General features: G+C 38.2%; 6 protein-coding genes and 1 long non-coding RNA gene across 7 annotated transcripts; 5 read left to right on the forward strand and 2 right to left on the reverse strand.

Annotated features, from left to right (window-relative positions):
* Positions 1-2,857: 2,857 nt before the first annotated feature.
* Positions 2,858-6,652, forward strand: LOC142626848 (uncharacterized). Its single transcript, XM_075800559.1, has 4 exons — positions 2,858-3,540; positions 4,282-4,390; positions 5,095-5,359; positions 5,886-6,652. Exons 1-4 carry the CDS (start codon positions 2,858-2,860, stop codon positions 6,650-6,652), a joined length of 1,824 nt encoding a protein of 607 aa, XP_075656674.1.
* A 10,191-nt stretch (positions 6,653-16,843) lies between these two features.
* LOC142626870 (uncharacterized) lies at positions 16,844-17,266 on the forward strand. The gene has a single exon (XM_075800579.1). It carries the CDS (start codon positions 16,844-16,846, stop codon positions 17,264-17,266), a length of 423 nt encoding a protein of 140 aa, XP_075656694.1.
* Positions 17,267-19,278: 2,012 nt separating this feature from the next.
* Positions 19,279-21,514, forward strand: LOC142642992 (uncharacterized). The gene is made up of 2 exons (XM_075817474.1): positions 19,279-19,433; positions 19,969-21,514. Exon 2 carries the CDS (start codon positions 20,018-20,020, stop codon positions 21,089-21,091), a length of 1,074 nt encoding a protein of 357 aa, XP_075673589.1. The 5' UTR covers positions 19,279-19,433; positions 19,969-20,017; the 3' UTR covers positions 21,092-21,514.
* A 20,778-nt stretch (positions 21,515-42,292) lies between these two features.
* On the reverse strand, positions 42,293-43,320 carry LOC142626880 (uncharacterized). Its single transcript, XM_075800589.1, has 2 exons — positions 42,976-43,320; positions 42,293-42,814 (listed from the first exon to the last, which is right to left on the reverse strand). Exons 1-2 carry the CDS (start codon positions 43,318-43,320, stop codon positions 42,293-42,295), a joined length of 867 nt encoding a protein of 288 aa, XP_075656704.1.
* Positions 43,321-44,621: 1,301 nt separating this feature from the next.
* Positions 44,622-48,713, forward strand: LOC142622315 (protein phosphatase 1 regulatory inhibitor subunit PPP1R7 homolog). The gene is made up of 6 exons (XM_075795767.1): positions 44,622-45,028; positions 45,597-45,827; positions 46,046-46,192; positions 46,306-46,448; positions 46,541-46,655; positions 48,081-48,713. The coding sequence occupies exons 1-6, from the start codon at positions 44,738-44,740 to the stop codon at positions 48,159-48,161; spliced, it is 1,008 nt and encodes a 335-aa protein (XP_075651882.1). The 5' UTR covers positions 44,622-44,737; the 3' UTR covers positions 48,162-48,713.
* A 3,031-nt stretch (positions 48,714-51,744) lies between these two features.
* Positions 51,745-55,561, forward strand: LOC142608173 (uncharacterized). Its single transcript, XR_012839445.1, has 3 exons — positions 51,745-51,975; positions 52,988-53,190; positions 55,116-55,561. It is a non-coding gene; the product is annotated as an uncharacterized LOC142608173 (long non-coding RNA).
* Positions 55,562-62,639: 7,078 nt separating this feature from the next.
* On the reverse strand, positions 62,640-63,278 carry LOC142626890 (uncharacterized). Its single transcript, XM_075800601.1, has one exon. It carries the CDS (start codon positions 63,276-63,278, stop codon positions 62,640-62,642), a length of 639 nt encoding a protein of 212 aa, XP_075656716.1.
* Between the last annotated feature and the right edge of the window lie 7,870 nt (positions 63,279-71,148).

A 71,148-nucleotide genomic window follows, 5' to 3' on the forward strand; every position in this document is an offset into this window, starting at 1 on the left:
GAAAGACATGTCCTTAGAGCTTTACTTTCGTGTCATTGTCTTTGTTCTTCCAAGTCTTACGGTAAGCTCAACGTATTTATTAAGTGATCAACTACTTATAATTATTAAACTCATCGTTCGTTTCTAGGACTTTGTTATGTTCTTCCAATCCTCTTGCTCTTTGCTTAACTGATTGGGGCTTTTTATAACTCTGTTTTTCTTTTATTGGTTTCATGATTGCCATGTGGCTTCGCTGTGACGCTGTTTGCGGGTTCTATAGGGGTCCGTCTCAGCCATCGACCACGACCATAGCCTTATCTTGAAGATGACTTCGAATTTCTATCTATAATGCTATAATCATAATTTTCTTCGTATTTAAGGTTTAGTGTGTGTTTGGATACCAATGAAAAATTAAAATTATTTTATTATTCAGCTTATTTTTACTACTATTTATGGCTCCATTACACTTTTTGGTACTATTCATGGGCCATGTTGTACTATTTCAACTAACTTTTACCTTTATTTACAGTACTTTCAACAATAAGTTTTCAATTTCAGCAAAATAAGTAATATCCAAACAGACCATTAATATACTTACATTAATGTTATATGAATAATTATTAAAAATGATCTAGTTTTAGAGGAATAAAAAATGAAAGTAAATTGCTTGCGAGGAACATGGACATTTCTTAACATATCATAAAGAATATAATGTTGGATATATTTCAACAATTTGCTTTTGTAATAGTGTTTCAAATCGTAATGAATATGATGTTGGATATATTTCAACAATTTACTTTTACAATAGTATAAACATGAATGTGGGGGCCCGAGGACCAAGGATGAGGATCAAGGGATGAAGGAGATCCTAGTTAAGGATGAGGGCCGAGGACCAAGGATGAAAATCAAGGGATGAAGGAGATCCTAGTTAAGAATGAGGGTCGAGGACCCGAACACGATGTTGCATGAACAAATACAAAGAGTATACTGGTGGTGTATGGCAGAGAGAAAATATCGGGTTTGAAGGCAGATAGCCTGTGAACTCCGCATTGAATGCTTTGTATCTAGTTTCCTGACTGTATTAAATGAGGAACAATAGCTTCATCAACTGCATTGATGTGGAGGTGACTTGAAAAGTACAAATCACAGCAATGCAGTTTCTTTCCACCACCTTCTACAAGCAATCATACAAGTGTCAACAAAAGCAAATGGTTAGGTGGAAGATAGATGGTTGAAATGACAAGAGCAAGGAGTATAAATAGGGATGAAAGAGTCTAGGAGAGGGGGATGAACATGGCTCTAAGAATAGAGAGAATATTGATATATGAATGTAAAAGATTCCTCCTCGGGAAAACTTGAGAACGAGCATTTCCTATTCCTTGTCACTTTGAGTGGAATCTTGGGACGCAATCGTCCTTTGTTGTTTTGTTCTCTCTCTACAAATTCTTTGTTTTGGGCCTTAAATTATTGGATTCATAGTGGGCTTTTGTTCCGTGCGTGATTTTTTGGTCCTTACAATTGGCGTCGTCTATGGGAACAACAAAGCGGGATGTTCTGTCTTGAGGGTAAATGGCGAGCGCAAGCCAGGATAGGGAAGAATCGGTTGGTTCACAGAGGGAGAACCAATCTTTAAACATGCAGCGGGGAGGTAATAGATTGCGTACCTCAAGTGTAGTAGTGGAGTCGTATCACAGTGATTGTGCAAGAAGAAGTCATTCACACACTTAGGATCATGTTTCTCGTGAGGAAGAGATGCAGAAGATGCAGTCAGAAATAGATCATTTGCGCAAAAGGCTGAAACGAAGACGGAGTAATAGAAGGAGTCCATCCTCTTCATCTAGTGATGGCTCGGAGGTTGGAAAGGGTTGGGATGATCATCATGGGTCCAAATCCCCCCTGGAGAATCCCACTTTGTGTCAACTTACTTGGACAAGTTTAAGAAAGGTGGGGGTAAACGAGTTGGGGGATGGTCATATCAAGGCACGGGGAATGATGCTATGAGTAAGGCCTTGAGGCAAATTTCTAATTCACCTTTTGTAAGAGGATAAACAAGGCAAAGCTCCCTCATAGTTTCTCTCAACCTACTTTTACCATCTATAACGATAGGATTGACCCCGTGGAGCATGTTAGCCATTTTAACCAGAAAATGGCAGTTCATTCAAATAATGAGGATTTGATGTGTAAATTTTTTCCTTCTAGTCTTGGGCCAGTAGCCATGCACTGGTTTAATGCTTTAGAAGAGGGATCTTTAGGATCTTTTGAGGAGCTGACAAAAGCGTTCGGGGCTCGGTTCATAACGTGCAGCAAGGTCCCTAAGCCTTTAGATTCATTATTATCTATGGCAATGAGGGAAGGAGAGACGCTTAAAACTTATTTAGATAGGTATTGAGAAACCTATAATGAGATTGATGGTGATGTTGAAGATGTGGCTGTGAGGACTTTTAAGGTGGGGCTCCCTACTGAACACGATCTGAGAAAGTCGTTGATAATGAAAGCTGTTTTAAATATACGCTAGCTCATGGATCGCATAGATAAGTATAAACGAGTTGAGGAATATCAGATTCAGGGTAAAGGCAAAACAAAGATGTTCCCAGAGAGAAAAGATCCTCGGGGAGGGGGTTATCAAGGCAATCGCCCCAGAAGAGAGCCTCCAGGTCATTCATCGCCGATGGGGTCTCCTTGGGTTAATTCATTGTTCAAAGAGCCGGTGTATCAGATATTGGAGAAAATACGGAACGAACCTTATTTTAGGTGGCCTAATAAAATGAGTGGAGATGCATCCCTGAGAAACCAAAGCCTTTATTGCCATTATCATTAAGATAAGGGGCGTACCATAGAGGAATGTAGGACGTTACAGGATCATTTGAGCCAGCTGGCAATGGCGGGGAAGCTTAATCATTTCCTATGTCAACCGGTGGGACAATTTGAGCATCATGGGGCTGGATCACACCGTGGCAATACTCCTCGGCCAGCGTTAGGCACCATTAACGTCATTTTAGCAAAGCCAAGGGGAGAGCTTGGGGCATCTTCCAGGGTCATGTCCGTGCGGAGTGGTCTTGGAGATGAGGTCGTGGAGACGGGTAACCAAATTGCTAAGAAGGTTAAGTTGTCGGCCATTCCTACCTTAGTTTTCCCTGAGGAGGACAAGGAAGGAACATGCCAACCACATGACGATGCTTTAGTAGTCACTGTTCGAATCAGGGGGTACGATGTGAAACGAGTCCTAGTTGACCAGGGAAGTGGAGCAGAAATTATGTATCCCGATTTGTTTAATGGTTTAAATTTGAAAGCCGAGGACCTTGAAAGGTATGACTCACCGTTGGTAGGCTTTGATGGAAAGCCGGTGATTCCTCAAGGTATGATTAAATTGCCCATACAAGTTGAGAACGAGGAAGTACAAGTTAATTTCATAGTTGTGAAGGCTTATTCACCTTACATGGCCATTTCGGCTAGGCCGTGGCTTCATGCCATGGGTGCGGTCTCGTCAACTTTGCATGTAAAAGTCAAGTATCCCACCCGTGGACGGGCAGGAGTGTTATTAGGACAACTGAGAGTCCGAAGGTAAGGGCAGATCAGAAAGCTCTATAGCAATTAAAGAACCCTACCCAGGGACAAGGTGTCAATATGGGGTGTTAATAGGGGAAGATGAGGAAAGATATTTCCAGGTGGGATCCCATTTGCCCGTTTTGGAAAGGATACAATTGGTAAAGTTTTTGGAGGCCAACATAGATGTTTTTGCTTGGACGATGTATGACGTCCCGGGAGTTGACCCTAATTTTATTTTTCATCAATTAAATGTCAATCCCGAGGCCGTGCCTCGTAAATAGCCTCCTCGGCGTGCGTCTTAGGATCACGTCAAAGTTGTAAAGGTAGAGGTAAACAAGCTGAAACAAGTTGGAGCTATTAAAGAGATCTTTTATCCTGAGTGGCTTGCCAAACTGTGGTAGTAAAAAAGAAGAACGGGAAGTGGAGAGTTTGCGTAGATTTTACTGATCTGAACAAGGTGTGCCCAAAGGACCCTTTCCCCATTCCAAGAATCGATTAGTTGGTAGATGCTACTGTGGGACATCCTCGGATTAGTTTCCTGGATGCTTTCCAAGGTTATCATCAGATACCTTTATCATTATCTGATTAGGAGAAAACAGCTTTCCGTGCCCCTAATGGCAATTATCACTATCGGGTAATGCCTTTCAATCTCAAGAATGTAGGATCTACTTATCAAAGAATGGTGACTTGAATGTTTGAGTCACAGTTAGGGTGAAATATGGAAGCTTATATTGATGATATGGTGATTAAGAGCAGGAGGGAGGAAGATCATTTGGCAGACTTGGAAGAAACGTTCTCAGTCCTGAGAAAGCACATGTATCCCACCCGTGGGTGCAGTCTCATCGACTTTGCATGTAAAGGTCAAGTATCCCACTCGTGGACGGGTAGGAGGTTTACTTGGTTGTCAGTCAGTAGCCAGGCAATGTTTAGTATCTGCGATTATTAGGACAATTGAGAGTCTGGAGGTAAGGGCAGATCAGAAAGCTTTATAGCAATTAAAGAACCCTACCTAGGGACAAGGTGCCAAGATGGGGGAAGATTTGGTTGAAGACCTTGAGACGATGTTAATAGGGGAAGATGAGGAAAGATATTTCTAGGTGGGATCCCATTTGCCCGTTTTGGAAAGGATACAATTGGTAAAGTTTTTAGAGGCCAACATAGATGTTTTTGCTTGGACGACGTATGACGTCCTGGGAGTTGACCCTGATTTTATTTGTCATCAATTAAATGTCAATCCCGAGGTCGTGTCGCATAAACAGCCTCCTCGGCGTGCGTCTCAGGATCACGTTGAAGTTGTAAGGGTAGAGGTAAACAAGCTGAAACAAGCTAGAGCTATTAAAGAGATCTTTTATCCTGAGTGGCTTGTCAATACTGTGGTAGTTAAAAAGAAGAACGGGAAGTGGAGAGTTTGCATAGATTTTACTGATCTGAACAAGGTGTGCTTAAAGGACCCTTTCCCCATTCCAAGAATCGATCCAGTTGGTAGATGCTATCGTGAGACATCCTCAGATGAGTTTCCTAGATACTTTCCAAGGTTATCATCAGATACCTTTATCATTATCTGATCAGGGGAAAACAACTTTCCGTGCCCCCAATGGCAATTATCACTATCAGGTAATGCCTTTCGGTCTCAAGAATACAGGATCTACTTATCAGAGAATGGTGACTCGAATGTTTGAGTCACAGTTAGGGCGAAATATGGAAGCTTATATTGATGATATGGTGATTAAGAGCAGGAGGGAGGAAGATCATTTGGCAGACTTGGAAGATACGTTCTCAGTCCTGAGAAAGCACATGTATCCCACCCGTGGGTGCGGTCTCGTCGAATTTGCATGTAAGGGTCAAGTATCCCACCCGTGGACGGGTAGAAGTGTTACTTGGTAGTCAGTCAGTGGCCAGGCAATGTTTAGTATCTGCGATTATTAGGACAAATGAGAGTTCGGAGGTAAAGGCAAATCAAAAAGCTTTATAGCAATTAAAGAACCCTACCTAGGGACAAGGTGCCAAGATGGGGGAAGATTCGGCTGAAGACCTTGAAAGGGTGTTAATAGGGGAAGATGAGGAAAGATATTTCCAGGTGGGATCCCATCTGCCCGTTTTGGAAAGGATACAATTGGTAAAGTTTTTGGAGGCCAACATAGATGTTTTTGCTTGGACGACGTATGACGTCCTAGGAGTTGACCCTGATTTTATTTGTCATCAATTAAATGTCAATCTCGAGGCCGTGCCGCATAAACAGCCTTTTCGGCGTGCGTCTTAGGATCACGCTGAAGCTGTAAGGGTAGAGGTAAACAAGCTAAAACAAGCTGGAGCTATTAAAGAGATCTTTTATCCTGAGTGGCTTGCCAATACTGTGGTAGTTAAAAAGAAGAACGGGAAGTGGAGAGTTTACGTAGATTTTACTGATCTGAACAAGGTGTGCCCAAAGGACCCTTTCCCCATTCCAAGAATTGATCAGTTGGTAAATGCTACTGTGGGACATCCTCGGATGAGTTTCCTGGATGCTTTCCAAGGTTATCATCAGATACCTTTATCATTATCTGATCAGGAGAAAACAGCTTTCTGTGCCCCCAATGGCAATTATCACTGCCAGGTAATGCCTTTCGGTCTCAAGAATGCAAGATCTACTTATCAGAGAATGGTGACTCGAATGTTTGAGTCACAGTTAGGGCGGAATATGGAAGCTTATATTGATGATATGGTGATTAAGTTCAGGAGGGTGGAAGATCATTTGGCAGACTTGGAAGAAATGTTCTTAGTCCTAAGAAAGCACAAGCTGCATCTGAATGCCTCTAAGTGCTCTTTTGGGGTCAGTTCAGGGAAGTTTCTTGGTTATATGATAATGCATCGAGGGATTGAAGTTAATCCTGACCAGATTAAAGCCATTGTTGGCTTACATCCGCCTCAGAATCCCAAGGAGGTGCAGATGTTGACTGGTATGGCGGTCGCATTAAACAGGTCCCGATCTGCAGACAAGTGTCGTCCTTTTTATCAGCTCTTGCACAAGTGGAAAGATTTTCAATGGACTAAGGAATGTGCCCTGGCCTTTGAAGATCTAAAGCAGTATTTAGCTAGTCCACCGATCTTTCTAGACTTGAGAAGGAAGAGGTGTTGTACGCCTACCTAGTAGTCACAGATTATGCTGCCAGCCTCGTCCTCGTATAGAATGATGATGGAATCCAAAAACCTGTGTATTACATTAGCAAATCTCTACAAGAGTCTGAAATGCGTTACCTAACTTTGGAAAAGGCAGTGTTAGCTATTGTACATGCCACGAGAAAGCTTCCACATTACTTTCAGGCCCACACGGTAGTAGTGCTCACCCAACTTCCGTTACAGGCTCTCTTGAGAAAATCAGATTATACAAGCCAAGTGGCAAAATGGGGAACAAGGCTTGGAGCTTATGATGTCAAGTATATGCCTCAGACAACCATCAAAGGGTAAGGCCCCGTTGATTTTGTGGCGGAGTTCACTGAGGATAACCTTAAGACAGAAGAGATAATCTTAACGGTGACATCTACCTTACCCATCAATGTTTCCCAGTGGGAAGTTTATACGGATGGGGCGTCTAACCAAAAAGGAGCAGGAATTGGGATTGTGTTTATTACTCCCGAGAGGTTGATCATGGAAAAATCATTACGACTGGGTTTCATAGCCACAACAATAAGGCCGAGTATGAGGCTCTTTTGGTAGGAGCTCTAATGGTTAAACAATTAAATAGAGAGGTGGTAGAATTATATTGCAATTCCTGGTTGGTCGTCGGGCAAGTCAATGAGGAGTTCGAAGCTAGGGATGGGAGGATGAAAGGGTATCTCAGTAGGGTGAAGTGTGCTTTAAACAAGTTTAAGAGTTTTGTGGTGAAGCAAATCCCTAGAGGACAAAACGCTCACGCTGATTCATTAGCTATACTTGCCACATCCTTAGGATCGAAGCTTCCGCGAGTGGTGTTGGTAGAGGATATGATAAATTCTAGCCTTGCCAAAATGTCGACAGTTGGTATTCACAGTATTCAGGTTTAACCGAGTTGGATGGATCCTATTATGACCTTTTTAAAACAAGGTATATTGCCCGAAGATAAGACTGAGGCAAGAAAGGTGCACAGGAATGCTTCCCGTTATTGGCTATCCGAGGAGCAAAAGTTATACAAGTGTTCTTATTCGGTTCCATATCTTTTGTGTGTACATCCTGAAGCAGTTAAGCCCATATTAGATGAACTACATGAAGGCATATGTGGGAGTCACATTGGTGGGAGGTCTCTAGCTCATCGGGCTCTAACCCATGGATATTGGTGGCCAAATATGCAGAAAACCTCCCAAGATTACGCAAAAAAAAAAAGTGATTAGTGCCAAAGGTATGCACCAAATATTCATCAACCAGGGGGAGTCTTAAACCCATTGTCCAGCCCATGGCCATTTGCTCGGTGGGGCTTAGACATCGTCGGACCTTTTCCTCGGGCGATTGGTAATCGAAGATGGCTCCTCGTCGGCATAGATTATTTCACTAAGTGGGTAGAAGTCGAACCACTAGCTAACATCAGAGATGTAGATGCAAAGAGATTTATCTGGAAGAATATTGTTACTCGGTTTGGAGTCCAGCATACTTTGATCTTTGATAATGGCCTTCAGTTTAATAGTAAAGCCTTCAGAAGGTATTGTGGGGATTTGGGAATAAGGAATGGGTATTCAACACCAGCTTATCCTCAAGGAAATGGTTAAACCGAGGCCATTAACAAGGTCATCTTGGCCAAGCTGAAGAAGAGGCTAGATGATGCTAAAGGCAAATGGGTAGAAGAGTTGCCTCACGTGCTATGGACCTATCACACTACCCCCCGTAGATCGACTGGTGAGACGCCCTTCTCAATGTCATACGGGATGGAAGCCGTAATCCCTCTAGAGTCAGGATTCCCAACCTTGAAATCTGAACAGTATAGTGTCGAAGGAAATCATCGCATGCTTCTCGATAATCTTGATACTGTTGAGGAAAGAAAAGACGTGGCAAGCGTGAAGATGGCCAACTATCAGCAAAAGCTCAAACAAACATATGACAAGGGGTGAAATTGAGGCCATTAGTACCAGGAGATCTTGTATTAAGAAAGGTAGTGGGGACAGCAAAGAATCCTGCATGGGGTAAATTGGGTCCTAACTGGGAAGGGTCGTATAGAATCACATCTGTAGCAAGTATAGGGGCTTATTACTTGGAAGACTTGGATGAAAATGTAATCCCCCGCCCCTGGAATGTAAATAATCTGCGGCCTTACTATTATTAATAATGTAATATCCTTTTTTGTTGTTGTGTACTTTGCTAATATGTTTTACTTTACCATTCTTTATTGATGTATTGAAGTAATTATTATTACAATAGAATCATCTAAGTGTTAAATTGAACCAAGGCCTTGTTCTGCTCGGGCCACAAGCCAAGGGAAAATTGACACATTGACAAAATCATCTAAGTGTTAAACTGAACCTAGGCCTTGTTCGGCTCCTCGGGCCACAAGCCTGGGGAAAATTAACATGTTGGCAAAATATTCTAAGTGTTAAATTGAACCTAGGCCTTGTTCGGCTCCTCGGACCACAAGCTTAGGGAAAATTAACATGAAGGCAGAAGTTTCTAAGTGTTAAACTGAACCTAAGCCTTGTTTGGCTCCTCGGGTCATCATCTTAGGGAAAAGTAACATGAAGGCAGAAGTTTCTAAGTGTTAAGCTGAATCTAGGCCTTGCTCGGCTCCTCGAGTCATCATCCTAGGGAAAATTAACACGAGGGCAGAATTTTCTAAGTGTTAAATTGGATCTAGGCTTTGTCAGGCTACTCGGATTACAAGTTTAAGGAAAGTTAACATGGTATAGAAGCATCCTAGGAATAAGGCGCAATCATGTCTTAGCTTAATTGTTGGGGGTCATAACCTTGGAGCATAACTAAAAAGCATATTCTGCAAATTCCAAGTCCAATTTTAGGTAAATGTTATGTACTAGTTTGCTTAAATTTTGTAAGTCAATGTATTATTAAAGTTGTGGTAGTACGATAAAGCCCCAAAAATTGATTACTGAGCAAGAGGGACAGGAACGAAATATGTGAAGAGATGAAAATGAAGTTCATAAAATTAAATGTGTGTACAAAACTACTTATAATAATACATAGCGTAAATATTGAATAATAAACTCAAGGGATTATTTTTGTTGTTAAAATTGAGACCGGTACAACACAAAAACAAGGAAACATTAGTTCATTGGCCCAATACAAAAATGTCTTAAAGTTCTTCGAGTTAAAGATTCAAGCAATTGATTGTTTTTCCTTAGCATCTTTTTTCTCGTGCTCTTTGTCTTTTTTCTTCCTTTTCGACTGCACAACCTTGACCACGTCCTCTTTATTCTCCACGACTACCGCATCAGTTATTGGTGGTATGTCTTCTCCTTTTCCTTTGCCCTTAGCGGAAGCGAAGGATGGATTTTGGTCTGGGGGAACTGTGGAAGAAGGAAGAACAGAGCTAGAATCAGGTGGAAGCTTTGGAGGGCTGGGTGCCAGTTGTAAGGTAGAAGGATAGTATACTTTTTCTTGAGCCCGAAGCTCAGACTTAGTAGATACTCCTGTAGCATCCAAGGCCTAGCCCCACACTTCCAGGCAAAATGCATGGGTAACATCCCTAAGCTGGGCATTGAGGCTCTCCGCAGTTTTCTTCATGCCGGCATCATATGCTGCTTGCTTAGCCTCAGCTTTCTCCTAATCTTTGGCTCTAGTTGTTTTTGCGTTTGTTTCAGCTCAACTACTGTAAGAGCTAATCTATTCTGGGCTTTCTTCTGGGCTTCCAGGGCATTAGCCGCTTGTGTTTCATAGCTCTGGAGTGCTGACTCTGCATTCTTATGGGCCTTTTCAACCTTACATAACTGGGTGAGGGTGTCCTTTAGCTTTTTCTTCGCCTCAGTCTGAGCCTTTACTGCAGCCTCCAGACTGTTTTCAGCTTTTCTTGCTATGTCCAAGGAGTGATCTACACACTCCTCGGCCATAAAAGCAGTTTAGACAGCCTACCAAGGACACAAATTGAAAGGAGAACAACGGTGTAAGTGTCACCCATATAGTAATGGAACCATTTATATTAGTATAAAGGTACTGTGTATTACCTTGGCTAAGTCTTGTTTCAAAGACAGGAAAACTTCTCTTTTCTGGAAAGATCTCAATTCAGCCATATCTTCAGGTAAGCATAGTGCTTTCTCCAAGCATTCTACCACCAAACTGGAGCTATCCTTCTTAGGATCTCTTAGGTTGGCATCATCGAGCACTGGATTGCCTGAGCTCAGAGTGAAGATGGGTCTCCAGATTGAAGCCTTTCTAGACTGATCTCCACTTGTATCTTTAGAAGTCCCAACGTGTGCAGGCTTCTTTTGCTGCCCTTTGCTTGCCCGGGTTTCTTTAACGGGTGGCTTGGCGGTCTCGCCTTCATCAGTTCCTATGGAACTTTTTCCTCCCTGACCTCTTTTCCTTTTCTTGTCTGCAACCTCGGCAGGCGAGGTACGCGTCATGGCTGGAGTGGCGGGTCGGGGTGGTACTACTACAGTTGGGGAGGAATCCCCAGCATGGGCTTTTAGCAAAGCGAGGAGATCCGGTTCTTTCTCTTGAAAACCCATATCTCTCAAAGAATGAGTTGCAGAAGTACTAGGAGTGTCTGCATGATAAAGGACTTTGAAATCTTTTTCTGTCACCTCAGGATGAATGGGCTCGGGTGCAGTCTCTTTTTCCTCGTCCTTAGAAGAAATGGGAGGTTCCTGGGAATAAAGGAGTCGGGGAGCTAAAGGCGCTGGAAGTTGGGCATCTTGGGTCCCCTCTAGAGGAGGCTCAGTCAATAGGAATCCTAGTACGGCCACGTCAATTTTTGCCAAACGCAAATCTTTGGCTCTAATAACATTTTTGGGCTCTGAAAACGCTTAGTAGATGGCTTGTAGCTGAGAATAACGTGTGCCGCTTTGAGCTGTCCGTCTGTATGCAAGAATATCTCCGACCTAAGGATTCGGTTTAGGTCTTGGAAGTTTACCAAATGTTTAGCTGGAGCAGTGTGATATTCGTCTGCCACAAAGGGTGAATACCGTTAATGAGGCTTATTGAATACAAAATCATTATGTAAAAAAAAAAAATGATTAAAAATCCCAAGTCTTGCTTCGGTCATCAGGAACCCTACCTAGCTCCCCTTCTTGGGTAGGGCAATTTAATCCGTCGTACCAATTCCCCGATACGATAAGGAAATCCTCATCCATGCCCTTGCTCGAATTAGGCAGACAGGAGATTAGCCTAACGACGGGAACCCTACACTTCATATAGTACTTAGTTTTCTCTCCTTTTTGGCAGTTGTACACCTAATTTATGTCGTGCCAGGAAAGGTTAGTCCCCATCTTACGGTTTATGGCATCCATACACCCCAAATACCTAAAGATGTTTGGGGAACATTGGATTGGGGTTAATCTATAGTTTAAAAGGAAGTCTCGGGTTACCCTTCCCATAGGAATTTCCATCCCACCTTTAATAAAGGTGATCTTTGGAATTACCACAGACTCGGGAGGCCGTGGTAGGACTAACCACTCTCCCTCCTCACAGTGTCGAATTTCAACATTGTCAAGGATTCTATATTGGGCCTTAAAAATTTCCCTCGCCTCATAAGTATTTACTAACTTAGCATATCTACCCATTAAATTTTATGGAAAGAATAAAGAAAAAATAATCAACAAAGAACGAGAAAACTAACACATCTTTAAATGAATGCTAAAATTGCTCCTCGGGAGGTTCCTTTCCTTCAAAATGCTCAAAATGAACCTTAGCCATCCCCAGGTCTTACTTATATAGAGGTAAAAATGCGTGGTAACTTCCCGCTTGTAACTAAGGGGAAAATCAGAGCCGTACAATTTTGATCAAGTCGTAGAACGTGGGGAGACAAGGAGCCGACTAACGCCATAAATGACTGATCATGGATTCCGAAGCGTCAGGAATGTGTCATAGGAAGCGAAAAGACGTTATCACATGGGAAAACGAGTGGCACGTGAATAGCTCATTTGCAAAGTTAAAACTATACTTTTAATTCAGAATTAATAGCACAAGTTTTAAGGGGCTATTGTGGGAGCCCGAGGACCGAGAATGAGGATCAAGGGACGAAGGAGATCCTAGTTAAGGATGAGGGCCAAGGACCTGAGGACCAAGGATGAAGATCAAGGGACGAAGGAGATCCTAGTTAAGAACGAGGGCCGAGGACCCAAAGACGATGTTGCATGAACAAATACAAAGAGTATATTGGTGGTGTATGGTAGAGAGAAAATATTTGGTTTGAGGGTAAATAGTCTGTGAACTCCGCATTGAATGCTCTGTACCTAGTTTCCTGACCGCATTAAATGAGGAACAACAGCTTTATCAGCTGCATTGATGTGGAGGTGACTTGAACAGTACAAATTACAGCAAGGCAATTTCTTTCCACCACCTTCTACAAGCAATCATACAAGTGTCAACAAAAGAAAATGGTTAGGTGGGAGATGAATGGTTGAGATGACAAGAGAAAGGAGTATAAATAGGGATGAAAAAGTCTAGGAAAGGGGGATGAACACGGCTCTGAGAATAGAGAGAATATTGATATATGAATGTAAAAGATTCCTCCTCTAGAAAACCTGAGAACGAGCATTTCCTATTCCTTGTTACTTTGAGTGGAATCCTCGGGACGCAATCGTCCTTTGTTGTTTTGTTCCTTCTCTACAAATTTTTTGTTTTGGGCCTTGAATTATTAGATTGATAGTGCGCTTTTGTTCTGCGCGTGATGTTTTGGTCCTTACAATGAACAACAAAATACAGATCTAACTATAAGCAATAACACAAAAAATGTGAAATAATTAAAAACTCACGTAGTAATGCGTGAGGGATAAATGATACAGATCAAGTCTTATGTTTAACACAATTTCCTTAAAACAAAATTTCTCCCCTCACACAATCTGTAATGCTTAGAAACTCATGGACATCTGCCTCTCAAGATAAAATGATTTACAGTACGGAGTAGAAACACTACAAGGTTCATGCTTTGAGAACTAAACTGTCTCTTTCTCTCTCTTTGACTCTGTTAATGCACAAAATATTTTCTCCAAGAAAGTTTTCTCAATCAAAAGTCATTTTTTAGAGTGAGAAACTATGAATATATACGTCATTGAACATACATTGTTTCAAGAATAAATGATGTATACAAACTTACTGACACAAAAAAAAAAAAAAATTATTATTATTTGGATAAGAGGGCCCAATCCACACGTGCCTAAAGCCCAACCTAATATCCAACCCAAGAGCATATAAACTCAAATTTTCTATCATTTCTTATGTGGGACTCAAAGATTTTCACCACTTTAGTATCATATTTAAATTGTTTTGAATACATAATTTGAGTAGAGAATACATAATACTCGGGTTTGGTAATTATTTTCTATTTAAAAAAAAAAAGTAACTTTTCTCACTTACACACATCATATCACTAAAAAAAAAAAAATGTAATTTTGTGTTTTCATAATATTTACGAATGTGTCATTGTATTTGTATTCATAGAAAATGAAAGTGCTAAAAAAATGTTTTCATTTTTTGTATTCAAATCCAACTTTTAAGATATTAAAAATGAAAACTGAGTACAAATGCTAAAACCAAACCAATTTTTTAGTGATATGTCTCACATAAAACTGAAAATGAATAGAGAATATTGCACTTTTTTCAACTAACTAAACAACCTCATACTGTGAGACTCAAGGATTTTCACCACTTTAGTATCATATTGAAATTGTTTTGAATACATAATTTGAGTAGAGAATACATAATACTCGGGTTTGGTAATTATTTTCTATTTAAAAAAAAAAGTAACTTTTCTCACTTACACACATCATATCACTAAAAAAAAAAATGTAATTTTGTGTTTTCATAATATTTACGAATGTGTCATTGTATTTGTATTCATAGAAAATGAAAGTGCTAAAAAAATGTTTTCATTTTTTGTATTCAAATCCAACTTTTAAGATATTAAAAATGAAAACTGAGTACAAATGCTAAAACCAAACCAATTTTTTAGTGATATGTCTCACATAAAACTGAAAATGAATACAGAATATTGCACTTTTTTCAACTAACTAAACAACCTCATACTGTTTTCAATTTCCTTTATAACCTAGGATTTGGAGATATATATATATATATACACGTGCACACACACACAAAAGTTACCAAACAAGTATTTTGGCCTAAAAAAAATAGAAAACTGTTGTTAGAAATAGAAAATTGAAAGAAAAAAAAAAAGGTTATAAAACACACCCTTATAGTTTTCAAAATTTTAAGGTTTTAAACAAAATTAAAGGCCTTCTAAGCTTTTGCAGATGCTCTAATATGTATTTTTATCAAGGTTCGTAGAGTTCAGCTTTCTCTTCTTAAGGGCTTTTAAAAAAAAATATTGATATTAATTGAATACACTACCATCACACTAACATCAAAATTATATGGACAGAAGTCATGTGATAAATACAAACTCTAGTGCTATTGCCACAACATTATTTATTTTTTTGAATTCAACCTTGATTGTTTTCATTAAAACCAAGGAAGTTAATACCTTACAAGGGAAATATACGATACCGGCCATTAAACCAGTACAGGTACTTCTCTAAAATGTACCAAAAAAATTATAGGATTGTATCAACCTAGTTCAGCTATAACAGCTTGTATCAACCTGTACCGGCCTGTATTAGCCCGTACTGACCAGTATTTACATTTTGGCTAGTACAATAAATAAATAAATAATTGAAAAAATTTATTAAAAAATATTTTATTTAATTTAATATATTGGTTAATGTACTAAAGCTAATATGTAGGCTTATAAAATATGTGAATTTTAAAATTTTATGTTGATAAATTTATACTTACATAAATTATACAAACATATATATATATTTATGTATAGAAATATATAAATAGCTGTAATCCTGAAAGGGTACATCAGTATCAACTGGTATCAAAATATTTCGTTCCTCTGACCAAACCGAAACAACATCCGGTGTGAAATTGACTCTTTTGATTAAAATTGAAATTGAAGTACAACAAAAAGAAAGACCAAAATACAGAAAATTCTATAGGGAAATTAGCATTTTGACTAATCAATCAAGAGAGTATGGTGAAGCATTAGGAGGTTAATCCCAATCCATGTTTCGAATGTCCCCATATCTCTTGTAACTTGAGCTAAATCATGTGCCCACTTTGTTGTAGTCCATTTTTAGATGCTTGCTTTCCAAATTTCAACTTCTAAAGGAATCCAGCAAGGCAAGGATTACAGTGAGTACTAAATTAGTAATATAACTTTCTTTTTATGAGCGATTTGATCCCAAAGGGGGAAAAAGAGGGCAAAATTCAAATTGGTAAACTTGGACGTAATATTTGGACAATTGTGTTTCACTTTTAAGCTTAAATCAAAGACTACTTTAAAGCTAAGTACTTTCCCTATGATGAAGTTCTCAATTCTAAAAAAGGAGGCAGCCCCTCTTATACTTGGCAGAGCATTCATAATAGTCTTGAGGTTATTAAAAAAGGAACAAGATGGAGGGTTGGTAATGGGTGAAGAATTCATATATGGGATGATAAATGGTTGCCAACGCCATCTTCTCACAAAGTGATCACTCCCCAATCAGATTTTAATGACTACCCAATGGTTTCCTCCCTTATTGATAATGACACTAGCTGGTGGAAAGTAGATGTGGTTAGGTCCATCTTTTTTCCTTTTGAAGCCAGCACAATATTAAAAATCCCCATCAATTATAATCTTCCTGAAGACAGCCTCATATGGATTGGCAATAAACGGGGGGTCTTTACTGTTAAAAGTGCATAGCACATTGCCTCAAGCCTTGTGGATTCGATTGAGGAGGGTGAAGGCTCCTCTCCTGATTCTAGAACTTCTCTTTGGAAGCGGATTTGGCGCTTGAAAATCCCTCAAAAGCTCAAAATCTTTGCATGGAGGTCTTGTGTAAATGGCCTTCCAACCATGTTCAATTTAAGCCATAGAGGTATTCATTGCTCAAGCTTTTGCCCTATTTGTGATAAGGCCTTGGAATCCGCTGCCCATGCTTTTCTCCTTTGTGATCACGCCAAGCTGACTTGGGCTCAATGACACAATTGTCCTATTGAAGTAACTTCCTTGCCTAGAGATTTTGTGGATGTTGCCTTGGACTTTATTGAGAAAGGCTCCCCACTTGATTTGGAGTTCTTCGTTGCTGTGGCTTGGTCCATCTGGTAGAATCGCAACCAAGCTACACATGAGGACTCTGGCACTACCCTAAGTCAGGTTTGGGATATGGCAAACAGATTGCTATGTGAGTATAAAGATGCTTGCACCCTCCTTGCATTTTCTCCAGCCCCTTCCCCAACGGCTTGGCAAGCCCTTCCCTCGGGGTTTTTCAAAATTAATACTGATGGTGCTGCTTCAGATGGCAGCCCTTCCTGCATTGGTGTGGCTATTTGTGATTATCGGGGCTCTCTCTTTGCAGCATCCTGCAAATTTCTGTCTACTCCTTTCTCTACTGAGATCACTGAAGCTTTGGCGCTGCAAGAAGGTGTGCTGCTTGCTTTGGATTTAGGGATCTCCCATGCCATTGTTGAATCCGATGCTCTCTCAATTATCCAAGCTATTAATGATGGTGAGCTGGGTAGCGATTTTGGGCACATTGTGCAGAACATTAAGAACATCTCTTCCTCATTTTCTTGGTGTTCTTTTTAGCACTTGAAAATGAGTGGCAACAGAGTAGCCCATGAATTTGCAAGGGCAGCTAGACTCTCAGGTATTTCACAGGTTTGGAAAGGTGTGTGTCCAAGCTTTGTGGAGCATATAATAATTGAAGATAGTGGCGTGTAGCTGTTTGTTACTTGTTCTCACTGCTATTGTTTCTCTCTGTTGTAGCTCAATTTTAATGAATGAAAATTTCATATGTTTCTCATATAAAAAAAAAAAAACTACTTTGAAGTTTGAACTAGCTTATAATAAGGTGGACATTTACAACAGTACATTGAAAAATGACTCTACTCGTTAGTCTTTCAAAAAAAAGATACTTACAAATTTTTTTTCAAAAGAAGATACTTACCATTTTGGGTAAATTACAATTTACCCATTTGTGGTTTGACTGAAATTTAAGTTACTTACCTGTGGTTTGAAATTTGATACTTTACCCACCTAAGGTTTAACTAAAATTTAAGTTGCCTACATGAGGTTTGAAATATGATGATGCAAATGTTCCATTAGATTCTTTTTGGACATATTTTGGTCTTGGCTTTTTATGTTCTTTGTGTTTTTAAAGGAAAGAAATATAAAAATGGAGTAAAATTGCATATTTAGTCATGTTTTTAACAGAAATGGGTTACGAAACTCTAATTGAGCTAACCTCAAGTGGGTAAAGTGTCAAAATTTAAACCACAGATAGGCAATTTAAATTTTGGTTAAATCACAAGTGGGCAAGTTGTACTTTGCAATCTTTATTCAGCAAGAAAAAAAAAATGTTCTTACAAAGTTACAATTTTCTTTTTTCCCCCTGGTTAAATAAAGAGATATTAGTCCACAGAAGCAACAAGGACACATTAGGAAATGGGCCTGTGTCAATCCTTTTGTTAAGGCTTCCCAGGCTCAACTCAAGGAAGCAGCTTAGGAAATGGGACTGGCCTAGACCGATTACACAAAAAAGCCCAAGCAGCCGAACATTATACTACCCATTTTGTTTTTAATAGAAGTCATTTGAATGACCAGCAATTCCTTGGTTCAACTCTGTGAATAATTGTAGATAAAAAAAAAAAAAAAAAACTGTGAATAATTACTTTTTTTTGTTGAGGTGAATAATTACTTTTATTAGCCTACTTGTGTTTTATCAATGCAAACAAGTGTTTAAACTTTTTTTTGAGAAAAAACAAGTGTTTAAACTTGTAAGTTTTAATGAATTGCACTAAAGTATTATACTTTTTTTTTTCTTTTTTTGAATTTGATATAAGATATTGTGCTTTAAATTTTATCATATCTTGTATTATGAATTTATTTTAGGTGTCTTACATGAAAATAAGTTACATAATTTTTATTAAAAAACTTGTAACTTAACTAACACTTGATAGCGTTTCAACAAAAACATTTTTTTTTAGGCTGATAACAAAAACATTCTTAGATAAATTCTCTACCCCTTAATTATTGATCTATCATAAAGTTACCTAGTATCCCATAAAAAAAAGTTACCTAGTATTTCTTCAAAGTTCATACAATAAAAAGGAGGACGAGAGATTTGCAAGTTGCAACTGAAAATGTGAAATCATAGTAAAATTATGACGGTAATATCGGTATTGAGAAATCAGTTTCGTTTTGCGGCAATTTGACAGACAATTTTTTTTTTGATACATACATATAAGGAAAGGGATGAGATAAGACGATAATTTATTTTGTACGTGGTGTCGGAGTATATTGTAAAAGAAATGCTAAAAGGCAACGTATTTGCGGTCCCGTCATATGCGGAGCTAACCAAGTGGAAGTGGAAGTGAGGTAGCCGTTTCCTAGGGCGGCGTCGACGGTAGTTAGTCAACGGAGTTCCCATATTCTCTCAACTTATATTTACATAAATGACAGGTCAGCAGGTCCAGAGGGTAATTTGGGGATCACGTTGTGAAAAAAATAATAATAAAAAAAAAACCGCTACTTTGCCACTTTCTTCTTCTCTTCTGAAACATATATAAATAAAAGGAATAATCCCAGCAGTTGGTTTCAAGTTTCAACGTTCAAACTTCAAAAGTAAGTACCCAACTTTGAAAACAAGGAAAAAGAAAATAAAAAGCAACTATATAGACATATAATCTGGTTCTGGGTTACTTTCTTGTTTTTTGGCTCACGGTTTTTGGGTTTCTTGCTGCAACTGAACGAGGTAAATTTTTTTTTTCTTTTCCATCCCGCAGTTTTACTATTTGATTGATTGATTGATATATTGCTTATACGTATATTGATTCTTATTATCATCTTAGTTGGAATCTATTTCTATACTTGAAACCTGTGTTATCTTGTGTAAACTGATCAAGTTCTTTTAGCTTACTTGGTTTTAATTAATTTGAAAGATAGTAGGGAGTAGGGAATGTAACTTACTATTATTATTCTTATTATTATTATTGATTTAAATAGAGCAAAATACAGAAATATGAATTTAATTACATCTGAAGCCCAAGGGATTTTTCTCTCTCTCTCTCTCTCTCTCTTCTTTTCTGAAATTTCTCTTGCAGCATAGAGTGACTTTTATTGGTTTACATATTCAATTCCTGATGCCACTCATGATGCATATCTATTATTTCACTAGTAGTTGACTTTATGTTTTTGCTAGACTTAATTTTCTGTACATGTTAGAGCTTGTAATTTGTTTTAAGTTGGGAGATTCTTGATAAGTAATTTTCGCGATTTTTCTTCTTCAGTGATTGTTCATTTGGTTAGTCCACTTTGGAAGAAATTGTACAGAGTGTGATGAATTACCAGTCCACTAGTCGTAACCAAATGCCCAAAGGGTTTAAGTTAAAACATGTTTTACAATTGGTATTGTTTTTGGCTGTCGTCATCTGGTTGCAATACCAGTTAAGGCAGTCAAACTCAAACAAAAAGGGAAAGAACTATGGTGAAAGTATACAGAGCAAACTTAGTGAAGATCATGGTGGCATAATTTTGGGGCGTAAGGGGAATGCTGGGTTGTCAAGTGATGGTGGTATGACTGACTTAGAAGATGAGAATCTTGTGGAAGAAGATAAAAGAAAAGATGATGGAGGAGGTGGAGATGATGAATTTGATGGAAATGTTGAACAAGAATTTTTCCACAAGGAAAATGAATATTCTCGTGGACAATTTTGGACTCGTGAAAAGAAAGAAAATTGGAAGGAGCTGGGACTAGAACATAAGGACAACAATTCTGATATTGGAGTTGGAGGAAAAGGTGAATCGGTGGGCTTATATAATCATTCTGTTCAAGGAGGATATTTTAAAAAAGGACATGATGATTCATGGAGTAGTGTCCCAGATCATGATAAGAAAGGGGATGAGAAGGGTGGTGAAGTTCATGATGAAGAAGACGACAAGGACCCAAAAATACTAGTCAAGCAAGGGGATGACAAAGTTTCAGGAAGACAAGTTAAGGAACCACAACATATTGAGGAACTTACTGATGATACACTTAAAAAAGTCCAATACAAGGCAGGTCACTTAAATAGCAATAATAAAGAAGATAATAATAACATTATGGAAAGCAAACGGGAGATTGCAATGCAGCCTAGTGGAACAGACAATAATGCTATTGTTCTTGACCGAAATGAAGTGTTGGATGGAGTCCTTGGCTTTCATGATGAGAATGGGGTACCATTAGATGGTAGTGATCTTTCAAAATCCATGTTCACTGATTCACAGGATAATTATGCAAACATTCAACATCAAGAAACCATTTCCAATTCAAGTTATCAAAGTAGATTCAGCAAAAGCACCAACGGTGCAGAAGTTGCAACCGAAGAAGACTTGGATGCTGCTGATGTAGAAAGCAGAAATAAAGAAGCCTAGAAGACTCAAAAAAGTTTATGCAGAAGTCAACTCTCAAGCTTCAGGCATCGTTCATGTTTCAGAAGCAACACCAGAAGATAGAGTAGACACACAAGATCCTCATCTAATCTATACAACACATTTAAGAGCAGGTCATAAAATAAAAGATTTTCTCTCCCCTCAAAAGAACCTCAAAGTAAAGACTGACTTCCATTGAAATATTTGCTGAGTTTTAGATGCATTTGCATCCTTTGCTCTTTCATGATTTTGTACAGTTCAATCTCATTTTGACATTAAAGTTTTCAACATTTTCCTTGCCTGTGTTGCAAGTACTAGCTACTATGGTTTATGTGTTGGCTCTCTTTCAGAAGTATATGAACATTCTAGTCTCAGTGCTACTTAATCAATTCCAGTTCAGGGAGAAATGATTTCTGCCTTTCACCATGTTCAAATTATTAATAGATTAGCGTGCTTCAATTGATAAAATTACCTGAACCAAATTTTTTTGGTTGTTTCTTGTATCATTCAACTTTTGACAGTAGTGGGACTAGGACAATGACATTAATCTCACAACTATAGCAGAACAGCTTGCTCCAAATTTTATTTCAGCAAATTAAAGTACTTGATTGTGTTACCTCATTTCAAATATAACTGTAAAAAAACACTATGGGCAACTAATTACAATTTTTCCTTATTTGGGATGTGTAGTTAGCTTAATTTACATGAGAGAACAATGTGAAAAACAAAGGTTGGGAATTCACCCTACTTTCCTCCCTCCCCCAGGAAAAAGAAAAAGAAAAAAGAAACCCGCAATTTTATGATTCTTAATTCAAGTATATGTCATTAATTACCAAGCCATACAGTTGAGGCCTTGTGGGAGGATATTATTGGTGTCATTTTGTTAACATTACCGTCATTGTTGTTAAACTAAGTTGCTGTATGATTCCCTATTTCATATCTCAATTATTTCATGATTCTACATCTAATGAGGTATTTGACAACCTGGAATGATAGAACATGATTTTAGTTAGCACTTGAAATAGTTGAAAAGCAGCATTACAAATTAATCTATGGATGAAATTCAAGAGATAGTCTCAATTCTCAAAGCACCCGTTTTCCCATGGCTTATTATGACTATGGCAGTACAGCAGGAGTACCTTGACTACTGCCTCCTAATATATCTATGCTGCAGCAACAAAATTTAGTATTTCAGGGTGACCTTTTCGTTGCCTCCTTGTGTTCTTCAGAGAGAGAATAGTATCTTCAGTGCTGATTTGTACTGCATCCTAAAGTGTAGTAGTGTTTTTTATTCACCTTAGCTTTTTCATAGAGCAAAATGACTTTAAGCCATGTTGATTACGAAACTATTGCTCCCCTCCAGTACCAATGTAACTGGATCATGCTGTGGGTTATTTTTATAAGTAATATTGTGCAGTCACTTTATTTCTATCATTGCTTGCCTTCTCTAAAATTCACTGGACCCATCATTTTCTATTATAGGGAAGATATCTCTTGATTCAGATAGTTGTTGAGATTCACTCATTGTGCGACATGACGCAAGGGACACTGCACTGCTAAAAAGAACAAATTTTAGGAAATTTTGAACTAACATTGAAGTCAGATGAAGAAAGAACAATTTTTTTCTGAATGAGCTTAGCAATCTGAAGAAAACCAGAGAAGTTACTGAATCATAGTAAATCAATGGGATTTGAAATTATCCACGTAATAAAAATGAAGTACTCTTCATACATGGCTTAAAGGGCATATTCAGGAAACAGTACTGTTAGTGTATTATAGGAGAAAATGGGCTTTTGCCATTTCCTTTTAAAAAATCCAACAAAATTCTCCTCGTCTGAAACTAATTAGGGAAATGCCCCTGTTTTGAAAATTGAGTTTCAATTTAAAACTTGATTTTGAACAATCGAGTTATAGTGAACTGAAAATTAAAAAAAAAAATTTCTGGAACTCGAGTTCCTTGAAAAAATTCAAGTGGAACTCAAGTTCCATGAACTCAAGTACTTCACATGGTACTCGAGTTCCAAAAAAAAAAAAAAATTCTAAGTCCACATTCGCTATAACTTGATGTTCCAAAAATCGAGGGAGAAAATGGGCTTTTGCCCTTTCCTTTTAAAAAATCCAGCAAAATATCTCACATCTGAAACTAATTAGGGAAATGCCCCTGTTTTAAAACTCGATTTTTGGACAATCAAGTTATAGCAAATTGAAAAAAAAAAAAAAAATCTGGAACTCGAGTTCCATGTGAAGTACTCGAGTTCATGGAACTCGAGTTCCAAATTAAAAAAAAAATTCTAAGTCCACGTTCGCTATACTCGATGTTCCAAAAATCGAGTTTTACATTTGAAACTCGTTTTTTAGGAAATCGAGTTCCAAAACAGGGGCATTTTCCTAATTAGTTTCAGACGTGGAGTATTTTGCTGGATTTTTTACAAAGAAATGGCAAAAGCCCATTTTGGCCAAAATCGAGTTTTACCAAAATAGAGGCATTTCTCTAATTAGTTTCAGACGTGGAGTATTTTGCTGTTGTAAAACTCGATTTTTAGGAAATCGAGTTCCAAAACAGGGGCATTTTCCTAATTAGTTTCAGACGTGGAGTATTTTGTTGGATTTTTTACAAAGAAAGAGCAAAAGCCTATTTTGGCCAAAATCGAGTTTTACCAAAATAGGGGCATTTTCCTAATTAGTTTCAGACGTGGAGTATTTTGCTGTTGTAAAACTCGATTTTTAGGAAATCGAGTTCCAAAACAGGGGCATTTTCCTAATTAGTTTCAGACGTGGAGTATTTTGCTGCATTTTTTAAAAAGAAAGGGCAAAAGCCCATTTTGGCCTTGTATTATAAGCTAATTCAAACCTTTTTGGGTTATTTCACCAACAACAAAAAAAACCTGTATGGGTTATTTTTCCATATTCGGGATTTGAGAGGTTTCTCTGTCACTTGTCCAAGGTGACGCCACCATGCATTTGTAGTTTCTTCTGTTATAAATCTAAGTGTAAATTGTTGGGGTCTATTCAAATTTGTTCCCTCAATTAAAATGCTACTTTTTTGTCTTCCAAATTTTAGAATACTAGATTTGAGACATGTGTAAGGCACATATAAAGTGAATATTTATCACAAATCTATATATCTATGCATAATATTAAAACCGAAGCCTTTAACTTTTTGCTGACTTAAATATTGTGACACTTCACTTTGGAGGCCTCATAATTTGTCATATCATAATTATTAAAAAAGAATCAAAGAAAACTTTAGAAGCTTCACAGTTTCCACATCATTTTTTTTTTTTAATTTGACTTATTATTTTGAATATTTATTTAAGTTTTTAAAAAACCCAAAACTCCTATAGCAACGTAACACCCAAAAACTCAAAAGCCCTGCAACAAAACGTGAAACCTAAAATCTAAAAAACCCTATCCAAGTCAAAGTCTTTGAACAACGCATAGAACAGATGTGAAAACTAGAAAAAAAAAAAACAAAAAAACCTTCACGGATATAAAAACCCAAAAACAAAAACTCTACACGAATGAATCTAACTTACAAGTTCTCTAATATAACCAAAATGTTACGTTTCTTTACATTTTTGTTTTTATTTTGCTATGGTGGTGTTTGTTAGGTACCAAAGTTTGTGTTTTAAAAACTTACCATATGATCTTGGTATGTCCATCCGTTTTTCTCTTCATTTGTTTTCATGTGGATTTTCTAATTCTACTGCTTTATAAATATACAACCATGAACCACAAAACCTTGCATCTATGATTGTTTATGATTTTTTTTTGTTCATTATTTAAAGTTTAGACTCATTAAAACTTATTGCTCACAACTTAGCCGATGTTCTTTTTATGGTTTTTCATGCACTTTTTTTAATAGTGATCTTGGTATGTCCTTTTTTAACAACCATGAACCAACAAACCCTATGCCTATGACTGTTTATGATTCCTGTGGGGGGTAAAAGTGCTTGAATATATGTTTGGGCTTTGGGCCTGATTAGTTGGTACAAATCTGTTCAATCAGGGTCTCTAGGCCCACAGGTCAGTCCGCACTATAGTGGTCTGAGGAGTTGTCCGAGGAGGAATATCTCCTCGGACAGGCCCAGCAAAGGCCTTGGGACTTGCCAAACAGTTTAGAGGCAGAATTCTGGAAGATCTGTTGGGCAAAGGTGTGATCCAAGCACCCTTTAGAAGCAGGAACGTGTGAGAAATATTTGAGGAAAAAACTGCTACCACCGCATTAAAGGTCCTGTATCTATCTCCCTGGCCGCATTAATGGAGAAATGACCTCTGAACAGTAAAATTCAGCATTCTAGCTATTATTTGAAGACTTTAAGAAGGTGGTGGATGAGACAAATATCCGGGAGGAAGACTTGTGTTATACGTGGATGAAACAGGGAAGAAGAAGAAGGATATAAGAAGACGAGAGAGGAAAGAAGGGGGGGGGGGAGCTTCTTTTTTTGAAAACTAAAAATTGTACTATTTTGCTTAGAGAAAGAAAGACTATACAAATTGTCCTTGGCTCACGTCCAAGGAGGGTTTTCTTGTTACATTCATCTATCAATTGCATAGACTGCGACATTCTAGCCTGTTGATCAATTTCTAACATCCCAAACCTAGGTTTCAAACCCATACTCTACAAATTTCATTGTATAAGGCTCTTTGGGCCTGAGCCCATCACTTGTTTTTGGGTCCGAAAACAAATTGTGCACTTATAATTGGCGCCGTCTGTGGGGATCTAGGGTGAAAGGAATTGGAATATCATGGCAAACTTAGGTTTGCATCATGCAGAATCTCAAGGGTCCCAGCGTGAGGATATTTTTGAATGTCTTGAGCGTCGGAAGGATCGAGAGGGAAGCATGCATACCGTATACCCTAATGCAAGCCATTCACGTGGTGGAAGCAGTACCGCCCATGAGGATGATGCTAGGGCCATGCAGAGGGAGATCGACCACCTCAAGAAAAAGTTACGCCGTGTCAAACGAAGGCGGGCTTCATCCCCATCCAATCCTTCCTTAAGGGGGTCCCGGGGAAGCGGTTACAGTCCAATGTCCAAGACTCCCCCAAGCGAAACCTTCTCTTACGAAAAGGATGACCTACCGAGTTGTAAGCATAGGAAGTTTCCCTCCAAGGGCTTAGGAAATGACGCTATGAGCTGAGTAATACACCAACTCTCCAAGTCACCATTATTACGTAGAATCAAAAAGGGAAGGCTCCCTAGGCGGTTCACTTAGCCCCCCTTCACCATCTATAATGGTAAGATAGACCCTGTTAAACAAGTGAGTCATTTTAATTAGAGGATGGTGGTAAATTCTTAGAACGAATCCTTGATGTGCAAAGTCTTTTCTTCTAGCCTGAGACATGTTGTTATGAGATAGTTCAACGGACTAAGATTGAAGTCTGTCAATTTTTTTATGAAACTTATTAGGGCATTCGTATCTCAATTCATTACATATAGTGTAGTCCCTCGACCTTTGGCCCCATTATTATTTATGGCCGTGAGCGAGGGTGAGACCTTGAAATCATACTCTGACAAGTACTAGGAGATGTTTAACGAGATTAATGAAGATTTTGATGAAATGGCGATTAATACTTTCAAAGTGGGTCTCCCCACTGATTACTATTTAAGGAAATCCCTGACCAAAAAGCTCATACGGAGTGTGCTTTACCTCATGGATCGCATTGACGAGTACAAAAGGGTTGAGGATAATCAACAATAAGGTAAGGGTAAGGCGAAGGTTATCCCGCAGGAGAGAAGGGATTTCAGGTCGGACAGGTACCATAACAATAAACTGAGGAGAGATTTCTTGGGGCAATCTGGTTTAGCCACTCCTCAAGCAGTTAATACTGTATTTCGAGAACCAGTGCACCAATTGCTGGAGAAAATCCGTAAAGAGCCCTACTTCAAGTGTCCTATTAAGATGGCGGGAGACCCATCGAAGCAGAATCAGAACCTTTTTTGCCAGTATCATCAGGATGTGGGTCATACCACCAAGAATTGTCGAACCCTTTGGAACCATTTAGAGCAGCTTGTTAGCGAGGGAAAATTGAAGCAGCACCTGTATCAACCAAATGAACAAGGCAATTAGTCAGGTTCAAACAATCAGAAGAATAACTCATCTCAGCCGCCATTAGGAACGATTAATGTCATCTTGGCTGCACCTGGTAGGACCGGTTGTTGTCCCACAAGGGTGATGTCAGTGTCACATTCTCAGGCCGAGGAGTTCGGCTCAAGGCAGAAGAGGATCGACTGGAGTGTACCTATTCTAGGATTCTCTAATGAAGATAAGGTTGAGACTATTCATCCCCATGACGACGCCCTAGTGGTCACATTGAGGATAGGGAATTATGATGTCAAGAGAGTGATGGTCAATCAAGGCAGCAGTGTGGATATTATGTACCCTGACTTATTCAAGGGGCTTAAGTTTGGGCTAGAGGATCTCATTCCCTATAACTTACTATTGATAAGTTTTGAAAGGAATATTATTATACCACAAGGATAGATTCAATTGCCTGTATAATTCGACTCGAAAACGGTCGATGTGGATTTCATTGTAGTTGACACATATTCTCCGTACACGGCCATCCTCGCCAGGCCTTGGCTGCATGCTTTGGGTGCTATCTCCTCAACTGTGTATGTTAAAGTAAAATTTTCTTTGGGTGGATTCATTGAAGAAATTCTTGGTAGCCAATCAGTAGCAAAACAGTGCATATCGACTGTAGTGTTACATCAGGCTAAAACATAGTCCTCGGTCTTGGCTGTTGCAGACTTATAGCAATTAACAACTTTGGATGCACCCGATGCGGTAACAGCAGATGAGGCCATGTGTGAAAATTTGGAAAGATTTCTCATAACTGATAATCCCGAGAGGTTCTTCCAAGTTGGGATATGGTTACCACACCAAGAGAGGGTGGAATGGGTGAAATTTTTGAAAAAGAATATTGATATCTTTGCCTGGGATCCCTATTAGGCTCTAAGGGTTGACGCAAGCTTCATTTGCCATCATTTGAACGTCAACCCTACTGTTGATCCTAGAAGGCAACCACCTCAACGATCTTCGAGAAAGCATTCCGAGGCTGTCAAGGAAGAGGTGCACAAGCTCAAAAGGGCTGGGGTTATTAAAAAAGTTTTCTACCCAGAATGGTTAGCGCACACAGTTTTAGTGAAAAAGAGGAGCGGAAAGTGAAGAGTATGTATGGACTTTATGGACCTGAACAAAGCTTGCCCAAAAGACTCGTTCCCCATCCCTCGCATCGATCAGCTGGTGGGCGCTATGATTTGGCATCCTTAGATGAGTTTTTTAGATGCCTTCCAGGGTTATCACCAAATACCATTGGCGTTGGGTGATCAGGAGAAAACTGCCTTCATCACTCATACGGGGAATTATCACTACAAAGTAATGCCATTCGGTTTGAAAAATGCAGGGGCTATTTACCAAATGATGATGACCAGGATGTTCAAATTGCAACTTGGAAAGACCATTGAAATATATGTGGATGATATGGTAGTGAAGAGTAAGGCAATACCTATACATGTGAAAGATTTAGACGACACCTTTCAAACACTTAGGAAGTACAAGCTGCGCCTTAATGCATCAAAATGTTCTTTTGGGGTGGGCTCCAGAAAGTTCCTAGGCTACATGGTAACTCATAGAGGAACAGAAGTGAATCCAGCATAGGTTAGAGCCATTCAAGGCTTGTGACCACCTCGGAATCCAAAGAAAGTTCAAAAATTGACCGGGATGACTGCTGCTCTTAACAGATTTATCTCTTGGTCTGCTAATAGGTATAGACCTTTTTTTTCCAACTATTAAATAAATGGAAATGATTCCAATGGTCTGAGGAGTGCGCTTTAGCTTTTCAACAACTTAAGGAATATCTTTCCCAGCCACCTATCATGTCTCGGCCGAAGGCCGATGAAATCCTGTTTGCATACTTAGCTATAGTTATCCATGTCGTCAGTCTGGTTCTGATAAGGGACGACAGTGGGGTACAAAGACTAGTTTATTATGTCAGAAAATCTTTGAATGAAGCTGAGGTGCGTTATTTTCCTTTGGAGAAGGCAATTTTGGCTGTAGTCCATGCCACACGAAAGCTTCCTTACTATTTTCAGTCTCATACCATCATGGTTTTGACTCAACTGCCTTTCAAGTCAATATTACGAAGTGCTGACTACTCAGGACGGGTAGCCAAGTGGGGAGCTATCCTAAGAGCTTTTGATATCAAATATATGCCCCACACCTCAGTGAAAGGCCAGGTTCTCGCTCATTTAGAGGCAGAATTCACTGAACCATCGTTAGAAGAAAATGCTAAGGAATCGCACATGAATGAAAAATCAGTCGGTATGATCACGGGCAAAGGACCTTCGATTTGGAAAGTGTATGTTGATAGGGCAGCATGCTAGAGGGGGTCTGGCATTGGACTTGTTTTGGTAGCCCCTGAGGGAATTACCTTCGAGAAATCGTTGAGATTGGCGTTCTCGGCCACAAATAACGAGGCCTAGTACGAAGCTGTCTTGGTCGATATGAATATGGTACGGAGAATGGGAGGAAGGGCAGTTCATATGTCCTCGGATTCTCAATTAGTTGTGGGCCAAGTGGCGGGGACCATGGAGGCTAGGGATCCAAGAATGCAAGAGTACCTGACCTAGGTCAAATGTTTACAATCCGAGTTCGATTCTTTCGTCATTTTGCATGTTTCTAGAAGTGGAAACACGCATGTAGACTCGTTGGCCACTTTGGCGACGTCCTCGGCTCAGTGTTTGCCTAGGATTATCCTTGTCGAAGACTTGCTGAAACCAACTTTAACAGGGGCCGTCCATATCCACCTGATAAGGCTCGGACCTAGCTGGATTGACCCCGTGATTTATTTTATGAAAAGCGATGTTCTGCCCGAGGAGAAGTCTGAAGCAGATAGAATTCGTCGAAAAGCACCTCGGTTTTGGTTGTCCGAGGATTAGAAGTTGTATAAACGCTTATTTTCTAGACCATACCTACTGTGTGTACATCTTAAAGCGACGGAGGCACTTTTGGAAGAATTGCACGAGGGAATTTGTGGGAGCCATACTGGGGGGAGATCCTTAGCCCATAGGGCTCTAACTCAAGGATATTGGTGGCCCAATATGCAGAGGGAAGCCCAAGACTATGCAAGAAAGTGTGACCAATGCCAAATGTTTGCTTCCAATATTCATCAGCCTGGGGGAGTCCTTAATCCTTTGTCTAGTCCTTGGCCATTCGCTCAATGGGGACTGGATATAGGTGGGCCTTTTTCGAGGGCTGTGGAAAACAAAAGGTGGCTGCTCATGGGAACTGATTACTTTACCAAGTGGGTCGAAGCTGAGCCTTTATCAAATATTAGGGATGTCGACTCCAAGAAATTTATCTGGAAGAATATTATCACTAGATTTGGGGTACCTCACACACTTGTTTCAGATAATGGCGTACAATTTGATAGTAAAGCTTTCAGGAAATATTGTAATGACTTGGGCATCACAAATAGATACTCCACCCCAGCTTATCCTTAAGGAAATGGGCAGGCCGAAGCCGTTAACAAAGTTATAGTCAGTGGACTTAAGAAGAGGCTGGATGATGCGAAGGGTAGATGGGTAGAGGAGTTGCCACATGTTCTGTGGACATATCGGACTATGCTGCGAAGATCCATTGGAGAAACACCCTTCTCCATGACTTACGGGGCCGAGGCGGTGATACCTTTAGAATCTGGGTTTCCCACATTAAGGACGAGTTCCTTCAGCCCGGGGAATAATGTTGGCCTCCTCGGAAAAAGCCTAGATTTGGTCGAGGAACGACGAGAGGCCGCCATGGTCCAAATGGCTTATTATCAACAGAAGCTTAAACGAGGATATGATGCTCATGTGAAGCAGAGGCCACTAGCGCCTGGGGATTTGGTGTTGAGGAGAGTCGTGGGTATTGCCAAAAATCCAGCATGGGGAAAGCTAGCACCAAATTGGGAAGGACCATATCGGATCATCTCCGTAGCAGGCATAGGGTCATATCACTTAACTGATCAAGATGAAAAAATTGTACAACGCCCCTGGAATGTAAACAACCTACAAAGGTATTATTATTAATAAAAAGTATTTTTGTCGTTCGTTGTTCAAATTATCAGTATGCAGTTTGGTTTATCTATCGCTGCTCATAAGTATCAAACAAAAACTTGGACATGCATGGTCCTCGGACCACATGCCTCGTGGAAATTGATATCCTATTGTTTGTTAAACAGAACCTTAGTTATGTCGAGTCCTCAGACCTTCTACTTTGGGAAAATTAACATTTCAATTTACTACTTCTAAGTATCAAACAGAAACTTGGACATGTATGGTCCTCGGACCACATGCCTCGTGGAAATTGATATTCTATTATTTGTTAAACAAAACCTTAGTTATATCTAGTCCTCAGACCTTCTACTTTGGGGAAATTAACATTTTAATTTACTACTTCTAAGTATCAAACAGAAACTTGGACAGGCATGGTCCTCGGACCACATGCCTCGTGGAAATTGATATCCTATTGTTCATTAAACAGAACCTTAGTTATGTCGGGTCCTCAGACTTTCTACTTTGGGGAAATGAACATTTCAATTTACTACTTCTAAGTATCAAATAGAAACTTGGACATGCATGGTCCTCGGACCACATGCCTCGTGGAAATTGATATCCTATTGTTTGTTAAACGGAACCTTAGTTATGTCGGGTCCTTAGACCTTCTACTTTAGGGAAATTAATATTTCAATTTACTACTTCTAAGTATCAAACAGAAACTTGGACATGCATGGTCCTTGGACCACATGCCTCGTGGAAATTGATATCCTATTGTTTGTTAAACAGAACCTTAGTTATGTCGGGTCCTCAGACCTTCTACTTTGGGGAAATTAACATTTCAATTTACTACTTCTAAGTATCAAACGGAAACTTGGACATGCATGGTCCTCGGACCACATGCCTTGTGGAAATTGATATCCTATTGTTTGTTAAACAGAACCTTAGTTATGTCGGGTCCTCGGACCCTCTACTTTGGGAATATGACCAGAAACCATACCACATTAGTGTTGATTTGTTGATGAGCCACAGTAAGTTTGATGGATTGCTTTATGCCCCAAACTGAATCCTAAGTTAAATTTTTGATTGTGTATTGATGTGTTACATGTATTATGCTCTTGGGGCATGATTTACAAGTATACGCTAATTGTATGTACTTTTGTTTAAAGTTACGGCTAATTGAAATTTTGTAGGTGGAGTTAGTTGTTACATTCGTTCATTTTTTACGCTAAAAAGAGGCAGATGAGTATTTTTGTATTAAAGATTGGAAGTCAGATGAAGATCAAACCAAACAAAGTTTCTCATTAATTTCTTTTAAAATGTACATTCGAAGCAAAAGCCTTAATATAAAATTTGTTACATAAGAAAAGGGGAAGAAGTCCTAACTAGCCTAAGCCTTAAGCCTTGGAAGGGGGGTCCTTCTCGGAGGTGCTAGCATCTTCTGTTGGTTTGTGGACCGCCTTTGTTCGTTTTAACTTTGCTTCAAATGAGGTTTGGACTTGTTTCCCTTTATCTTTTGCCACCGGTGGAGGGACATTGGGCTCGGCATTTTGGCTCGTAGGCTTCTCGGCTCCATCGCCCTGTTCCTTCTCTTTGTTAGAACCCTCAGGTTCTTTAGGAGTTAGAATGTGCTCTGGAATCATGGATGGGAGCGTGGAAGACGCAATCTCGGGGGCAGGTGTGACAGGAGGAAGTTCTTTGAGCACTTGGATGTTTTGGGGGAGCCAAATGTTTTCAGGCTTCCTCAACTCGGAGGTTGTGGGAATTCTTGCCACATTTAAAGCTTCTGCCCACACTTGTTGACAATATTTTCAGCATAGCTTGGCGATCTCCTCAGTCAATTGGTTTTCTGTCGCCTCCACCCCTTCTTTGTAAAAGGTCTTCTTTATAACCTCCATAAAGTCCTTGAAGGTACGAGCTTCATCTTTCATCCTAGCAAGCTCCTTCTTCAGGTCGGAGTTTTCTTGCTGAGCTTTGGATAAGTCTTTGTCTTTCTAACGCAGAAACTTGCGTTGCCCCTCCACCTGGGTCCTCATTGTCTTTAGGCTGGCCTCGGTACCGTCCCTCTCCCTATTCTGCTCTGTCAGCTACGTGGTTAGGTTCTTATTCTGTGCAAAAGCTTGGCCTAGGGACTTCTCAGTCTCTTGCCTAACCTCCAGTTCGGCTGCAGCTTTCTTCCGAGAGTCTTCCACCCACTTCTTGGCAGCGAAGACTTCCTGAATGACCTGTGGTGAAATATTAAAATAGATGCATTATTATTAGAGAAAATTTAAAGTACATGAGAATGATTTTTTTGTTAAAATGTAATGACAGCAGTAAAGTGAGGATAAGATCGAGACACTCACCAAAGCCAAGTCCCTTTTTAGTGAGAGAAACAGATGTGGTTAGTTCATCTTGTCCAGGGCGTCCATGTCCTTGGGCAGAAGAAATGGACATTCCAAAGCCTTGACCAAGTGGTGAACGTGACCTTACTAGAGCGCCCTAATGCTGAATTGGCAAGAGATTGTTGCCCCGTCCAGTTTCAGCTTGGGAGATTAGTTGGCCAGTATACAGCGTACCTCGGCCAAGTCCCAGTTCTCCCCACTTTCCACTGAAGAGGCGCGTCCCTTGCCTTTGCCAGTTTTCTGTTGTTGTTGTTGCTGTTGTTTTAGCTTCTTCTACGTTTCCGCATCTGCCTCCTTGGCCTCATTCTTCCTCTTCTTCTTAGGCTCTGGAATGGGAAGCTTAGGATTGGAGGGAGGAGGGGGTGGTGGCAAGGATGGAGGGTCTTGGGACCCACCCGCTCCCTTGTTAGAGACTTTCGAGTCCCTCTTTGTCATCAGCTTCTGTAGAGTGGCCATGTCGTCCTGTTCGGAGCTAGAGTCAGGCTGTGCAATTATTAGACCTTGTATGCTTGAAGTTTCGGCGGGCGTGTGCTCTTCGTCCGAGAGGATGAAGAGTGGATCCTCTCGAGGCCTCTCATCTTCCTCGAGTTGAAACTGGTCGATCTCCACGTCCAACGATTGTCGCGAGGACGCTGGCTCTTCTCAAACGGCGGTTGTCTGGGAATATACCGAAAGAGGAATCGTTGCGATAGGGCGAGAGTATAGTATGGTGGAGGGGTTGTCTAGGAGTTCGTGGTCAGAAAGGAAGCCCGGTCGTGACATGTCTATCCTTTTAAGTCGTTTGTCTCTCACGGTGATCGCGTTGTTAATCTCTTGAAAATCCTCTGATAAAGGATCGTATCCTAGTATTAGGTGGGCTGCTCTCACTTGCAGGTTTTCGCTGACAAAGATTTCGGAGTGAAGGACGCAGTTCAAGTCTGTGACGTTGCAGAGGCTTAGACGCGGACGTATTTGTTGTTTATCTATGAAAAGAAACATCCGAGGAGACGAGCATGGTTAGATTAGCGATAAATATCAAGGGAAAAAGCAATAATGTGCAATAAAATTAAAAACGGTAAAGGTAATGGGATTGAGTCATGGGTTAGGAAATCTAACTCCTATGGAGTCACACCTAGCTCTCTTCATTCGATTAGGCAGTGGGGACCGTCAAACCAGTTTCCTAAGGCAATAAGATATTCGTCTTTCATGCATTTGTTAGACTTGGGAAGACAGGATATCAGTCTAACGATGCTAGACCTGGATTTAAGGTAGTATCCTACACTTTTAAGTTTATGGCACTCGTACATATAGACAACGTCGTGCCATGTGAGGTTCAAACCCATTTACTCGTTTAAAGCATCGACACAACCTAAGACCCTAAATACGTTTGGTATGCACTGATCTGGGCATAACCTATGGTTACGTAGGTATTCGCTGGTTACATTTTTCATGGGAAGGGTCATCCCACCTTCTAGGAAGGCGATGATGGGAATGATAACTTCTCCCTCTTTCCTAGCGTCACCTATGGCTTCTACTGGGCAGTATTTCAAGCCTACGTCGTGAGGAATCTGATATTTGGCCTTAAAATCCTCCATACCGGCGTCGGTATCTACTAAACACTTAAATCTACCCATTTGGTGGTAATGAAAACGAAAGTTTAAAGAGGGAAAGGGATCTAGATGGTGGCCAAGGATAGAAGCCGAGAAGGAATGAGAAGAGAAAATTGAGAACTTACGGGAATTGATTAGGCGATTTTCATGAGCTTCTTGAGAGGAAAAATAATGATTAGCACTTAGATGTGATTGATTTCTGAAAGAATGGATGGAGATATGGATTCCCAAGCGTTTTGACGTGTGGGAGGTGGCCTCGAATCAAAATTATCCTGCCCAATTTTGTAGAGCAAACCTGGGCTGTTGGATGCATATCTCACCATTGAACGTGGGAGACAAGATGTAACTTGCAGTCATAAATGCGAGTGTTCCGGGTTTTGAAGCGTTAGAGACGGTTTAAGAGAGCGAAAGAACCCTTACACGTGTGGCGGTTTGCAAAGTGTGTGGAGGGTGCGCTGTTTGGTTCAAAACTCTATTTCTTTCCTCAGATGGGAGGGAAAAATAAAGTTTTGAGGGGCTATTGTGGGGGGTAAAAGTGCTTGAATATATGTTTGGGCTTTGGGCCTGATTAGTTGGTACAAATCTGTTCAATCAGGGTCTCTAGGCCTACAGGTCAATCCGCACTACAGTGGTCCGAGGAGTTGTTCGAGGAGGAGTATCTTCTTGGATAGGCCCAGCAAAGGCTCTAAGACTTGCCAAAGGGTTTAGAGGTCAAATTCTGGAAGATCTGTTGGGTAAAAGTGTGATCCAAACACCCTTTAGAAGCAAGAACATGTGAGAAATATCTGAGGAAACAACTGCTACCACCGCATTAAAGGTCCTGTGTCTATCTCTCTGATCGCATTAATGAAGAAATGACCTCTGAACTGTAAAATTCAGCCTTCTAGCTATTATTTGAAGACTTTAAGAAGGTGGTGGATGGGACAAGTATCTGGGAGGAAGACTTGTGTTATACGTGGATGAAACAAGGAAGAAGAAGAAGGATATAAGAAGACGAGAGAGGAAAGAAGGGGGGGGGGAGCTTTTTTTTTTTAAACTAAAAATTGTATTCTTTTGCTTAGAGAAAGAAAGACTATACAAATTGTCCTCGGCTCACGTTCGAGGAGGGTTTTCCTGTCACATTCATCTATCACTTGCATAGACTGTGGCATTCTAGCCTGTTGATCAATTTCCAACATCCCAAACCTAGGTTTCAAACCCATACTCTACAAATTTCATTGTATAAGGCTCGTTGGGCCTGAGCCCATCACTTGTTTTTGGGTCTGGGTACAAATTGTGCACTTACAATTCCTTCTTCTCTTTTCGTTGTTTATAGTTTAAGCCCATTAAAACGTATTGTTTTATGGGTTCATGTATTTTTTTTTCCTTTTTTTTTTTATATATCTCTTTTGAGTAGTCATATATATATTTGAATTGTTTCAATAACTTATAGCCTATGAATTTTCTTGAATTGTTTCAATAACTTATATGCTATGAATCTTCTGCTACTTTAACTTCTTTTTTTTTGGACATTTTAAAAGTTTTAACATCTGAATTTTTGCATTTGCTTTTGCAATATCTCCAATGCCTATATAATAAATTATTCTTTGGAGGTAACATACTTTTTTAAGGGTTTTTTTTTTTTCATTTGTAATTTATAAAATATGTATTTTTGGAAACTATCTTACAGATTTTAACATTTATGGTCATGGATTATTCTTTTGAAAGTAACCCGTCCTTTTTTTATATTTAATTATATATATATATATATATATATATATAGTTTTGTTTCAATAATTTCTAGTTAATAAATCTCTTCTATTTCTATAATCTTTTTTTGGACTTTTAGAAACTTTAATATCTAAAATTTTGAGTTTTTTCTTTTCTTTTTTGCAATATTTGAAACTGTCTATAATTTTTTTTTGGTAAGCCATTGAATTTTCAAACAATGGCTTCTTTAATAAATTGTAACACAAATTGAAGTCAGACACGAGCAACTCATAGAATAGTATAGTTTCATAATTAATATAAGATTTTATAAATTTATTTTAGTCTACCACATAAACAAGTAGGTTTCCATGCATAGTATGAGTTTGCAACTAGTAATACCGTGATTCCCTAAATGATTGTTTTTGAATACTAAGTTATTCACATAAATCAATCCAATAAGCTTAAGGGAAATACTAACGGATGCCCTTAGGGCAATGATTAATAATCCATTTAAAGAAAGTTTTATGGGAAAAGAAAAAAAAGTAATTAATGTTTTGACAGCTTTTTTCATTTCCTATAAAAGTGGTGTCAAAACTTTCTTAAAATAGATTGTTAACCATTACCTTAAGGGCACCCGTTAGCATGACCCTAAGCTTAAATTCTCCAAAAATTTTAACATCATCTTCTTTTATCATTGAGTTGTGGTTGGCTCAAATGAAGAGGATGAAGTGAGCGGTTATTAAATGCGAGAGCATGTGTGAAATTTTTTGTGAATTTTTTAGTGTCTCTAGTAGAATTAAAATCAATTACTTGACTCAGACAACAAAATTTTTGACTCCAAAAGTTAAAATCTTGCAAAATGTAAGGAGGTTATAATAAATTTGGAAACAAAAATATATTATTCTCATGTGTTTCTTATAACCCACTTGTGGCGAGCAAAAAGTAAGTAAGTAAAGATGTTGCCAGATATTACTTCACTACTTTTACTCATACAATTAATTTTTCAAGAGGTGGGATGCTCAATTAACCTTAAATACCTTATGAATGGAAGAAATATTTAAAGGGCGTGTTAGAATTGATTTCAAATATGGACAAAAGATCTTAGATAAGAAACAGTTTTGAAGTGTTTATATTAGGGTCGTTAGGTTTAGTCCGAGGTAGAAGTGTTTGTTTGTCGGTTTGTAGAAGGTACAAAAATGGGTCTCCTACGAATATCCACAGGCCAAGACCCACCGGTTATTGATGATGGAACCTAATTAAGGGCAAGGGTGAGCCTTGACCTTGAGAGAATAAGTGCGATTCATTTATGTCCTGCGTCTCTTATGTACCAAGTCTCCAACAATATTGTACTTACTCTATGTTATATAGTTCATATAGTCGATAGACTACCCACATTCCCTCTTCCTTGTGTGTGTGTTTGTTTCTTAAAAAAAATAGACTACCCACATCCACATCCACATCAACAACTATTTCTTTTTCTATTTCTATTTGGGCCTACGAGTACTAGCATTTGGGATGCAGAAAAAGTTTTATTTTACACCATCAAAACTTATTTTATCTATTTTACCACATCATTTTACAACTCACCCAACATCTCAGTTTTTATTATTATATACAACTCATTAAAATAATATAAAATACACCATCAAATACTATAAAAAAAGGACAAATTAGAATTACCCACCTATGGTTTGGCCGAAATTTAAGTTACATACCTATGGTTTGAAATTTGATACTTTACTCACATGAGGTTAGCTCAGTTAGAGTTTAGTAACATATTTTTGTTAAAAACATGGCTAAATATGTAATTTCGCTCCACTTTTATGTTTCTCTCCTCCAAAAACACAAAAAACATAAAAATACAAGATCAAATAAGATAAAAAAGGATCTAGTGGAACACTTTTATCATGAAATTTCAAACCACAGGTAAACAATTTAAATTTTGGTCAAACCTCAGGTGGATAAAGAGTCAAATTTCAATCCATAAGTAGGCAACTTAAATTTCGGCCAAACTACAGGTGGGTAAGTTGTAATTTGCCTTATAAAAAATTATGTTTCTCTCTCTTCTCTTTTCTTCCTAAACTCGGCCACCACTAACTACCACCAAAATTCAGCCACAAACCCCAATTTGTCACCACCAAAATTAGCCAAAAAATTGCCACCACCAACCAACACCACTGAAAATCCAAACCACAACCATTAAAACTCATCCCCCACCACCACCACCACTACAACTCACCTCCACAAATAAGGACTCACCATCACCATCCATCACAAACATCAATAACCACCAAAACCCACATTTTGCCTAACCCACACTAAAACCTACCCCACCACCGTGGGGTTTGTGGAAGATCAAGACTGTGAACAAAACCCACCACTAAAAAAAAAAAAGACCCACGGCGAGCAAACACCAAACCCATGGTGAGCAAAACCTAGACACACGGCAAGTAGACCCACGACGACAAACCTAGAAACTATTTGGCCAAACTCCAGCCACCACAGAACCACCCATCCACCTCAGAAACACCAATCCATCCACCTCATCGATCCACTTCCAAACCCACGCCTACCACCATTACCCATGATCCACTAGCAACCCATAAACCTGAAACCGAAACCCATATAAAACACAAAATCTACAACCCATTAGTCAAACCACACTGCACTAGATGAGATAGAGAGAAAAGTGAGAGGGAAGACCGGAAGAAATAGAAGGAGAGTGATGAGAGAGAAAAGAGTGATGAGAGAAAGAGAAAATATACTGAACAATTGAAAAAGTAAGGGCTTGTTTGGATGCTTTTTTTTCACCACTCAATTTTCGTCACTCATCACTCATCACTTTAAAATACACTACCCGTTTGGCACCATCACTCACTTGCCATCACTCAATATTTTTCACACTGTTTGTGGGCCCCAGACTTGTCACTCGGTGCAGTTTTTTTTTCCCAGTACCTAAACTCACCGAACCTAGTAAAAAAAAAAAAAGAGAACCCCAGAAACCTGAACCCAGTGAAAGAAGAAGAAAAAAAAAGAAGAAAGAAAGAACTGAAGACCGAAAATTAGAGGTGATGAAGAACCAAAAAAAAAAGAAAAGAAAGAAACCTAGAAACCCGAACCCAGTGAAAGAAGAAGGAAAAAAAAACCAAGAAAATCGAACCCAGTGAAAGAAGAAGAAAAAAAAAAGAAGAAAGAAAGAATTGAAGACCGAAAATTAGAGGTGATGAAGAACCAAAAAAAAACCCAGAAACTTGAACTCAGTGAAAGAAGAAGGAAAAAAAAACCAAGAAAACCGAACCCAGTGAAAGAAGAAGAAAAAAAAAAGAAGAAAGAAAGAACTGAAGACCGAAAATTAGAGGTGATGAAGAACCAAAAAAAAAAAAAGGAAGAACGAACTGATCGAACCCATAAGAAGAAAGAAAAGTGGAGAAGAAAGGAAAAAAAAAGGTCAAAAGGTGCGGTTGACCTGACTAGTGGGTCCCTTCATGTGTGTTTAATTACAAAAATGCTATTGAAAACAGAGTTATGGAAATTGAAAACAGCTAAAATGTGTTTTCAGTTTCCATAACTCATAACTCAAAAATCAGAGAATTGAGTGATGGAAACAAAAAACTGGAAACAGAGTTATGTGGTGCCAAACAGACTTCTCAGCTATTGGTCCCATTATTTTTAAGTTATGAGTTATGGAAATAGAGTTATGGGTTATGGAAATTACTCATCCAAACAGCCTCTACGTTCCTATCTTGCTACAGTAAGTTCTATAAATCCAAACTTACTGTAGCAGGTTGCAAAAAATATTTAGGTTCCCATACCCGATTGGAGCTTCTTTTTATAGGTTTGGTGGGTAAAATAGCAATTTGGGGGGCTTTACACCCCCTAATGCTAGTGCTCTACCTATGATATGAACCCAAATGCCAAAAAAAAAAAGAACAATAAAGTAAGTAACCCTATTTTGAATTACTATGGGAATGAATAAAAATAAAAATTGTATTATTATATTATAAAATGTGAGTATTTTTTTAGGTAGAATAAAATGTGAGTACTTGAAAAAATAATACTCCCTCTGTCCAAATTGTTTGGCCTGTATTCTATTTTGGGATGTCCCAAAATTATGTCTCATGTTTCAAAAATCAAACACCGTTAATTTATTAACGTTTCTTTTATGCCCTTAATTGATTTGTGGGAGCATTTTTTTAATTAAAAAATTAATAACCTAAATTTTGAAATCCGCTACACACGCCATATTTATTCAAATTAAAAATAAATAAAAAAACTTCAGAGATAAGGCAGTTAATGATAAATTTCTTTAAGGTCAATTTAGGAAATTTCTAACTTTTTTTTAAAAGAGATAAGGCAGTTAATAATGTTTCCTTAAATATTTGGGTTTTTCTACTTAGGCAAAACAATTTGGGACGGAGAGAGTAATAATAATAATTAGATAGACTCACTTAAATATAAGAAAAAATGTGTAAATTGAGACGGTTGATTATAATAATTTTTATCATATAATTATAAATGTATATTTTAGAGATTTGATCAAAATTTTATTAAAATTTATTTCATTTTCTTTTAATTTCTCTTGAAGCAAAAAAGAGAGGTGCTACGTTTACAACATTTTTACAACAAATTATAGGTGGTTAGTTATTATTGGTTCAAATTTGAACCTAACACTAAGTGTGTGTTTGGATACCGCTTAGTTTGCTGAAAACTGAAAATAATAAAAAAAATCATTTTTTGGTTACTATTTACTTTTAAAATTACTGTTCACATGACTATTTGCACTGTTCATGTCCCATGAACAGTGCAATAGGCGTTGAGTTGAAAAAAAAAAACTTAAATGCAGGAGAAAAAACGCAAACGCTGGAGAATCCAAACGGAGCTCTGTTTGTTTCAGCATTAATGTTTTCTAGAAAACTGGTCATTTTCTATACAATATTTTTTGGAAAACTATCTCATTTTCCAGTGTTTGGTAACGACTTTGAAAATGAGTTTGAGAATGTTTTCTAGTGTTTGGTATGCACAAATATTTTTTGGAAAACTATCTCATTTTTTTATAAAACTATCTCATTGTAACTATACCACTGCAATTTTTGTGGCTCTGGAACTCTAAGCATCAATACCAAGTGAATAGAAATACACATATTGCCAAGAGTGTTTAAGTTTTACCATCCTACACTTTTGTAGCAGATAACTTTCTCAGCTTTATGCCATGATTGAGCATGGCACTTACACTCTTAACCACCAAAATTATGCAATCAATATCCACTAGTAACAATGGCAAACCAATCATTCCATATTAAAATAATTTTTAGCCAACAAAAGGACTAAAAGTTGCTTCCAGATCCACATACCCATGAAACAAAAGAACTAAAAGTTGAAAACCAATGCCCATTAAAATGATCTTGAAACCTACAAACTAGACGCCAAATAGTTTGATAAATACCAAAATGTCAAATTGTCCAAATAGAAAAGCATAAATTCTAACAAAAATGCACCTACATAATCAAAATTGGTTTAAATAGTTGTCAAAGAATTTCTGCAGCCATTGTCTACGGAGCTTGTCATTTTTCAACATAAATGACCTTGCTTGTTTTTCATCCCCATTCAAATGGTCAAATGCAGCCGCAAGCATATTTTCTTCAAATCCATCCATCTTCATAACTTCTTCATAAAGACTACCAACATTTAGCTGATTTTCAGAAATCTTTTCTATTGCAGAGGCAACCTTACCAAGTTGTATAGACAAATCTTGGTAAACAGCATCTTCAATTATAGTAGCATGACTTCGTTTCTTGTGAGACCTTGTTTCATTTGAAGCCACATGTGAGGGATCAACTTGCTTCTTTTTGGATATGTCATCAACATCAGCATCAACAAGCGGAGGTGAGTCATCCAATTCTTCTACACCTATATCACCAACTCCCTTGGAAAAACCTCCTGTAGCCATATCCTTACCCACAACCAAAGACATCTCATCAAACATCTCAATTTTCTTGTTTAGAAATTGTGCATGATTTGAATGTGCCTGTGTAAAGAAAGGGAAAGAAACAATGAAAAAGAAAAAGAAAGGAAAAGAGTCAAAAACTAATATGAGAGCAATAAGAATAATGAAAAAAATTTAAACTTTACAATGATACAAACTAAAAAGTTTCTACCTATAAAATAAAAATAATAAAAGTTTCTTACTGTGACTTCTTCATCATACACTGTCCTATCACAGGTGATCATTTTCAAATCATCATTCCATCCAAACCCGCTTTTCTTATTACGAAGTAATGCAATTGTATTCCAATTGGTTTTGAGTGTTTTAAAGCGATGTTCTACATGCTTTGGAGTACATTCAGTCATAAATTTCTCAGTAATTACTTCAGCTACTTTAGCATATGATGCATGTTTAAATGTGTTGGATTGCTTATTGCCATGACGAGCCTCATCTGCAAGTATCTCAAGTAATAAATTCTGCATTGGTTGTGACCGCCTGAAGTTGGTCTTGGTGTCCTTGACCTTTTGAGTATCCTTTGTATTTCCCATTGCAATTCTATTACAATGATATTTGTAAATTGTGCCTGGACCCAAAAACACACGTGGGCTCAGGCCTAATGAGCCTTAAACAATGAAATTTGTAGAGTGTGGGCTCGCAATCTAGTTTAATGATATTCGAAACTTGATGAACGGGCTAAAGTATTACAGTGCTTGCAAATAAAAGACAAACTGGGCAAAATAAACCTCCTCGGACGTAAGCCGATGACAAATTATATATTATTTGTCCTTTTCTTTCTCAAAGGGCACAATTCTTAATATTCATCTCCCTTCTTCTTTGCCCTCTTTCCTCCTTAAATACTTCTTCTTCTTCCTTCTTTATCCACGTGTCACACAAATCACCCTATTAGCCATTTGTCCCATCCACCACCCTCTGGGCGTCTTTAAATAACAGCAAGAAGGCTGACTTCTACTATTCAGGGGTCACTCCCCCATTAATGCGGCCAGGGAGGTAGGTGTAGGGTCTTTAATGTGGAGGTAGCAGCCTTTTCATAAGATATTTCCCTTACACCGTTGTGTCTGGAGGGCGCTTAAGTCCCCCTTTTAACCAACGGTTTTTACGTAACCCTGCCTTGATCTTTTTGGCGAATCCCAGGGTCATCGTGGGTCTATCCGAGGAGATATTCGTACTCGGACGAATCCTCGGACTGCTTGACTCATGGGCGGAGTTACGATTCTAAGAGGCTTTTAGTCTAAAACAAACTAGCGCCCATCAACAAAGCCCAATGCCCAAATACTTACTTAGGTCCTTTTAGTCCCCACAATATTCACAAGAAAAATGAGACAAAAAGGAAAGAAGAATATAAACAATATTTAATACAAAATATGACTTGGGGGTGTCCTGAGAAACAAAAATAATTGTAACATAAAAGTCTTGATAATATGAAACCAAAAAAATCCATTACACAACCAACTAATATAAAGAGTGTGAAATCACTCCATAGCATTATAATCCTCGTACATTTTACGACAAATATCATCCCGTTTTTGAACCCATTCTCTATTTTCTTCTTGGACTTCCCTTTGTGATTGTTGGACTCTTCTACTTGTACTGTCATTTGCAAGTGGACTACCACGAAGCCTGTTGCTCATAATTGAGTCTAAAGGGTCAACTCCTATTATATGATTGTGAATTATGCAACAAGCTGAAAAATTTATTAATAACAACCCGTAATAATTTGTTACTTAAAATTTATTGGGAAAATATTAAAAATATAGCATTTTTTGCAAAAAAAAAAAAAAAAAAAAAAAAAGAAGATATTTGAAACGTTAAAAAAAGGAATATTGTTTTCATCTCATTTAATATTTCCGAAGTGTGTTAAGAGTTGAGAGAGAGAGAGAGGAGTAGCTGGCTATTGCGGTGCGCCCCGAACCAGAAGAAATACAATTACAATCGAATTAGTCTGAGATGGAGGCAACACGAACACCAGCGGGTTCGGATCCTGTGGCGGAGGAGGAGGAGGAGGATGATTCATCCTCCACAGTCCTCGACCTCACCAGCTTCCAGCTCCACGATCTCGAGTCAGTCGAGTTGCCCCTGAGTCTCACTGAGTTGGACCTCACTGCGAATCGTTTGTCCAGCTTGGACTCTCGGATTGGGACCCTCTCCAACCTCAAAAAGCTCTCTTTCCGCCAAAACCTAATCCACGATGACGCCCTCGAACCCATCTCTAGTTGGGACGCCTTGTCAGCTCTCGAGGTTTTCTATTTTTCTATTTCCTTGTCTTCAACTTTGGTTGGATATAATTATTTACTTTTCTTCTTAATGCATGTGCCTGCTTTTCCTGCTGCTCTGTTTCAAATTAGCTGAAATTTGTTAATTTGGACTTATCAAATAAATAAATGTCTGCTTTTCTTGGGTCTATTATGCTTGGATTCTCAGAAAAATGTTTGAAAAGAGAAGTATAAGTTGAAAACCTTTAAGATATTAGGGTTTCTCATTTTGTGAGAAAATTGAAAGGGGTACGTGTGTGTGTGTGTGTGTGTGTGTGTGTGGGAGTTTGGGCTGTGCTTGAAAATGCTCAGAAAATGTTTGAAAGAAAAATAAGCCGAAAGCTTTGATGCTTGGATATTTCTGAATTTGGACCTGAGAAAAGGGGGTATGTTTGTGGTTTCTCCTCCTCCATCTTTATTTGGAAGACTCTCTCAGCTCCGGTGATTCGTTTTTGTACCAGGCTAGTGGAAATGATGATTCTTCTACATCCATTATTTTACTACTCTACTGTGTAACTACTTGCTTGATTGACACCGAAGCTGTTATTTTGCAGGAACTGGTGCTTAGGGATAATAAGCTGATGAAAATTCCTGATGTCGGTATATTTAAGAAGCTTCTGGTTTTCGATGTTTCTTTCAATGAAATTACTTCCTTACATGGGCTGTGCAAGGTCTCCAACACACTCAAGGAACTCTATGTATCCAAAAATCAAGTTAGCAAAATTGAGGAGATTGACCACTTCTATGGTCTGCTCATTCTTGAACTTGGCTGCAACAGATTACGGGTTAGCTCTCTTCATTCTTAAAGAGTCTTTTTTATGCTAAACTAACAAGGCTTTATTGTGTACATAATTGGTGGATGCAATCCTTTGTATGATTTTTTAATTGTGCACCATTTGCTGAAAGGGTGAGGTATTGACTAGGATGGAACAACAATTTGTTGTATAGGTCTGTCTTTATTGGAGTATAGGCTCAATCCTTAATTAGTGTTTTGCTACTTCAGGTAATGGAGAACTTTCAGAACTTAACAAATTTACAGGAGTTATGGCTGGGACGAAATCGCATCAAAGTAGTAAACCTATGTGGTTTAAAATGCATCAAGAAGATTAGCTTGCAAAGCAATCGTTTAACTTCTACGAGAGGATTTGAGGTATGCCATCCAGCAATTGTGAGACAGTATTTCTTTTTTCTTTTGACTCTCAAGGCATTATATTACATAAAAGAATGCACTGAACATTTTGTTTCGTTGATTGTTTCTATAAGGATTGTGTTGCCCTTGAAGAACTATACTTGAGCCATAATGGTATTGCTAAGATGGAAGGCCTATCATCTTTAGTCAACCTCCGGGTTTTGGATGTATCATCAAATAAGATAACACAAGTGAATGACATTCAAAACCTGACACAGTATGTTTAATATTTCCTTATCCTATGCTGTGGGTGGTATTCTCTTGTCTTCCATTGGTGATTTTACCACCTGAATGAATATCTGTTTACAGGTTAGAAGATCTATGGCTTAATGACAATCAAATAGAATCATTTGAAGACCTTGCTGAGGCTGTTGCTGGTTCGAAAGAGAAGCTAACCACTATCTACTTAGAGAACAATCCATGTGTATGTACATTCACATCTTGGAGAACTTAAATTTTTAAACTTAACTATTGCATTTGCCAGTACGCTTGGCTGTCTTTCTTGACTGTTCATGTATGTTGATTCTCATGTTTCCTTCCCTCTGGTTCTGCTTCCTGTTCTAGCTGTTCATTTGTAAATCAGAAAACGTCCTTGTCCTAAATGTTTTTACCTTTAAGCTCTTGTTGGGGGCACAAATTGTGTCACTTGTAGGCCATTGCAACTTGATCCATGATCTCTCAACTGTCCTCTTGTCCTAGAATGGCTTTAAATCAAGACACTCTCAATTGGTGTACTAGTTTTTTTTTTTTTTTTTTTGTATGCCTTCTTACCCCTTTTTCTATAAACTTCATGTTTCATGATTGCTCCTTGCTAAAACAGTGAGATGAAGCAACCTTCTTTGATGCCATCCTATACTTAGAAACTTGTTATGGTTTCCTTTTTTTGAATGCCATCATATGCCTCATGCTTGAAATTCATTTATCTAATAGATATCCTTAAGTTTCCTAAGAGGAGTCAGTGAAAACAGAGGAAGTGACAAATCAGTTTCTTCACTAGTGTTAACGTTAACGTTATAGATGGTAAATGGGCATTTAGAAAGTCTCATGTGCACCTATTTGGGGTATCATAGATTAGCTGATGATTATGTATCTCCAAAAGATGGTAGTGCTTATGTTATGGGTCTTATTATATCAGAATGTTTGAGAGCTACCTTCTTTCTCTTCTTGCTTCTGTTGGGATTTCATTTAGGAGGTTACATCAATGACAGGTCCTATTTGTTAGCATTAGGCAAGTTTTCAACATAATTCTGAATGATTCATTCACTTTTTGTTGAAAAATGTATTTACTGTCCTCACCAACCATTCCTCCTCAAGGGAGAACTAACTTCTCAATAAAAATCACATGTTTGAACTTTTTATAGAATTCCTGTAAGGAATGCAAATGTTAGCAAGTTACACACGCACCTGATGGGTAATTAACTTTTGACCTCATTTTCCACTTACAAGGGAAGGAATTGCCACTTGAGCTAGAGCACATTGACCATTGCCAAAGTTTATATTAATGGGGAAGAATATAACTACACAAATCAAATTAGTTACCTCTCATCTGCAATCATAGGCACTAATTTAAATACAGTACTATACAAGCATGCGCATAAGGTTATCATATTTTCTCTTGTTTGTTTCTGATTAACTGAGTCTGTAACGATCCTCATTTGAAGATTGAAAAAACAGCTTCTTTTATTATATTATAGAGCATACTTTTGATTCTGCTTTTTTGCCTTTTATATGTGATTGATGGGGAGTACTTCTCTCTGTATGACTATGATAATTAAGTTATATTGTCCTTTCAACTTCATCAAATGTATTTCTTTCAGATCCTATATCTGATCCTGCTTTTTTATTGCAGGGCAAGACTCAAAACTATTCTGCTACACTGAGACGAATCTTCCCAAACATCCAACAAATTGATTCTGATGTATTTGCTTAAAAGTTTTTTGTGGCTATAACTTTTCTCAGGACCTTTGTAGTTGAAAGCCCCAGCCAGAAGTAATAATCCTACATTAGTTAGTTCTTCTGCATGCTTTTTCCAGGGTTTTAATGGAATGTTGCCGCCTTCAGCTAATAATAGGCCGAGTGTTCACCAATCAGGCTTGCAGGCAAAGTGTGGTTTCAGAGGTTTCTTAAAAGTAGTGGTTTGATAGGAACACCCTTGATACAGGGAATTGTATACTGATCAAGCATGGGATATTCTAGACTCATATGCTTGCTCATTGGTTATGAGGCATTTAAGATGCTTTTAACTAATGTTTCCTGAGACCACCTTCTTCTTCCTCATTTCCTACTGGCCAACTTTTGAGTTTAAAGTAAATTTGTTTCTTTGTTATGGTTGTTTTTAGCAACTTTTGTTAGTTATTCTGTTATGGACGAGGATGTATGATGAAACGCTGTGACCGCATAAAGATGTAATTAGTATTAGAAACTTCATTTGGAGGATCTATAAAGATTTATTTAACATCGGTTCCAGAATGATCAAGTAAAATGGCATTTCTTTTTTATACTGTTGGCTTGAGAGTTATTGCATGATTTGAAAAGCTTAATTCAACTCAATCTTTAGCATGAGTAGATTGAATTTTTTGTCATATCATTCATTATTAATAGTTTAAATAGATATTAAAATTGTGATACTTACAGTTTGTTTAAATAATGATAGTTTGGTAAAATTTAATTCGGTTATTTTAAAATAGATTGATAGGAATAGAAATTTTTACTGTTGGGACATGCTTGGTTATTCATAATTGAGGCCTATCTTCAAACTTTGATCAGAGCTAATTAAGATTCAACCTTTTACCCATATTACCTGGGGACAGGTTGACAATATCTTCGATGTATGTGTGTATTTGAATTCTGGATGTCATGGATACACCACACCAGGTGTCAACTAGTTGAAAACTACAAGGCTCTTCTTAGCATTATATTAAAAATTAATGTTAATATGACTAATGATGTATTAGTTGATAAAAGTGCGTAGTTCTCACTAATTATGCCAAGATCAACAAGAATCTGTCTCTCAGCTCATTGAGCTAGTATTTTCTTCTTAAAATAAAGTCGTTTGCGGAAAAATATTAATGAGAATAATGCTATTATTCAGAACACTGTCCTCTATAAACAACTAAATTTCAGTCGCATGGCATTACATGAGTGTCCCATTTCCTTTTGCCTGCACGCTAGAGGGAGAGGCACATGACTGTCCAACAAGCCCCTTCTAACTGCTCCTTTTTATAGAAAAAGGGGTTTGTGGTAGGTTCCTCGTCCTCCGGAGCAAATATGCATTTTTTTGGTATCGCCGCTGGCACTGATGAGACAGCCTCACAATGAGAGTAGAACACACATATGAAGTGATAGTTACACAAGAAAAATATGAAGTAGCCACCACTAGGGTATAATATAGGCTACTCATCTTTGTCTTTAACGATTGATTGCTGACTCGGTAGTGTATTCCTTATTTTAATTTAAGCAGTCATTGGCAGAACTACTCACCGGATGACTCCTCCAATGGCATCTCATTCAAGCCAGTAATATCTCGGGCTCTTGCAAAAAACACAACTTTTATTGTAGCTGTAAAGGTAACAGATGAACCCCTCAAGTCACTTGTATTATTATTGTCCACAGTTTCAGTCTTAATTTTTGCTTCCATATCAGAGAACACCCAACCCAATCGTTTATTGGAGATTAAGCATAATTTCTGGCAACAGTAACACTGCAATTTCAAATTTAGTATTGATGATGCCGAAAATCGTCAGTAAGTCATACGGTCCTCACGTGCCTTTGACTAGAACCTGCACAACACAAAAGCTGAAGACCTTAAGAGGTGTACTAGTGTGGTACCGGCCAAATACCCTCCGACGGTCAAGGTAGAGAAATCTCTTGTTCGTAACTCTAGAATACCAGAGCTAGGGTGAATCATGCGTACCTTGCTTTGTGAGGGTTTTGGGGTATTTATAATAGCGTAGGGCTGAAATTCATGCCTTGGTCAAGAAGTTCTTTCCTTCTAGGAGAGTAACTCGTGGATTTTGCGTATCTCTTAAAGTTATTTTCCTTATAGGAGTCTTCTTAATTAGGGTTAGGCGTGTAGCGCAAGAACTCTCCTTATACACGTATGCGTGGAGATCAAGTAAAGTTATGGATGGAGGTTTAATTGACATCTTCAGCTTATTCCCGTCAGCCTACAGCATCGTCCCTTTTCAGGGTCGTCAGCTTACTCTCTTCAACTTACTACCTTCAGTTTACTATCTTCAGCTTACTCTCTTCAGCTTACTATCGTAAGCTTATTGTGCCCAAGATGTAGCTGTCAGGCATGAGGTGAAGCTGTAGACTTTGCAAGAAGGTGGTTTCATATGAGTGAAGCTGATGACCTTATTATATCTATCGCTCTTTGTTTCGTCATGGCCTAATTACAAAATTATTCTTATCAAGTATCATCACAAAGATTTAGTACTCATAACAAAATTAACTGCTACATTCAAATTACAATTAATAAATCAATGCTAGAAGAGACTTTTTTTTACATGTTGAATAAATATCATTTGTGAAATACCCCTAACAGTTGTACATTGCCAATAGTGGCCCTACAGCTTGAAGAATAAATTGCAAATTCAAGCCTGTTAAGTAAGTAAACCCTAAAGACATAGATTATTAATAATAAACTCATCTTGGAGAAATGAATTCTCAAGATTCGAGGTGGTAAAATCCATGCAAAGGTCGGTGAAAAAAAGATTTCCCTTCACGGAGATGGATCAGTATCTCAGAAGGAAAAATCTGCACAAAATGCTTGCTTGGGATACATGACAGAGTCTCTTTCTGACAAGCATGTTACTTTTATGCCTGTATTTTTCACCCCTACAACAGATAGTGTAACCAAGAACCATACATTGACTACATGTAATGTAAGGATGGGTTTGGTTCAACTTTTTGAAACTAGGCTTTTTGAAAAAGTGAGGTTTTCAAAAAGTGCGATATGAAATTGGACTTTTTGTAAAAACTGAGTGTTTGGTAAAAACTGTAAAAAAGTGTTTTTCGAAAAAATTGAGTGTTTAGTATTACTTATAAAAGGACAATGTATATATAAATAGAATTCTTTGTTTTAATTACCTCTCTTAATGCAAGTTATGGACACAATATTCTTACAAGAATGTTACAACAAAGTCTATATGACAAGTTGTTAATGGTAGGAAAAAAAAATGTCACTAGTAGGTCTAGATGAGAACTAATAACAGCTTACTATATAAACTTTATTATGAAATTGTTATAAAAATATTCTCTCAATACTACTATTTTTTTTTTCTAAAAAAAAATAGTACTAATTTAAAAAATTTTGAGATATAATAAAATGTCACAATATTTTCACAATACTAATTTAAAATTAACCTTTATAAAATAAAATTTTATTAACATTATAGTTGTAAAAAAAAATTGTGAAATAATCTCTATATTTCCTTCCACATTACTTTACCCAAATCCAAAAACTCTTTTAAACTTTTCTCTTTCACTTTTTTCTCATCCGCTAGTTCACTTCTTCCTCATCTTCTTATATTCCTTTTCTTTTTCTTTCCTCCACACAAAACCCCACACACTCCACCACATATTAGTAAAGGACTTCAAGATTTTCAGAACAAGATCTTCAGCCAAGGCTGCCTGGTTGTTGTTGTTGTTGTCTCCAACTGACTTATTAAGCAAAGAACGTAGCTGATTTGCAATATCATGGCCTTGAACAAGCTCTTCTATTGCCTTTTTCTTGCTAGAAGGTAAGCTCTCAGACCAAGTACACTCCATTGTTGTGTGTGTGAGTTCAGTGTGTTTTGAGACTTTTGTGTTTTCTGTATATGTGACTGTCTTTTGAGCTTTGAGTCCCTTGTGTTTGAGCTCTTTTTTTTACCAGACAATGTGAAGCAAAGCAAGAGGGTTTTTTGAGATTAGATATGTAAGAAATAAATAAAAAATTTTAAAAAAAAAAGAAAGAGAAGAAAAAGAAGCAACACGGAGAGGCTTGTTCTGAAGATGAGATGAGAGGAATCTGTGAGGTGAGCTACAGACATTGATTTATCAAAGGGCAAAATTGGATTTTCAATAAAAGGCGAAACAACACAGTAAGTCCCTAAAGTTTACTTGCTGAGCACAATTGGTCCCTAGACTTTTAAGTGAGTGCTATTGGTCTTTAAAGTTTTAAAAATGAGCATTATTCGTCCCTTTTTTAACTTCTATTAGTTTTTTTGCCTATGTGTCAAACGGAACAATGATGTGTCTTTTTTTTAATGACATGGCAACTGTTTTCAGCATCAAAAAATTACTTGCCAGCAAACACACCACCCTTAGGTCAGCCATTGTCTCCGGCGCCACCTCTGGCTTAGGCCAGCACTTAGTCCCCCTCCTCGGCTCACCTCCCCAAGCGCTCCTCCTCGTTGTGGACACCTCCTGCGACCTCATATGGATTATCGCTAATAAGTCTCATCAAAGAAACTCAATATTTTCTTCAAATGGTACCCAGATTCCAATCTCAAATCAATATTAGATGAAAATTTGCCCAAGATCTAAGCTTGAATTACAAAACCTATTTTCAATAACCCCAGTTGCAACAAAATAGATGGTGGAAACCAAGAGGTGGATCTTGCTCTATTTTTTTTTTTGGGGGGCTAACTTGGTCTTGCTCCTAATTGATGGTGGCTAGTTTAGTATATCGAACAATAGCAATATTAGTAGACGTTATAGAACAAGATTCGAAGGAATAGGAAATGATTGGGTTTTTGGCTTTATTTTTAGGGCCAAACAAGAAATGCGCGGTAAGCAAAATTGGGGTTGTGGGGATTGGGTCCAGACACTGCTGATGTAGGTGACAAGGAGGACAGGTTGGGGTGGAGAGCCAAGGAGGAGGGAGATGAAAGTATTGGCCGGATCTAGCAATGGCATCGGAGACTATGGCGGGCTTGAAGCAGTGGCAATCTGAGGAGAGAACTTGGCATGAGGTGAGTGGTGTGTCTGCTAACATGTAATTTTTTAATACTAAAAATAGTTGTCATGTCATTAAAAAAAGACACATCATTATTCTGTTAGACACATAAGCAAAAAAAAACTAACAGAAGTTAACAAAGGGATCGATAATGTTTATTTTTAAAACTTTAAGGACCAATACTGCTCACTTAAAACTTTAGGGACCAATTGCGCTCAGCAGGTAAACTTTAGGAACTTGGATTGTAGTTTTGCCTTCAATAAAATGTCTGGGCAATTTGGCAATTAAAGATAGCCTCTCAACGGTAATTTATGAACGATCGGTGGCTTTTTTGCAAAAGCTCCGCTGTGGAATGCTAAAGTGAAGTTGCTTCACATCTCAAAAACAGGTTTTGTTGGGTTTACCAAATGCATATATTATATATTTAGTTTCAAAAAGCACTTTTTGCACTTGAAAAGGGCAAACAGACTGACACTAATAACCTTAGTCATATTATCAAGGCCAAAATAGACAAAAAGTTCTACCACTTTGATTAGGACAAAGCTTCCATGAAAATGTGGTAAAAACGAACAACAACCCTGGGTTCTCACTTTTATGGCCTGTTTGGGAGTTTAGAGAAGGAGGAGAGTAGATGAGAGTAGAGGGGAGGGGAGTAGTGGGGAGGAGAGTAGAGGAGAATGATTACCCTCCACCTTGTTTGGATGTTTTTATAATTAGTAAAGGGGAAGAGAGTAATTAGCCATTCCCCTTGTTTTTAACATTGTAATTTTATAAATATAATAAGGGTAAATTAGGTAATTTACTTTATCAATAATTTTATGTGCTCTACTCTCCCTCCAAATCTCTCCAATTTGGGGGAATTAAAAATGAGGGGGTTGGAAGTAGTTGAAACCCCTTCAAACCCCTCCAAATCCCTCCCCCTCCTTCCTTAAAAAACTCTCAAACAAGGTAATTGAATTACTCCCCTTCCCTTTACTCTACTCCCCCTCCTTTTTTAAACATCCAAACAGGCCATTAGTCCTGTAGGGTCATAGCATGTCAATTTTTTTTTAGTTTGACCACTTTATCTTAAGGGACTAAAAGCGATCACTTGGAACTTCAGGGTCTAAAATTGATCCATGTGCTAAACTTTAGAGACCCAGCAATATGTTTAAGCCCTTTTTAATATTTTTATGTAATTTGGAAGTTTTAGAATTTTATTTACTTGATTTTAGGTGTGTTTAAGGCTGAACAAGCAGTAACTTTCAATTTGGAAAACGAATAAATAACCTAAAATTCATGAGACTGACAGAGAATGAGGAAGAGAATCCGTATACTTGTATTGGGAACGACCAAAGTAAAACTTTTTGCCTTGTCCGGAACGATTTTCTTTTCTTTTAGTACCAATTTTAGGAGCACAAAACAGAGCATAAAGATCAAATATTTTCTAATAGAACAAATAAAATAAAGTTGACCATGCTCAAAACATAATTAAGCAACAAGAAATCTAAACCCAATACTGAAACGCATAAAATTAACAAAAAACAAAACTTTTATTGATAAAATTTTGATTGCCATGAACAAAAAACGAGTATTAGAAAAGTGGGGGCACAAATAACAAAATCTTTGAATTAAAACACTAACATTAAAATGAAAGGAGTGGGACAGAAAATCAAATAAGAGCTAAGAATGCGAACCTCATACGAGTGTGCGATGTGTTGGGTCCATTTGGGTTAGTTGTTTTAAAAAGTGCATTTTTTTTAAATAGTGATTTTAAAATATGCGCTTTGAATGCTTTGTTTGTTTTGACGGAAAATATTTTTCTATTTTCTGGTGTTTGTTTGCAGGTAAAATATAGTCAAACATGTAAAATATTTTCTATTGACCATAAAATCCTTTATAAAAAGTTGTAAAATATTTTAATTCTGAAAATTTAGTGAAACATTTTCCAAAAACACACAGTAACTTCCCCTCACCTATTTGGTCACTAGTTCACCGATCCGGTGATTAGACACATCACTCCAACAACAACTGATAGAGGCCCGATGTGTGGTGACTTTGCTCCAGCAACTAGTGCTGACGATCTAGTGGCTAAAGACGCCTCACCAGTGGTTCGATGGCTAGATTCAATGAGCACCGGCGATTGATGATGGTAGTTTGGTGGCCAAAGACATCGCACTGCAACCAATGTCAGAGGTCTGGTAATTGAAGACGTCATTTTTGTCGATTGGTGTTGGTGGTCCGGTCACCGGAAATACCTCTGCAATGGTGATCGTCGACAGTTTGGTCACAAGAGCAACTGCTTTGACTGCCGGTTCTAGCGGTCTAATCATCGAACCTCCAACACCAGTGACTTTGATGTTGAGCCATTGGCTTTGGTGGTTTACTTGAGAAAATTATTTGTCATACCAAATAACTGAAAATATTTTACTGAAAATGTTTTATAACTAAAATATTTTATTTCAAAACAAATGGAGTGACATGATTTTTAAAAAAGCTTATTTTACTTTTCATACCAAACAAATGAAAAAATATATTTTTTTAAATGTTTTACATGTAAAACATTTTACATTTGAAAATATTTTACTTCAAAACAAACGGAGTTACACAATTTTTAAAATCATATAAGCGTTGGCCAAAAATGTCAATTTTCTATTTAAAAAAAATCATAGTTAAGCATTTGGATAAAATGGGTCTAAATTACTATTTCAAGTGCAAATTACCAAAAAGAACTAACTATATTGTTATGGCTATCTTGTCATTTTTTAATGTAATTGTAAGTACACAATTGCACCTGGACCCAAAGACAATCACGGGCTCAGGCCCAATAAGCCTTAAACAATGAAATTTGTAGAGTGTGGGCTTGAAATCTAGATTAGAAGTACTGGGAACTTGATAACAGACTAAAAAGTTACTAACACTTGTAGATAATAAACAATAACGGCAAATAGACCTCCTCGGACGTGAGCCGATGACTACTTCTGTATTATTTCTCTTTCTTTCTTAAAGGTTACAATTCTTCTTTTTCTTCTTTTTTGTTCTCCCCCCTTAAATACTTTTTTTCTTGATGCCTTTTGGCTAGTGACTAGAAGTTTCAGCCCTACTGTTCAGGGGTCACCTCCCCATTAATGCGGCCAGGAAGGTAGATGCAGAGTCTTTAATGCGGAGGTGGCAGCCTTTGCTCTTGATATTTTCTTTAATACTGGTGCATCGAGAAGGTTCAGGGTTTCCCTCTTTAACCATTAGTCTTTCTAGAGTTGTGCTTTGACCTTCATAATGAAGCTCTGAATTCTCTTGGGCTTGTCCGAGGAGAAGCTCGTCCTCGGCTGCACCCTCGAACCCTCGGCGTATGGGCCAATTCGTAGAGTTCAATTCTAGAGCAGGTCGGCCCTCCATGTTACAGTCCAAAGGCCCATATGCCTATTTGGGCCAGTTTACTCCTCACAGTAATCAATATTAAAAATTGCACTAATAATAAGACAAAGTTTAGCAGCAAACTTGAATGTAGACTAAGGTTACATCTCCATTCAATTTTTTTTTAATTGAATGTGAATTTTGAATAATTCACCATTGGATTATATTTTCTTCTTATACTTTCATGCAAAATTTCAAAAAGATCAAAGATCAATAGCTATGTCATCAATTAAATTTTCAAATTTCGAGTTTTTATAGTCTAAAATTATACATAAAAAATAAGTTTATGCATCGAATAGTAAATAATATTTAATTAACATGAAATTTGATACTTGTTTCAAGAATATAAAAAACATGCAATTCAATGGTTAGATTTTCAAAATATGTAGCCATGTTAATTTTTTTAGTGAAAGTTGTAGCATAAAGATACAACTAAGTTTGTAGCCAAACTTTGTCCTTAATAATATCCATTCTAACCATAAATTGTAGTTAATATCCAAATCCAAAAATCCTATCCAATATTGTGTAATAGACTTATAGTCTATGATGCACGCATACGAGTACGGGTACAGGAATACAACATTTTTTGAAAAACCTAGGATACGATATGTATGTGCAAATTAGATTTGAGCTTATATATGAGAATAAAAAGTTATCTAATAGTACATCAACATGAAAAAGCTTGAAAAGATGCTAGCTTTGACATGACACTCGAAAAAGAAGAAGAAAGTGATAGTAAGAATGTAAAAAGACACAAGATGTACGTGGAAAATCCTAGGAAAGAGATGAAAAACCACGGTTTGAGCAAGAATGGAATGTTCTTGCTCTACTTAGCTTGTATTATGTGTGAAAAGAGGTTACTCTTGTACAAAAAGGGTGTTCTTCCTTCAAGAGAAACCTTGTCTTCTACCTTCCTATCTTATCAACTTTCTACTATCTTCTCCAAATATCTACTTGGGTTCTTACCCTCAAAATACAGTTGCATGTTCCTCTTATAATTTGAGAAATATGACTGAGTACAAAGACAAGTGACAAGTCATCCTTTCTCTATTTTGGACATTTCCATAGCTGTGATATTATCTGTTGAGTAGAGGATAGGAATTGCGCCAACATGGCACTAGGACTTGTGGGTGGGTGACTTTGCCACTGCTTGGGAAACCAATCCTGGACATTGAGAAGGACATCAGGAGTGTTGTGAATGGTACACGTGTCCCTGAAGTGGTCCAACATGCATTCAACCAATAAGGGGTGTCTTCATAGCTTCTAAGCTTAGAAAGTCACTATCTCCCTTCTTGTGAGTGCTTGAGTACCATGTTAGGTGCATATCTTACTTCCTTCCCAATGCAGTCACACCTTTGGCACAGACCAAGAATATGATCCTTAGCCAACGCTTCTTCTTCCTTTGCTCACAGCCATTCCACGTGTAAGGTCCAAATCCAACCACATATGCATTCTCCCATGCCTTAGTAATGTTATGTACATTAGCCCACTAACTGTTAATGGCGTTTAATGGCAAAGGCATTTGACAGTCACATTGGTTCAGTCAATAACACTCTGGTAATCATGCCTTGTAACATTTGAATATAGACACATGGCTCACAGGGGTGCTTCTAGCCATTTTGGCGCCTCTTCGTTTCTTGCGTTTTGGCAGATAGACATTACTCCTCATAAATGCCATGTCTCTTCACTTAACTGCAATTGAGGATTTAAATAAGGAATGTTTCTTCTTCATTCCCTTTGTATCTCCAAATTCTCTCAAAGAATCTTAACCTCCACAAAAAAAAATGTCAAACCTTTTTTCTGTCGGCTCTAACTCCCAAAAACACACTTCGAGCTCCTCTGAGAATGCCTCCAGCAACCACACTCCTTCCCCACCACCAAGCCATGTGCATCCCCCTCTCCCTTTTCCCATACACCCTCTGCCTCCTTAAGTCTTCATTCCCAAAGAGGTCGCTCCCTTCAACTGGAGCAACGAAGAAGAAGAGAACTTAAAGGAACTTCGGCTGAAGAGGATGCTGAGGATGTAGCGACTGCTGCATTCATGGATGCCCCCCTTAGGCGTTGGAGAAGGTGTAGGCCCTCCCAATTAGGCTCGAAGTCTAGTGCTTCGGAGCTTTCTGACTCTAAGGAGTTAGACTCTTCTGATGGCTCTGACTCAGGGGAGGATGAAGGCGAAGAAGAGGAGGAGGAAGAAGAGGATGATAAGGATGAAGACGAGATGAAGTATCAGGCTCCAGATTATCCCCAAGAGGACTCTAGGGATGACTTGGATGCCTATGCACCACGGTCTTCCTAATCTGCTCACCATCAAACCTACAGTCTTTTTTTTTTTCTTTTCTTTTTATTTATTGTATATGTTTTGTTTAGCCATTTATTGGCTTAGGTTTTAAAACTTTAAATTTCTTTATTTTGATATAATTTGTGGTTTTGTATTTAGGAAAAAGGTGATAGGCCATAAGGGCCAAATCATGTAAATCCTTCTTTCCAATTTTGTAAAAAAACTTTAAACACAAAAATATATATGAAAGAAAAAGAAAGTTTATTTTATTATATGTTTACTGTTTTCATTGATGTTATGCTTTATGTTTATTTTATTACATATAAAATTCTCACATAAAGACATAAAATGCAAACATGCCAGTTAACAAAATGTGAAATGAAACAAACCAAACTGAACTTGTTGGTGAAGGGTCACACCTTTACGCTTTATTTGTGAAGGCGGTTTCCTTGATTTTAGCACCATAAACTGCTCTTTCTTGTCAGAAATTCAGTTATTTCCCTATGCTGACACGTGTCAATTTTGAAAAGATATCTCATTTTTGAACCGGTCTCTTTTGGAGGGAAAAGATTAACTTCTCAAAGTATAAAAGGAAAAGAAAGATATTTCCCTTCCTTATTTCTCTCTTTTTCTCTTATCTTCTTCTTCTTCTTCAACCCAAAACCCAAGACTCTTTTCAAACACCAAATCATGGGTGTAAAATGTGGCTTGAGATCTAGTTCTGCAAAATTTTCAAAACCTACACCTTCAAAGAGTAGCAAACCCCTTCTAGGAGGAGATGAAAATTCTTCCATAGAGGAACAATGGATTATCCCTCCCTTCTTCAAAGACTATTTGTTTGATAAAAGTCTTGATTGGGATTCAGCCCCTTGTTCTAAAGACCCTCCCTACATGGCATGTGGGGAACCTGATGATCTGCTGACAATGGATCTGGAATTAAAGAATATTCCTAAGCTTGGCACCTACAGAGGGGACTTTGCTCCCATCTTAGATATGGTCTTCAAATCCCACACTTCTGTTTCTAGAGGTTGGAGAAACTGGTGCCGAAGAATGTTGGCTCATCCTCTTTTCATGAACATCTTACAAAGAGTGAAATTTGTGGACATCATTCTTGTGTTCTCTGTTCTAGAGATCAGCGAAGATAGTGAAAGTCTCCTTTCTTTTCTATATCGGTGGAATTCTACTACTCATAACTTCTTCACAGGGTGTCAAGAAATCTCTCCATCTCTAGAAGATGTCTACGAGATATTGAGACTTCCCTTATTTGGAGATGGTGAAGTAGTCAACATCTTTTTGTCTCCTGATGAGTCTAAAGCTGTGAAATTTCTTGAAGATGCAATGAAGAAAACTTTAAAGAAACCAGTCTTAAAAGGCAGTAAGGAAAGGGAAAGCCCTCAATGAGGAAGTACTAGAAGATACTAGTGTTGGTGGGGATAGGGGTTCTAGGGCCAAATTCTGGGGATGGATCAAGTACTTCTGGAGAGGATATGTTGATGGCATGGATAAGGAAGCTAATGGAGACTCCTTGAAGGAAGGCACCAACTTTGTTGTTGGAGAAGGTAATTCTAGCCCTTATGAACTTGAAGCCTTTATTGCCTTTTTACTTTCTCGCCATTTGTCTGAGGGGTATCCCCACAAGAAGATTCTGAGCAAACATTTCCCTCTAGCTGTTAAACTAGCCAAAGGACAATCATTTCCCCTTGCTTCTTATTTTCTAGGAACTTTGTATTCTCACTTAGATCATTTTACTCTTGACTTGCAATGCTCATGGGGTAGATTTCAAGTTGAAACATTTATACCCATCTCCTTTTTGCAAATATGGTTGTAAGAACACTTTAGGAATTATGCCCCTGTTCCTAAGGTGTTAAGCTTTTATAAAACTAGTCTACCATCACCCCAAGGACTGCCAACTCTTGGCGTTGAAACAAAATAGTAGTGTCTTCAAACAATTTTCTTAGCAAAGTATTGGGTGATCCTACTGATTGGACAGCTAGACCTTACTCTGCCTTAGAGGGTGGACTTCCCCACTGTTTATTTCCTTAGAAAGCATTTCTGTTTCTCGCTACCAAGACACTCCCTGGTCTGAGGAAGAACTTTATTTTGTTGCCTGTGCTTTTCCTTCTCATCTTCAAGCATGCTTTCAAGATGAGTAAGAAACTTAAACTTATAATCCCCATAAGTTTGCCCGCCAATTTGGTTTTGACCAAGGCATACTAGGGCATCTCTCTACTTTAGCTTTACCTAGTGTAGTAGCCTCCTTAGCCTTTAAAAGAGAGAACCTCATCAAGATATTGGTATTAACCCCCAAAATCCCCTTTACTTCCCTCACCAGAACTGGATTGCCTTCACCTAGGTTCAAGTCATGGTGGTCCGACATTAAAGAACTTGTTAGGAATTTTGGGGAAAGTGGTGCCCAGCAAGTGGATGTCCCACCTTTTTTTCAGGGCTATTTGACTTTGAAACTCCTTCTTAAAGCCAAACTTCAGGCATTAAGGGAAAGAAGAATGCAAAAAACCCTTTTAGTAAGAAGCCCAAGGTACACTCTCTTCTTTTTAGTGACTAAACTCTTGTAACCTCTTCTCTTAACCAATGGCGCAAGTAACTTTTCTTCCTTTCTCTATTTTTGACCTTTGATAGGTTATATAGGCTCTATTTCCTAGGCTCAATTCAAAGTAAAATTTACTTCTTTAACCCGAGAGGTTTCTGTACAGGAAATGACTTGTAATGAAGAAACAGAGTCTAACACTGAAAGAGATGATTCAAATCGGGTGTGTACTGAAAATCCTTAGGAGAAAGAATAATTAACAGAAGCTGCTTCCAAAGAGTAAGAGGGTGAAAGCACCCAGACAAAATTTGATCCACTGCTATCATTGATTTCTCTTGATTTGAGAGCAATCTGTTCTCAATTGCTCTCCAAATATCCCGAAACCATGAAGGATACCAGCAAATGGACCTTGTCATTTAAGGGCTTTCTCTTATAGCAAATTGGGTCTATCATATCCCAACTGCAATCAAAGGGCAAAGATGATTGTTTGGCTCTTCCCATTACGATTTCCTTTCCACACTGAGTGAGGCTGAGGGCCTAAGTGTCTATGTCAGCTGGTGAAAGAGCTGTGTTATTGCATTAAGGGACTTAAAGAAGGCAAGACCCTTTGTTCACACTTACTTGTCCTCACTTTGCGAATTGAGAGTTAAGGAAAACTCTTGCATCAACAAAGCAAAGGAAACAAAATCAGCCTTACAAGTACGTAGCACTTCAATCACTCAGCTCTAGGAATCTATCAATAGACTTCAAGTGGAATTAACATCCTAGCAAGAAGCAAGTTCAACCATTTAAGCTCAATTAGAAGGTGTCATAGCATAACGTAACTCTTTGAGAAAAGAGGTTGAAAAGCTGGAAGGCGAGCTAGGAGCTTTGAACGATCTAGACTTCTCTCTTGAAAATTTTAGTTCTCTCACAAACATTATCTGATTTCCAAGTTGTAATATTTTGTGGTCTCAAAAAGGCCACGTGGTTGTATTATAAACTTTACTATGCTTTATTTAGTTAAGCTATTTAGACTTTGCATGCATATCATAAACAATACTATATGAAATAGCTTAATAATTTTTTTTATTTATAATAGTATGAGTTTTGTGGAACACAACATCAGTTTGCCATGATGGTGTCAAAAAAATATTTTTACAAGATTAAGTATGATACTTCTTAACATGAGCTCCACTAATTGGGCTATACGCCTTTATACCTGCCTGATCCTTTAGCTAATAGTATCCTATTGGATGTGTTTCTTCCACTATATATGGTCCTTTCCATTTTGGAGAAAATTTATGTTTAACAGCTCCAGCCACTCCTCACAAATGCGAGGTAGTTTTCCAAACAATTTTTCCCTTTGAAACAATTTTTCCCTAACTTGGCCTTCATGCCTAGCCTTCATATTAGCATGGTAAAGGCAGTTATGTAAGGCAGCATTATCACACATTTCTTCCACAACTTCCAAAGTGTCTTCTCTGGGTATCCTTGCAATCTCTGCTAATTTCACTGCTGGCCTTACTAAATTTATTGGGATAATAGCCTCTGTGCCGTAAACTAGAGAAAATGGTAAAACTCTTGTAGCTTGTGACTTGGTTGTTCTATGATCCCATAAAGCTATAGGAAGGTCCTCCATCCATCCCTTTCTGTTCAACTTAGTCATTTTCCCCAATATCTTCAATAATCTTTTGTTAGAAATCTCAGCTTGACCATTTCCTTTAGGATAATAAGACGTCGATGTTGTGTGAGAAATGGAGTACCATTTTGTTAAACAGCGCACATCCTTGTTTAGGAATGGTTTACCATTGGCAAAAATAATTTTGTTGAGTATCCCAAAACGACATATTATATTCTTCCTCAAGAAATTAGGCACTGAGCTACTTGTTGCCTTCTTCATAGCCATAGCTTCTACCCACTTGGTAAATAGCTTAGTGACTACCAGTATCCACGTATATCCTTCAGAGGGAGGGTTTATAGGTCCCATAAAATCCAGCCCCTAGCTGTGGAAAGGATATGGAGCCATAATTGGATGAAGATTTTGATGGCTGGTGTGTATTTCATCCCCTCACCTTTGGCATTCTTGACACTTTTTGACAAAGTCTTGAGCATCAATTTGCATTGTGGGCCAATAATATCCCTGGTGCAAAGCCATTTTCCATAGCTTTTTTTCACTCGGGTGTCTTACTGGCCCTCCTTGACGCAGGTCTGAAAGAACACTATTGACTTCTTTAGTGGGAATACATACCATCCACCCTCCTTGAAAGCTTCTCTTGAATAACATCTCATCCACTACCTTGAACCTTGTCACATATTTTCTCAAATTTTCTCTTTTTACCCGATCAACAAGTAATACACATTGGAAAAGGTATCTCAAGTATGGATCTTGCCAATCTTCTTCCAACAATTCACCATTAAGCAGTTCTAAGGTCTATGGGAATGATGGAACAAGTTTTACAACTTCTTTGCTCTTCCTCAGCATCATTGGTCTTTTCTAGCCAAAAGATCCCTAGCCTTTGTAGTCTTCTATACAGGTTAACATCAAGGTCTACACCACAAATATCATAGTGTAACCTAAGCAACAATGTCTGTCCTTCTCCCTTAAGACAAACTTCATCAGCAAATACTCCCCTAAAAAACAAATCCCCATTGATCCTGAGGAAGTCTTTCATATTTACTAGTAACTTTGACCCAACGTATTTCCCTTGAGTCATTGCTTTCAGTAAGGGTTTTTGCCAATCTTGAGGTAAACACAACTCATCCTGGACCAAACCAGGTTATTTCTCCACTTGAAGTGTCATTTTCTCTTTCCTCAGTACAAATTTGGTAGCTAAGGTAGCCAGTGAGTCAGCAAGCTTGTTCTCATTCCTGCTAACCACGTTGTATTCTATGGAAGTAAAATGTTCCATAATCCTCTGCACTTCAACTCTATAAACAACCAAGTTAGGATTCTTTACTCCATAAATTCCTTCAACTTGCTTTATTACCAATTCAGAATCACCAAATATCTTCAACTTTTTTATGCCTAACCTTTTGGCAACCTTCAGCCTTACCAATAAGGCCTCATACTATGCTTCATTATTAGAGCAGGGAAAACGCAACTTATAAGCAAATGTATGTTCCTCCCTTGGTGAATTTAATACCACTCCTATCCCTTCAGCCTGAAATGTAGATGAGCCATCAAAATACATTAACCATTCCTACTCCTCTGTTACCAAAACTTCTTGTTAGGGAGGTGAAAAGTCACTTGTCCTAAGGAAGTTAGCCAAAAGATTAGCTACTGCCTGGCCTTTAATGGCGGTTAGTCTTATGCATTTGATATCAAGGCATGACGTCAGGATGGCCAATTATGCCATTCTCCCTGAAAATTGAGGGCAAGTTAAAAGATACTTCACAGGGTTGCTCTTGGTCACCAATTGCACACAATATCCTAAAAAGTAACGATTGAACTTTGACACAGCAAAGGCTAAAGACAAACATACCTTCTCAACAGTTGAATATCTTAACTATGGTCCCTTCATAAGCCTGCTAATATAGTACATTGGCTTCTCTATCCCTTCTGGATCCTGAGCTAATAATGCTCCCAAGGATTGGTTTGTGTTGGCTATGTACAACAAAAGAGGTTTATTGGGCAAAGGGGCCACCATTGTGTGAGTGTCTGCCAATATCATTTAGATTTTCTTGAATGCTTTTTGACATTAATCACACCATACAAAAGTCACTCCTTTCTTAGTCTGCTCCATAAGAGGCTTCAAGATCTCGGTTAGACCTGGAATGAATCTTCTTAAATAGGAAACTTTTCCCACAAAGCTTCTCAACTCCTTTAGAGTTGTGAGGGACTGAGGGCAGTTATTACTTTGGCCTTTGTGGATCCAAATAAATCCCTCTGTGATGAACAAGAAACTCCAGGAACTTTCCTGAAGATACCCCAAAGGCACATTTGGAAAGGTTTATCCTCAAGTTGTGCTCCCTGCATCTTTTGAAGACTTGTCTCAAATGCAGTAAATGCTCAAAAGGATTCTTTGCCTTCACCATGAGATCATCAACATAATCTTCACCTGCTTATGAAGCATATCACCAAAAATCAAAGTCATAGTTCTTTGGTAGGTAGTACATACATTCTTCAACACAAAAGGTGTCCTGAAGGCAGTTTTTAAGGCATCTGCTAAGTCCATAAAGATCTGATTATACCCACTATAGCCATCCATAAAGGAAAAACGTTCATGACCAGCTGCTGCATCCACTAGAATATTAACATTAGGAAGTGGGAATTCATCATTATGAAGTGGGAATTCATCCTTTGGACAAGCTTTATTGAGATCCCAAAAATCCACACAGATTTTTATCTAACCGCCTTTCTTCTTCACAGGAACTATGTTAGCTAACCAACTTGGGTATTCAATCTCTTCAATGAAACATTCCTTTAAAAGCTTTTTCACTTAAGCCTTTATCTTTTCCTCTACATCCAAACAGCATTTCCTTGGCGGTTGTTTCATGGGCTTAGCATTAGGATCCACCTTTAACTTATGCATTACCAGGCTCAAACTTAGACCTAGCATTTTTTGGTAACTCCAAGCAAAAATATCCTTGTATTCCCTCAACAAAGCTATCATCTTTCTTCTTTCTTCTTCGAATGAACTCTTGCTGATTTTCACCAGTCTTTCACCTTCTTCTCCATCATTCAAATCAATCTCCACAAGTTCTTCTTGCATATTCTTAACAACTTCATTCATGTACTCGGGAGCTTCTTTCACAAGCTCCTCAGTTACATGAACCTTGTTTCACATGCTCCTCAGTTACATGAACCTCTTCTAGCTATTGTATCAGATTAAGGGAATCAGGCTCACCATCCTCCTCATCCCCTTCCTTAAATTGTCAAAACTCATATACCACTCAGCCATCAGGCCTGATGGTTCTTATCTTGGAGGGCCTTTCTAGCTCTACAACTTTGCCATCATCTTCCTCCTCTATTTGCAAAGCAATAGGATTAAAAGAAAGAATTTTGTTCTCACCTTCAGGCTCATACTCTTGATATAAAGGTGCCTCAGCAAAATGGAGCTCTGCTCTATCAAAAGGCATCCTAGTGGCCTCAATAACCACTTGCCTATTCCTCCAAATGGCCTTCACACATTGATGATATGTGGAAGCCACAGCTTCATATGCCTTCATCTATGGACGACCTAAAATGATGTGATAAGATGTACTCCCCTCCATTACATGCATAAGAGTGGGTGTTCAAATTGGCCCAACCTTAAGATCTAAAGACACATGCCCTAGAGTACTCTACTGCAAGGCTCCTATTCCTGCTACCTATAATGGCTTTGGAATGATTCTTTCTCTCGGAATACCCAAGGCATCAAATGTTGGGAGAGATAGAATATTGGTGGATGTACCAGTGTCTACCAAGACCCTTTTGATTCGAGATGCTCCCAAAAAGGCAGTTAAATATAAAGGTCTATCACCATCAACAACTCAGTTAGCTAGATCTTTACTAGAAAAGGTGATTGAATCATTTGTTTCTTGGTATGCCACTTGCATCAAATTTCATTCAACAGCTGCCACTTTACGATTCATTTCAATCACCCTGGTCAAAGCTTGGGTTGCCTCTTTTCTAGCCAATGGCTTAAGACATATTCCTTCAAGAAAGGAATGTCTCTTATCTTCCTGCTGAATTCTCGTCCATTTTTTCATCTAACAAAGGTGAAGGCGCTGAGCTGTTGCTAGCCATGTTCTCTACTTCTTTTTCCATGGGATCCTCACGGCCCATGAAGAAAGTCATTGCTACCTCTAGTCTACGCATCCTTGGGTTAGTCCTCTTTCCAGCTTTGATAACCAAATCTCCCTTGGCTACTCTATCATGAAAGATATTCCTCAAAGCATAGAAATCCATGATATGGTGATCACATCTCCTGTGGTACCTATAATAAAGTGGACTTCGCTTTTCTTCTTCTATGGGTTCACATTTGCATTCAGGCAACACCACTACACCATCTTTCAACCAAGCTTCTAGGATGCTATATAGCTTTTCAATAGACATGGTAAAAGGAGGGGGAATACCACCTATCTCCTTATTTTTTATTACTTTCTTAAGTTCCTCTACCACTGCAACTTCCACCTACGTGCCTTCTCTCATCCAGGACTGTCTAGGCATACTCATAGCTTGTGAAGTCAAACCTTTTGAAGGCTTCCTCATAGACATACTTGTCCTTCTTGCAGCCTCTACAAGCCTTGTAAAACTAGAAATCAGCAAGTTTTTGAGATAAGGTCGATGTTCATACAGCATACCTGCAAAACAAACATCCACCAGCCTTTCCTCCTCCATAGGGTCATGGCACAGCAAAGAAAGATCTCTAAACTTGCAAATATACTCCAGCAACCCTTCAGACACCCTTTGTTTTTCGTGCTACAGATCTAGCAGCGTAAGCTTTTCTTCCAAAGTAAAGAACTTTTTCATGAACTACATTGCCAAGTCGTTCCAACTCAAACCGACCATGGTGTAAGACTAGTGTACCAAGTAAAAGCACGGCCTTCTAACGACTTAGAAAACTCTCTGAGTCTTAACTCATGATAATGGGAGTGAGTTGTCAGCGCATTTACATACTGCCTGATGTGCTCTCTGGCATTCCCTGTCATGCCATCATACTTGGGAAAAATAAGAGGAGTGTAATTAGTAGGATAAGGTTTTCCATCTACTTCTTTTGGATAAGGAGGTCTAGTATCAACAAAAACAATACTCTCTTACTTTTTAGCTTCAAAAAAATAGTAGATATGTCTTCCTTGGTCAGGTAAGGAGATCTTTGAGGACCTTAGCCACCTTGAGGAGCTTGAGATATGGCTATCTCCTGACGTAGAGACTGAAATTTTGTCCACATAGAATCTTGAGAACGCTAAAAGTCTTCGATGATAGCCATGATATTCCTATTCTCGAGATGACTAGCCTCACCAAAGGACTCTGTGCCTTCAGAGTGCATGGATATGTGATCTGCACTTGGTTTTGATCAATGGTTGTCACCCACACCAGTCAGTATCCCCATAACTTTCTTCCTTGGAGGCATGGAGAAAGTAACAACAAACGAAGGTATATAGCCCAACAAAAACATACTTAAAAGGGAAATAACCACAGAATCCCCAGTGGAGTCACCAAAAATGTACGTGCAAGATAGATTTGAGCTTATATATAGGAATAAAATAATTTATCTAACAGTACATTAACATGAAAAAGCTTGAAAAGATGCTACCTGTGATATGACACTCGAAAAAGAAGAAGAAAGTGATAGTAAGAACGTAAAAGGACACAAGATGTACGTAAAAAACCCTAGGAAAGGGATGAAAAACCACTGTTTGAGCAAGAATGGAATGTTCTTGCTCTACTCAGCTTGTATTATGTGTGAAAAGAGGTCACTCTTATACAAAAAATGTGTTCTTCCTTCAAGAGAAACCTTGTCTTCTACCTTTCTATCTTATTAACTTTCTACTCTCTTTTCCAAATATCTATTTGGGTTCTTATCCTCAAAATATAGCTTCATGTTCCTTTTATAATCTAAGGAATATGGCTGAGTACAAAGACAGGTGTCAAGTCATCATTCCTCTATTTTGGACATTTCCACAACTGTGATATTATCTGCTGAGTAGAGGATAGGAATTGTGCCAACGTGGCATTAGGACCCGTGGGTAGGTGACTTTGCAAAGAGGTCACTCTTGTACAAAAAGGGTGTTCTTCCTTCAAGAGAAACCTTGTCTTCAACCTTTCTATCTTATCAACTTTCTACTCTCTTTTCCAAATATCTACTTGGGTTCTTATCCTCAAAATATAGCTACATGTTCCTCTTATAATCTGAGGAATATGGCTGAGTACAAAGACAGGTGTCAAGTCATTATTTCTCTATTTTGAACCTTTTTGTAACTGTGATATTATCTGCTGAGTAGAGAATAGGAATTGCGCCAACGTGGCACTAGGACCCGTGGGTAGGTGACTTTGCCACTGCTTGGGAAACCAATCCTGGACATTGAGGCCATTAGGAGTGTTGTGAATGGTACACTTGTCCCTAAAGTGTTCCAACATGCATTCAACCAATAAGGGGTGGCCTCATAACTTTTGACCTTAGAAAGTCACTATCTCTCTTTTTGTGAGTGCTTGAGTACCATGTCAGGTGCATATCTTACTTCCTTCCCAAGGCAGTCAAGCCTTTGGCATAGACCAAGAATATGATCCTTAGCCAATGCTTCCTCTTCCTTTGCTCACAGTCATTCCACGTGTATGGTTCAAATCCAACCACATATGCATTCTCCCATGCCTTAGTGGTGTTATGTACACGATACGTCAATGATACAAAAATTAATTAATATTTATTTTTAGGTATATTTAAATATTTTTGTACATAATTATGTTTATTTTAAGTTTTAAAATTAAGTAACAATAACAATATAATGCTTGAAAACATATCTAAAATTAATTTAAAGGCAATACCAAACAACAAACAAGTGCAATGAGTCAATGATATTATAAAATGTTGTCTCAAATACAAACCAAGACAAACAATATATAATAACATAACTAAGGCCTGAGTGCAGTAAGGATAAAAAGGCTAAAAGTGCGAGCCATTAAGCAAGTGAGCAACGAAACCAAAAGAGACCAAAGGCAGGGCGAGGTGAGGGAGAGAGAGTGAGGGTTTGAAAGACTTACTAGCAAGAAGGGGGAGGAGGAGCTCTGGCGTCGATGATCAACAAAGACGAGAGAGAAAGAGTGGCGATCTAGGTGGGAGAATAAGTAGCAATCGAGTATCGACAAAGGGGAAAAGGCAGAGGCACTAACTTAGAACAAAGAACGGGAGTGAGAGAGTAGAAAGTAAAGACTAATATGTGAAAGAAAAATTAGGGCTTTTAAACCAACTGGGTTGATCGACGGTCGAATTGCCAGGTGTGAAATTCTTCTCTCTCTCTCTCTCTCTCTCTCTCTCTCTCTTTTTCCTTCTCTTTTGTCCAATGGGTACTTGTCGTATCTTGGAAATATCCCGTGTGTATCGAGCCGTATTAGAATTTATAAAAATAAAATAAATAAATGAATAAACCTTCTTCTTTTTTTTGCCTGATACTTTCCGGGTATGGTTTTACCAATATTCATATCAGGTATGTATTGGACATTGCTACAATGGCAAAATTTTCATATCAATGCATCAGAGCTTATAGTGCTATTACAAAAAATAAGGGCAGCTTTTAGGTGCTAATAATGGTTCAATACTAGGGTAATTCCCACTCAAATTTTCTAAGGTGTTTAGGAGGAAATACAAAATAGTTTGTCATAGGAAAGTAAACAGAGTAGCTCACAAAAACCTCTATAAGCTCATAGAAACCTCAATACAGAGCAGCTCACTAGAAACATAAACCAAGCATCAAAATAAGCCAACAAGTCTACTACTATACAGGTTACCAAAAAAAAAGGACAAAATTTAAGTTGTCTATTTGTTGTTTGAAATATGACACTTTACCCATCTAAAGTTAGCTCAATTAGAGTTTTATAACCCACTTCTGTTAAAACATGGCTAAATATGCAATTTTGCTTCACTTTTATGTTTCTCTCCTCCAAAAACACAAAAAATATAAAAAGACAAGATCAAGTAAGTTCAAAAAGAATCCAACGGAACACACACTTGCATCATGAGATTTCAAATCACAGGTAAATAACTTAAATTTCAATCAAACCTCAAGTGAGTAAAATGTCAAATTGCAAACCACAAGTAGGCAACTTAAATTTTTGTCAAACCACAAGTGGGTAAGTT

Source organism: Castanea sativa, chromosome 1 (assembly GCF_040712315.1).
Source record: "Castanea sativa cultivar Marrone di Chiusa Pesio chromosome 1, ASM4071231v1".
Lineage (NCBI taxonomy): Eukaryota > Viridiplantae > Streptophyta > Magnoliopsida > Fagales > Fagaceae > Castanea > Castanea sativa.

Bases quoted from the DNA above. Each gene is read 5' to 3' on its own strand.
- LOC142642992 (XM_075817474.1), top strand. From the start codon at position 20,018: ATGAATTACCAGTCCACTAGTCGTAACCAAATGCCCAAAGGGTTTAAG.
- LOC142622315 (XM_075795767.1), top strand. From the start codon at position 44,738: ATGGAGGCAACACGAACACCAGCGGGTTCGGATCCTGTGGCGGAGGAG. The intron at 45,828-46,045 runs GTTAGCTCTCTT...TTGCTACTTCAG, and splicing joins TTGGCTGCAACAGATTACGG to GTAATGGAGAACTTTCAGAA. The intron at 46,193-46,305 runs GTATGCCATCCA...TGTTTCTATAAG, and splicing joins CTTCTACGAGAGGATTTGAG to GATTGTGTTGCCCTTGAAGA.
- LOC142626890 (XM_075800601.1), bottom strand. From the start codon at position 63,278: ATGGCTATGAAGAAGGCAACAAGTAGCTCAGTGCCTAATTTCTTGAGG.
- LOC142626848 (XM_075800559.1), top strand. From the start codon at position 2,858: ATGGCGGGGAAGCTTAATCATTTCCTATGTCAACCGGTGGGACAATTT. The intron at 4,391-5,094 runs GTATCCCACTCG...TTATCTGATCAG, and splicing joins ACTTTGCATGTAAAGGTCAA to GGGAAAACAACTTTCCGTGC. The intron at 5,360-5,885 runs GTAAGGGTCAAG...ATACTGTGGTAG, and splicing joins CGGTCTCGTCGAATTTGCAT to TTAAAAAGAAGAACGGGAAG.
- LOC142626870 (XM_075800579.1), top strand. From the start codon at position 16,844: ATGGCAAACAGATTGCTATGTGAGTATAAAGATGCTTGCACCCTCCTT.
- LOC142626880 (XM_075800589.1), bottom strand. From the start codon at position 43,320: ATGGGAAATACAAAGGATACTCAAAAGGTCAAGGACACCAAGACCAAC. The intron at 42,815-42,975 runs GTAAGAAACTTT...TTCTTTACACAG, and splicing joins TGTATGATGAAGAAGTCACA to GCACATTCAAATCATGCACA.